This window comes from Vanellus vanellus (assembly GCF_965231255.1).
Source record: "Vanellus vanellus genome assembly, chromosome: 12".
In the NCBI taxonomy this organism is placed as follows: domain Eukaryota; kingdom Metazoa; phylum Chordata; class Aves; order Charadriiformes; family Charadriidae; genus Vanellus; species Vanellus vanellus.
In genome coordinates, this window is record NC_138917.1 from 8,929,416 (window position 1) to 8,999,245 (window position 69,830).

Here is a 69,830-nt window from a genome sequence, read left to right on the forward strand (position 1 = left end):
AATCCCAGCAAGACATGGAAACCGGCCGCATCTCCACGTTCACAACATGTTTGCTCGTCCATCCCCCTCTCTCCAGCCTCATCAGTGAGACAGAAACGCTATCACGATACTCGAGAAGCCCGAGTGCTAGGCAGGAAACCGGCTTGCATTAACGCCATGAATTATATACAGTGCTGAGTCAAAGCAAAGCAGGATGGTACAGAATGAGCCCGGATTGTTCGGTCTGCCCTTATTGCAGCTCCAGTTACCTGCCTTTTACCCACTCGGGGGACTGGGCCGGTAGGGCAATATCGGGAATTATAACGTGCAGGCCCCCGTGGGTATTAATGGCAAAACAAAACTCAGCCTCCTCCAGCAGGGATGGAAGGGGCGGGTTTGGTTTTCAAAAGGAAAAAAAAAAAAAAAAAAAAAAAGGGGGAAAAAAAAAAAAAACGGAGACCCGAAGGGCTTGGCAGAAACCAGGTCTGAGAAACCTGAGGGATGCAAAGACTAAAGGTGCGGAGCAAACCCCACGGGGCTGGGAGGCCAGCGTGGGACACCCCCCCCCCAGCTGCCTGCCTCTATACCTCCACCACCCACGGGAAGAGCAAGCCGGTTTACCTTGGAAAGTCGATCTGGTAGGGGCTAAAGAGAGCTCCGCAGCAAGACGTGCCTTGAAAATGCCCTGAAATCCTGAGTCACCTTTTAACATCGCTTTTTTTTTTTTTTTTGGTCTTTACCCGCTTGGTGAGGTCTGAGTCCACTCTCTCTCTCCCATCGCACCCCCAGAGCAGCGACCCTGGGGGGGGCGGAGGATGCCGGGGTGGGGGTGGGGGTGGGGGTATAATTATGGGGCAACTACTGGAAATTAAATACCGCCTCGGAGAAGTGGAGAGGGAAGCAGGAGAGGAAGGGGATGCCGATGTGGTAAAGCCTCCCGTGCACCTGGGAGTCGAGCATGAGGGAGGCGTTGAGGGCCGGCCCGAAGCCACCGCTGGCCACCAGGGAGCCGCCGAGGCAACCAACCGGGCTCTCCCGAGCCGCCTTGGGGGCTGCCCCGGGGGGCGGCTGCCGCAGCCCCTGGGCGAGGATGCTCTCGATGCTGAAGCTGCGGCCCCGCGGGCCGCTCTTGTGCGGCGGGGCGGCGGCGGCGGCGGCGGGCGGCCGGGGCGCGGCGGGGACCGGGACGCCGGGGGGAGCCGCATCATCCCCCCCGCCCGGCCTGGGGACCCCCTCGTCGCCCGAGTCCCCCCCCGCCGCCGCCCTTCCCTTGGCCCTCTTGGGCTCGTCGGGGCGGGAGGGCGGCCCCGCTTGCCCGCCGTCCGCGGGGGCCGCGCCGCCCTTCGCCTCCGGTGGCCCCGGGGCTTTGGGCTTCCTCTTCCTCCGGCGGTAGTTGCCGTTCTCGAACATGTCCAGGCAGCGGGGGTCCAGGGTCCAGTAGCTGCCCTTGCCGGGCCGTCCCTTCTCCCGCGGCACCTTGACGAAGCAGTCGTTGAGGGAGAGGTTGTGGCGGATGCTGTTCTGCCAGCCCTGCTTGTTGTCGTGATAGAAGGGGAAGCGGTCCATGATGAACTGGTAGATGCCGCTGAGGGTCACCTTCTGCTCCGGAGCCTCTTTGATGGCCATGGCGATGAGGGCGATGTAGCTGTAAGGAGGTTTCTGCGGGGGATCCTGCCGGGAGATGGCACCGCTGGGGGCGAAGCCCAGGGCGGCCGGGAGGTACACCATGGAGGGGCTGCCCATGGGGGAGAGGTGGCTGCCGTAGATGTGGCTCATCGCCGGCGGGTTCTCAGCTCCGGGTCTTCCCCCTCGGAGCCGAGCGAAGGGACGGGGCAGGGCAGGAACCTGGGACGAGTCCACCGGGGAGCTATTTGTGCGAGCTCAGATCCCAGCCCTGCCTGAAGGAGCTCGCTCTGCCTCTGTCCCTGCTTCATAGCTCTTAAAAAAAAAAAAAAAAAAAAAAAAAGGAGAAAAAAAAAAGTTAAATAATTGTTGTAAGTTTGCTATTATATGTTGACTTAGCACTGGAAAATAAATTGTCTCTGATAAACAGTCGTTTGTGTTCTCAGCCCACCCACATTAATTAAAATTTCATTGCTACAAAACTCCAAGCTCTCTCCACGTGTCTCGCTGGTACCAGCCAATGGTCTCCGGGTTATTCCTTCATTTGTTTATAGAATTAGTCTGTTGATAAGTCTGCCCACCCAAGTCGAATCAAGCTGTGTTTATTTGGAAAAATTTCCGGGCACCCAATATATAAACGCACTGATCTGATGTTTGAAATATCACGTCCACCCTTTGACGCTGTAAGCACACACAGCAGAGCAGGATGTACACTGCTGGAGCTCGGGGAGCAGCGGGCGAGGATCCCCGCAGGAAAAAAAAAAAAAAAAATGGGGCATCAAACAACAACAACAAAATATTAAAAATTGAAAAATTAAAAGAACGGAAGAAAAAAGGATGGATGAGAGGAGAAGGCAGCGCTGCGACGGGGAGGAAGGGACTGTCTGGAGTCCGGAGGAATCGGGGGGGGGGGGGAGGGGGGTCCAGGTGTGGCGGGGCTCCCCGGCCGGAGCCTGCAACTCCCCGGGCGGGGACCCGGCTCGGAGCCGCGGCCGGGCCCGTCTTTGTCGTGTTCGCCCCCCCCTCGTCGCGACGGGCCACCCGGGAGCGGGCAGAGGGCGAGCCCCGGGCTCAGCCCCGGGCTCAGCCCCGAGCAGTCAGGGCTGAGCCGGGGGAGACGCCCGGGGGCTGCAGCGAGCTTCATAAAAGGGGAATTTGGCAGGCGCGGGGAGGAGAGTCAGTATTTGTGAATGCGGGCCTGTTGCTTTATATTATGTACTTTCCTGTTTATAACAAGGAGGGGGATTATAACAACTTTACAAGTGCACACAGCTGGCCGGTGCTTACATTAGGAATTTGTGATGCTCTTTTTCTGTATAAACGTCCAGGTTTGGGGCTGTGTTTTGTGTTGCTGGATTTTTGATTTTTTTTTTTTTAATTTACTGATGTAACAGCTTTAATTCGAAGCCCCGAGGGATTCCGCTGCAGTTGGAGGTGTCGGCTCTTTCCCCAGCCCCCTCCCTCCCACCCCCCTCCTCCCCCAGCGGCTCAGACCTGCGTTAGACCCCGGGGAGACCCTGTTCCATGGAGCATCACTTCTCCGGGGGAGGGAAGAGGAGGCCTGAGGGGGGTCCCTTCCTCCTTCAGAGAGAAATAGCCCTTCAGTGAAGCTCCCGCCACCGTGGTGGGACCTTTACCTGGCAGGGGAAGAGGTCAAAGCCGGGCTCCGTGGTGTCCCCCAGCACCGCCCGGTCCTGGCGATGGCCCCCTTCCCAGGACCTCCCTGCAAGCTCCTCTGTGCCCGTGGGGTTTCTTGCCCACTTCTGCTCCCGTCCTGCCGTTCCCCCAGTAAACCACCGGGTGAAGGGGTTGCACCCCCGGGGTAAAAACCAGCGCTCTGGCTGTGGAGCCGCAAATGAGTGCTAAAGGCTTCAAGCCGCCATGCGAGCCTGGGAAATGCAGCCGGGGTGCGGAGGGAGGTGGCTTCTCGGGCGGGGGTGGGGGGGTCTCCCCGCTCACAGGCTGGTCCCACGCAGGGGAAGGGAAACCCACGCCTCTAACACCGCCCTTGCCGGTACCGCCGCATCCCCCCCTCCCCGGGGCGCACACATCCGCCGGCCCCGGGAGCTGCGGGACCCCATTCATAATGCGTGCCATAAATGCAATAAACCCCCAAATAAATAAAAAAAAGGGGAGGCAGAAAAAGGGTTTGGGGAGGGGGAAGGCTCCTGTCACCTCGACACCCGGGACCAGCACTCCCGGGCAGCCCCCCCGGCAGCATCCTCACCAGGGAGGGATGGGGCAGAGCCCGACTGCTCTAACCCGCCCGGCGCATCCTCAGGGCAGCCTCCGCCCCCCCCCCCCCCCCCCCCCAGCCCTTTCCTCTCCCCACCTCGGAGAGTCCCCCTCTCCTTGGGACCCTCCAAGCACGGATTATTAAAACAATAAATACTCGCGTGTACGGCAGGAGACAGGCACACACGGGCTCCCGCTCGCTCCCCGAGCTCCCTCCCCCAGTAAAATTCTTGCTTCCTCCTTGTTTCCCCCTCTTCTCCTCCTCTTGGCGGTAGGAAATCCTTGGAGGCGGGGATGCGGCTTTTCTGTATGCTCCTTCTTCCCAGCTCGTGTGCTGCCTTCTGTCCTTCTCCTGCCGGCGGCATCGCCGGAGCTCGCTGCGTTCTCCGCCGGGCAGCAGCGAGTGCTCCGAGCGGCTCCGAGGGCTGCGGGGGCCTTGGGGGGGAGGGGGGGGGGGGGGGGAGACGAAGCCGGGGAAGCGAGCGGAACGGCGAAGGAGGGTTTTGTTGTTGTTGTGGTTATCGTCGCTCTTCCCCTGAACGAAAAAAAAAAAAAAAAAGAAACAAAAACACAAACGCGGAGCTGGCGGTGGAGGCGCTCCTGGACGTGTTTCCCCTCCTCTCCAGCTGACGAGCCCCTTTTAAAGCAGCAGTGAGGAGCTCTCCCCCCCCTCCCCCCCATGCTCCCCCTCCCCAGGGCCCCCAGGGGGAGTGGGGTGTAAATCAGTGCTCCCCACTCCTTGCTGCATCCGAGCTTTGGGGGGTGGTGGGGTAAGGGTGTAAACCAGTGCTCCCCACTCCTGCTGCATTCCAGCCCGGGGGGGGGGGGGGGGGGAGCAGGGGTGTAAATCAGTGCTCCGCACTCCTGCTGCATCTCGGCCTGGGGGAAAAGGGGGTCTAAATCGCTGCTCCCCACTCTCGCCGCAGCCCAGCCTGGGCTCCCTTAGACACGACCTCCCAGAGTGAGCTGCCCACCCATGGCCTCCTCGCCGCGCACGGCGCTGTACAGTTGCAAAGTCACTCGATACTGACCCGAGGTTTGGGGTGTATTCCTTTCTCTCCCGGCCTTTCAGCGCCTGGTATGAACTTTCTGCAAAGTCCTCTCCAAAGTGACAGAAGACCTAGCGGCCTTCCTCAAAAAACTCGTGCCCGGCACCTTCTCACGGCGTGTTGCCGAGCTCCAGGGGGGGTGGGACGGCTTGGGGGGGGACCAGACAGCTCCGTGCCTCGGTTGTGCAGAGACCTGGGGCGCTTCCTACAGGGACTGTGTTTTACCTGGGTCCTGCAGGACCAGGGAAACGCTCCTTCGGCCGGGCTGCGGGAATATCCTGCACAAGGACATTCCCGGCGGGAATGAGCTGGAAAACCGCTGTCCCTTCCCCTCCCGAAACCCGGAGCTGTCTGGGCTTTCTGACAGGTTTGCAAACCCGTAGGTTAATAACAGCGCAGCAAGAAGAAAAAAAAAAAATAATAATAATAATAAAAAAAAAAAAACACAAAACATCCACCATCCTCATCCGCTGCCTGGAACAGCGCTGGGCCCTGGCCCGGTGCAATCGGCCATGCAGCAGCTTCAGCCAGCCCCCCCCGGGGCCGGGCTTGGCCCTCCTGATCTGCTACGGGGGGAGTGTTATGTCGGTCCTTCAGCTGCAAGGGTCTGCGGGGCCCGATCCGGCCGCGGGCGTCTGTAGCAGCTACCTCGGGCCTTCCTCCTTCCTTCTTTCCTTCATTCTTCCCCCTCTGCCCCGGCCGGGCTGAAGTCACCTGTCGCGACAGACGCCTATCGCCTTATCGACCTCCATATCTCAGCTTTTCAATACAGTCCCGAAAAGATCCCCGCACCCCCACTTTGCTCTCACCTCGCCTGCAAAACCAGCCCACCCAAAAGGGATCCCCTCGGAAGGGTGGGAGGACTGAGGCTCCACGAAGGGGGACATATGGGGTCTGACACCCCCTGCACCCCACGACAGGGCACAGCAAAGGGACGATGCTCTCAGCCCCCAACCCCTGCGCCCAGGGGGTGGCGGGGGGGGGGGGGGGGGGGGCTGGAAGCCCACCCTGCCCCCGATGTTGTTCCCGGGCGGCGGAAAGGCCTGATCCTGCAAGCTCCCGGGCCCGCACTGCTCCCAGCACCTAATAAAGGGCTTTTCTTTTTCCGCCGAAATCCTGAAATCCATCCCGCAATCCCGCCATCTCCGAAGCCGGAGTGCAGCAGCGTGAGGAGAGGGGCCGAGAGCCGCGCAGACCCCACGGGGGAGCATCCCAAGGGGACGGGGTGTGGGGGGGAAAAACACCAACAAGGAGTTGGGGGGGGGGGGGGGGGAGGAAGGGATCCCCTAAGCTCGGCTCAAGCTGTGCCACCCCCCCCCCCCCAGGAACTGTCCAGCAGCAGCCGGGGGGAGGTGGCAGAGCCCCGGGGGGGTCACCCCGGCCCCCGGCACTGCACCCCCGTGTGCCCGGCGCCCTTAGCCGGCGTGGGAAGACACGGGAGCATCAGCGGTCCCGGGATTTCTCGACACCTGTGGGAAAACCCACAGCAGCCACCTGACTTCAGGCACCTCCGGGAGGGCAGGCACCCACCCGACGCTCCCCTGCCGCCAGGCTCCACACGGGAGAGGGGAAGGATTCTTCCTTGCCTTTTTTTTTTTTTTTTTTTTTTTACCCTATTTTCTTTATACCCTTTTATCCTGTTCATTTTCATTTTGACCTTTTACCCGATTTTCTTTACCCTATTTATTTCCTCTCTTTAAAATAGCAATTCGGATTTTGTTGCATTAAAAAAAAAAAAAAAACGAAGAAAAAAAATCAAAACCACCCTCGGAGAGCCAGGAAAAATGGCAAGAGTTTTACAAGAATGTTCCTTAAAATACAGATCAAGTGAGACTCGGACATTTTTCCTCATTTAAAGCAAGAGTTTCGGTGCTTTTTGCCAGCTTTCTAGCGCAGGCGAAATTTCCTCCATCAAAACCAATTTATATCATCGATTTTAACAGCCTACCACGCGTATAACCGCTGCCTAACCCAGCCAGGGCGACGAGGGGTACGGGGGAAGGGGGGGGACGACACAGCCAGGGAATGTCCCCTGGAAATGTTGGAGGGCTGAGCCTCTGCAGCGTCAGGGAAAGGAGCCGAGCTCCAACGAGCTGGGCTTGAGAAGTCCCAAAGAGCCTTCCCAAAAATCTGCTTCGGGCTTTACCGCATTTCCATGCCTTCGGCATTGCTGTTCCCCTGCGCTTCTGCGTTAGGTTAAAGCTGTTTTGACAGGTTAAGGTTGATTTTGGGAAAACCGCACAGCATCTGTCAGTACCCGGCATTGCGAACAGGAGCTTAAATAGATAAGGAGAAGGTTAAAAATCAGCCAAACCTCCATACGGGAGAGGACTTTAAAAGCTTAAAATGATTCCGGAATTAACTTCCCACCTTCTTTTAGACTCCGCAGCAAGATGGGGTTTAAACCATCGCCCTTATCACCCGCACCCACTCTTAGCCTTTCGGGTTTCCTTTTCTAAAATTAAAAAAAAAAAAAAAAAAGAGGGGGGGGATTTTTGTTTATTTTCTGTAGAGAGAGCCGGCTCCGGGCGCTGGGACCGGCAAAGCATCGCACAAGGCCTGCGCTGGCAGGGAAGGGGCAAGGGAAGCCGAAATCCTCCCCCCCCCGCCTCCCCACCACCCACCCACCCCTCGCCGTTTTCCCCATCGAAGGCCTGGAAAATTTCCCCAAATTTCAAGATGGCCAAGGATTTGGGATTGAGGGAGAGCGCCGGTGCTCAGACCCGGCCGTGCCTTATTTGTTCCCCCCCCTCCCCCCGCAGATGTGTAATTTCCAGCTCCCCACATAAACTAAACCTTTGGTCAAAGAGATAATAAGAAATCTTTAGGCTCCAGGAAAACGACTTTGTTTTAAAAACAATCAGTTTTCCGCATGAAGAAAAGGTGAAGGGAGAAAAAAAAAATATGCAAAAAAAAACCCACGTATATACAGAGACAAGCGCCAGACTTGGAGCAGAAAAAAACATCATGGATTTATTTTAAGGTAAGTACAACAATTAGGACCACATAAGACAAACGAACTTCGAAGCAGGTTAAAGCAAATAGTCCTTAGGAATGGTCAAGATGAAGTCTATTATACAAAACATCACACATCGTAAATAATAATTAAAAAAAGTATCAGATACTTTGTCTTTTTCTTTCAAAAAAAAAAAATCCACCAGCAAAAAAAAAAATAAATTATTTCCTCGTCTTGCGAAAAGAACAGCTCTAAAACGAAAGAAACTCTATTGCATAATTGTACACAGAAGAAGAAATCACTTGTCATTAATTTGGACGTTAGGAATTGTTGGGCGAGACAAAAATAATCCAGTGAACTCAACTTTAAATATTATATTAATGGCTCTGAAAATCAGCCTGATTTGAAATCCACACATTTTTTACAGTACAACAGAGAACTTTAAAAATACCCAGGACATATATTTATATATATATATTTATATACTTTTTTTTCTTTTAAAACGTATAAATGGTCGTTGCGATATTGGTCCATAACTTATTTTTTCTGAGACCCCCTATACTTTAGCATATAAAAATTGCCACTTTTAGATAGACATATATATATAGAATTATTCCTTTTTTAATGATTTTTTTTTATTATTATTATTTTAGGAAAGATCCCCCTTTTCAAGTAGAATTTACTTGCCTGGAATTTAAGGAGGCCCGAAACGGGGCTTGGGATCTACAAACTCTGTGACCCCCGGGTCCACGGGGAAGCTGTCAATTTTTTTTTTTTTTTCCATTTATTTTTTTTTCCTCCATCTGAAGCGTTTGGTGTGGGTTCATTTCTCCTGATCTTTTTCCTTTAATATTTTTTTTTTTTTAGGTTTTTTTGTTTGTTTGGCGGATGGCCCTGTACGGGGGGGGGGGGGGAAGAGGGGGGTGTCGCGGCTACTCAGTACTTAGTGCAGTCGTAGGAGTAGGGGGCGGCGTGGCGGTATAGGGAGGGCGCGGATCTGTAGGGGATCTGACAGGCGGAGTTGCTGCTCACCTGGTGGTCGCTGAGCGAGGCGCTCTCCATCCCCAACCGGTGCGAGGTGAACATTTCCCGGACGTTGGGAAAAGTCTGCTGTTGGGAGCCAAAAGTATGCCCGGGCAGGTGGCTCAGCTCAGCCCCGTGGTTGAGGTACCAGGAGGCGGTGGGTTGCCCCCCCGCCGCCGCCGCCGCCCCGCCGCCCCCGCCGCCGCCGTGGGGGTGATGCCCGGTGCCCAGCCCGCCCTCCTGCCCCGAGGGCAGGCTCAGGGTGCCGAGGGGCGACGGGGCGCCGGTGGGATGCTCGGCCAGACCCTCCTCCAGCGGTGCGGGGGGCACGCACATGTGGCCCGGCCTCTCGCCGCTGTAGAGGCTCATGGCCCGCATGCTGCAGTGGTAGCTCCCACTAGTGTCCAGGGCCTGGCTGCACGCCGCGCTGTAGCCCGACGGTTGCCCCGCTGGGTAGCCCAGCGGCATACCGGCGCCCGTCCTGCCCGAGGCGGCACTCACCGGGCTGAGATCCCCCGCGGGGGAAGTCCGCAGGGTCATGATGCTCTCCACGCTGAAGCCCGGGAGCCCGTTGCCGGCGGGGTGATGCTCGGGCAGAGAGCCCTCGGGGGAGGCGGCGGCGGGGGGCGAGGCGGCGCTGCGGGGGCTGTCCCGCAGGGCCCCGCCGCTGGCCGGGCTCAGCGTCTCCACCTTGGTGATCACCGGCAGCTCGGGAGACGCCGTCTCGCTCTTGATGACCACCTTCTTCTCGGAGGCCGGCGCCGAGGCGGAGGAAGAGGAAGAGGAGGAGGAGGAGGAAGCTTCCTTGGGGAGGTCGGCGCCGGGCAGCCCGGGGGGCTTGGGCTGCTCCTTCAGCAGCCGTTCCCGGGCCTCCTCCTTCTCCTTGGAGACATCCTTCTTCTTGAAGCGTCTCCGGCGGCGCAGGAAGCTGCCGTTCTCGAACATGTTGTAGGAGTCGGGGTCCAGCGTCCAGTAGCTGCCCTTGCCCGGCTTCTTGTCGTCGCGGGGCACCTTGACGAAGCACTCGTTGAGGGAGAGGTTGTGACGGATGCTGTTCTGCCAGCCCTGCTTGTTCTCGCGGTAGAAAGGGAAGCGGTCCATGATGAACTGGTAAATCCCATTGAGCGTGATCTTCTTGTCGGGGGCGTTCTGGATGGCCATGGTGATGAGGGCGATGTAGCTGTAAGGTGGCTTCACCAGGTCCTTGGGGGCGGCGGGTTGGTGGGGGTGGTAGGGTCCGTAGGAGCGCCCCATCCCCGCCGCGTACTGCTCGGCGTGGCCCGAATAGACGCTCATGGGGTTGCCCATGCCGCCGTACGTCCCCGCCGTCCGGTAATAGTTCTGCTCGCTTAAATACGGCACCACTCCCAAAGCGTTGGGGTCCGAGACGGAGTAGCGAGCCTGCATCATTGGAGAGGGGCTTCCCGCGGCCGGGGAGGAGAAGGAAGAGGAGGAGGAAGAGGGTGGAAGGACCTCACCCCCGTCCGGGACCCCTCTGCGGAGAGGGAAGAGGGGAGAGATGGGGAGAGAGAGAGAGAGTCTCAGAGAGGAGCTAAATCCCGGCGTGTCCTCTAGCAGCGGCCCCGCAGCAGCATCCTCCGGGTCGCCGGGGCCGGGTGGTCTCTGGCCGCCTCTCCCTCCCTCTTTATTACTGTGATTCTGGTCTACACACCGGCGGCGGAGCGCTGCTGCGGACCGGGAAGCAGGGTGGGAGGAGCGGGGAGGGGGGGGGGGGGGAACACCCGGTTCTCGCAGGAAAAGGGAGTTATATATATTAAAAAATATATATATAATAATAAAAAAAAAAAAAAGAAGAAGAAAAAAAAGCAGCCTTGCGGAAACCCAGTTCTTGTCACAACACCGGCCCGAAATCTTCCGGAGCCCTCCCGGCTCCTGGCGGGGGGGGGCGGGGAGCAGGGAGGGGGTGTTGCGCGGAGCCGCCGAGCTCCCTCCCGGCCGCGCCGCCGCCTTCGAAACTCGCCCCGCGCCGCCCGCCCGCTTTTACTCCCCGCCGGCCCCGCCCCCCGCCGCCGCCCCCCCGCCAATGGGCGAGCGCGCACCCCGCCGCCGCAGCCAATGGGAGGGCGGCGGCGGGATGCGGTGGCGCTGGCGTGCATCGCGCGCAGGCACACGCCACACGCGCACATACACACACACACACACACACACACGCCCGCCCGCCCGCCAGCGCCTTACTCTAAAATTATATATATATATACACATTAAAAATTATACCGATCCTCTCCCCCTTCACTCCAAACTCTATAATTTTAACGTTTTGGCCCCGAAAGGAGCCAGCGCCGAGGGGGTCTGGCCGGGGGCTCTGCTCGCCCCCGGCACCTTCCCTCGCGCTTCACCAAAAAGAAAAGTTTTTAAGCACTTTAAAAATTATTTTTTAATTTTTTTTTAATTTCTTTTTTTTTTTTAACCAAGTTGGTCTCAAGGACGGCGGGAGTCGCGACACGGCGCATCGCCCCGCGGTGCCGACATAACGGTGCCCCTGTGCCGGGCAGGTCCTTCTTTCCCCCCTCTCCTCTTTTTTTTTTTGTTATAAATATATTTATTTTCAGTGAAATGGTCCGCCGGTTCCTCGCCCGGCGCCGGGAAAGGCCACCGGTTCCCTCCCCGCCGTGCTCGCCCAGTGGCGAGTGACATCTCGTCCCGCTTTGCCCCTCGCACACCGGCCCCGCCGTCGCCCGGGGGCTGAGTGGTTCCTCTATCGCTTTGGGGGAGTTTGAGGGTATTTTATTATTATAATTTTTAAAGAAAGAAAACAGTGAGCGCACTTAAGTGGCTTTTGGGGGGGGGTTGGTGTTGGTTTTTTTTTTTCGTTCCGGCTATTGAGGCGGATTTTCTTGTGCGTGTGAAATCCGCCCCTCTGCCTTTTCTCTTAATGATTTCATTAGAGGCAATCAGAGAGGGACAATTAGGGACGCATGGTGACCGAGTGTAAACGCAGGTACCGGGAAAACTGCTGCGAGCTGCCCTGTCCCACCCGGGAGAAGCGCGGATCTGCCCAGCGAAGAAACGAAGGTGGGAAACAGCGGTTCCCCCCACTCCCTGCTCCGCAAAAGAAAAGAAAAGGGAAAAAAAAAATAATAATTAGTCACTGCAAAATCGATCCGAGCCCGAAGAGACCGAGATAAGGTTGAAATTAATTAGCTGTCACTTCGGCAGGGCTCCTTCCCGCCGCCTCCCCCCCGAGCCCGGCTGCGCCCGCTCTGATTTCTCAGCGGTGATCTTTTGGTTTCTTACACTGTAATTCTGCCTCTCCCTCCATGCAATTTGTGGGGCTTCGTAAGGCTTTAAGGGAAGATATTTATTTTATTTTTTTTTTTTCCTCCCGAAGTCAGACTGTGATTTTTTTCTGGCCGCTGGTGAGAAGGTCCCTTCCCCGCTCCCAGACGGGGCGGTGGGGATGAGACCGCAGCCGGCTCCGGCCGTGGGAACTCGGCAGGGCTGTTAATTACCGGAGATTTTCTTAATAAGAAAGGAAACGATTTTATGAGATAAACGGGGGGTATAAAAAAAAAAAAAAAAAGAAAAAAGAAAAAAAAAAGAGGCAGCTTCTCTACAGGGATATAAGGTTAAAAATTATCTGCGGTGGAAAAATTGATTGGAAAGTTTCGCCGGACGCTTCGAAATCATTCTTTAATTTTGATGGAAATAAATGTAAATGGTCTGGGAGGGTTTCATCAACCGAGCAAACGTCCGGGGGATTTTTTATGAAAACAAATAGTAAATTCTGCGAGGTCTGCTTGATACTTTTCATGTAGATGTACGACCGTCTAGAAAACTTTTATTTTATTTTATTTTTTTCCCGGAATAATTTGAGAACGACTTCACAATTTTGTCTTCGGTTTCCAAAGAAATCACATTTCTCATAAAAACTAGGGTGTTCTCTTAGCGTACATAAGCACACGGGATTTCTTAAACAATATAACTTTTCAAAAGGCAGGAATTTTTAAATGCAAAAGCTTGACCAAAGCCACCCCTGCGGCGTCCTAGAGCTGTCCCTTCCTGGAAGCCTGGTACGCTCTCGAGAAATAACCTTGTTTGAATCTTACCTCTCCTCGGCTGAAAGCTTTACCGAGATGAATTTCTACAGAAAACCGAGAAGCAGCACTAGGTCTTTGCCGGCTGCCGCGGGGAACTTAACAGAGACTAAACCGACGGGCTCGGAAAAGCCCAAACTTCGAATGGCAGGAAGGAAAAGAAAAATAAAATAAAATCATCATCATGAAAAATCACCAGCTTTCAAAGGGGGAAAGCGCAAAGAGAGGAGTCCCTTCAAGCGAGAGAGCGAGAGGCACGGGGGGAGCGCTCTCTCCTCCCGAGCACCGCCGGTTTCTCTCCCCCGTCCTCCGCGGGACTCCTGGAGCCGCGTTTGCCCGTGGTACCCGCACAGCCACGGGCGGGAAGGCGGCGGTTTTCCCTCCGCAGCTTTTATTTGCCTTTGGCGACCACCCGACAGCGACAACACGGACCCTTCCCCTCCTCGGCGGCTCTTCCCACGCCGGCTGCCCGGGCCCCGGGGCGGGCGGGGGGCTCGGGGCGGCCGGTGCCGGCGGCGGGAGCAGCGCTCACCTGCCCGCCCCGGGGGCTCGGCGCGGCGTGTGCTGCCCCCCAGGGGACACCGAGGGGCTTGCACCGCTCCACCGGCACCCCACCGGCACCGCACCGGGTGCCCGGTTGCGCGGAAGTACTGGGCGGGAGAGGAGGAGAGGGGACAGGGAGAGAGGGAAGGACAGACAGGGAGAAGGGAGGCGAGGGAAAAGCCGAGAGAGGGGGGGAAACGAGATAGAGGATCAAAGAAAGAGAGGGCGAGTGAGCGAGCAGGCGAGAAAGAAAGAGCAAGAAGTGTGTGAGAGGGAAAGGGAGTGGAGAATGGGAACAACAGAGAAAGAAAGCATGAGTGGCAAAAAGAGAAAGAGAAAAAAGAAAGAAAGAAAGAGAGAAAGAAAGAAAGAAAGAAAGAAAGAAAGAAAGAAAGAAAGAAAGAAAGAAAGAAAGAAAGAAAGAAAGAAAGAAGCAAGAGGGAAGGAAAGAGAGAGATAAAGAGAGGAATAAAGAAGGAAAGAGAGAAAGAGAGAAAGAGAAAGAGAGGAGAGGAGAGAAAAAAGAGAGGAAGAGAGAGAAAGACAAAGGGAGAAGGAGAAGGAGAAAGAAAGAAAAAAGAGAGAGAGCGGAATAAAGAAGGAAAGAAGGAAAGAGAGAGAAAAAGAGGAGAGAAAGAGAGAAAAGAGAGGGAGAGAGAAAGAGAAAGAAATAAAGAAAAAGAAATAAAGAAAAAGAAAGAAAAAGTGAGAAAGAAAAAGAAAGAGCTAAAGAGAGAGGAATAAGAGAGAGAGGAATAAAGAAGGAAAGAAGGAAAGAGAGAGAAAGAGAGGAGAGATAGGAGAGAAGGAGACAAGGAGATAAAAAAGAGAGGAAGAAAGAGAGAAAGAGAGGAAGGCAGGCAGGAAGGCAGGCAGGAAGGCAGGAAGGCAGGAAGGAAGGAAGGAAGGAAGGAAGGAAGGAAGGAAGGAAGGAAAAGAAAAGCTATGTCATGGCACCAGTCCAGCTAAGACCCACCAATGCACCTGGCTTTCTGCTCGTTCACCATTTTTGCACCTGTACTGGTGACCGACCCAGGAGAGGGCACCCACCGCTGGTTCCAGGGGGCTGACACAAACCCCACACCTATTTCCCAGTGGCAGGCGACATCGTAGGGCTCAAACAGGTCAGCCCGGACCAGCCCCACCTGCTCTAATGTGCATCCTTTGCTGGGTTATTTCGTAAGTACAAAAATTCAGTGAAACGCTGTTTACTCACACATGGAAATTCATTTCACAGTGGACAGAAAGACTGGTTTCTAGTACCCAGCTAATATGCTGTATGAATGAAAACCTCATTAAAAACTGTTGCCTTTAAAATTTGTAGTCTATTTTTAATTTTCAACATTCAGAACCAAGCTTAGTGATATTGCTAGTTCAGCGCTCCCCTTTGGATGTGTTTTGTCTGTTTTCTGTGGCTGCCTGTGTGTGTTCAGCCTGCACTTCAGTGAAATGATTCCCGCAGCACAAGGAGTTTCTTTCTGCATTGTTCATAGGGTTTGTATTAATCCGGCACTCCCTTTTTCTAGGTGTTTTCACAAATTGTGGGTGTTTCAAGCAAGAGCTGCATTCTGCCCTCTGTATGAAAGCCCAGGATCCTTTTTTAACCTCTTTCACTACAGTATTTTATTAAATTTGGTGAAGTGGATATTAGAACTGATTCAGACACCTCCAATAGACTAATTCAATTTACAAGGACGTTGGTGGCCACGTCTGCTTCCTGCTGAAAAGAGAGGCTTCCCAGTGGCATCCGTACGAGCCACATCAGGCTGCTAGAGATAATGCTAAAAGCTGCGGTACGCGTGATAGAAGAGACCCTGGAAAAGTAATTTGGAGCAAATTTCAGACCCATAGAATCAAAGCAGGGAACTGAACCAGCAGAATAGATGTCACTTATTAGCAAACTCTTCATTTGCTTGAGGCAAAGTACCCTGATTTCTAGAAAGCCAGCTCAGGCCCTCTTTTTTGGAAGCCAAATTCATGTAAGGAACAGCTTTACAGGGCGTCTTGCATGGAGGTTGGAGGGAGATGTAGGTGGTCTGGTAGGATCTCAGCCCCCCTTGACTGTTAATGTATTAATTAACAGCACTGTTGCTACCTCACTCGCTTTCACTTCCCAAAGGAGAGGAAGACGAGTGTGTGTTGGAGTGGAAACAAGTCCCACGAGCTACAGCGTGATTTTGGGTGACAGCGGACAGATGGACAGCGTCGGCACTCGCAGCCCAGGAGTGCAAATCGCAATGCTGAATTATAGAGAGGTTGTAAATTGCTCACCAAAGGCCCGATCCTGAACTCCCCGCAGAGATATCAAAGTCGCTGGGAGTTTTCCGTGAGTAGGAAGCAGAGGAATGAGCTTCAAACATTTAGGCCCAGCTCCACATGGGTGGTCTATTATGCCTGGACGGATTCCCACTGGCTTCAGCAGCACTCTGAGGTAGTGAAAAGGCCCTTCCTAAATGCACCCCATTGCAGAACCAGGGCTCTAAGTACTTTCTTTGAATGCTTACGAGGGACTTCGGTGGAAAGGTGAAGCCCCAGGCTCACCGCAGCTGCTTGCAGCATTTAGCCCAATACGTTGATATTAAACCGAGTTTGAAAAACACACATAGTTGGAGGGGGAAAGACTCCTGAACCCAGCGGAGTCCTGGCCTTTGATTCGCGCTGTGAAAAAAACAGTTCGGCAATCAACAGCAGCCGCAGAGAGAAAAGGCGTTTACATCTGCCCAGCTACATCTGTAACTATTCAGAGAAGAGCATCCGAATTTGTTCCGCTTTTTGGTTGGCAGAGCAACAGTCGGCTCTGACGGTGGATGTGTATCGGTAGCATCCAAGCCAAGCAGATTAGAAACCAAATTCAAAAGCCATTTCCCCCCCTTCCCCGACACACTTTAAAATAAACCTCCGTTTCATTGTTCCCATGACCCTTCCATCCCACTCCGCTCAGGAATGTCGGGATTCTCAACGTCCTCCCTCTTCTTGGTGTAATTGTCAAATACATTAATTCTATAAGTAATAAATCATTCAAGCAAATAATTTACTATCCTATTAAATGCAAGTGAGAAGTGTACTTTCTGACAGCCGGCAGACCTGGAAGCCCATGTAAATGCTGGATATTATTTTATCCATGACCAGCCAATTTTAAATGCAAAAAAAAATGATTTGGGAGTTTACGTAAAGTGTTTTTTTCCCCCCTCCAGCTTTAACACATGATCCAAAGACCATGGTATTTCTGTAACATGAAGGGAGAGGAGCACAGGATACAGGATGGCCTTTCCTGTGTCTGACTGCAGAAGGAATGGTGCTGCTGCTGCAGATTTTGGGGTGTACCACCCCTCAGGCAGCGCCCCCCCAGCCCTGAGGCCTGGCAGCCCCCCACTGTAGGGCACCATTCCCCAGCCTGGAAGCCGCCCGCCGACAGAGATGCCCAGAGATGGGAGCCCAGGCTGCCCCAGCCACACACTGGACACGAAGTTGTGTTCTCCCTCAGCTCGCACCGCTTCCACCAGGCCCAACCCCAGAGGGAAGAGTCCTCCATTAGGCCCAGGGCCCTGCATTAGGCACAGGTTCCCTCACGGCCTTTACACCGCACAATGCGGGGAGGGGGAGGGCGCCCCGGCGGGATCACTGCCTTCCCCCTCCCGGAGGAAGATCTCCTCGTCCGGGCGAAGGCTGACCAAAAGCGGCCCTTCCCCGGCCCAGACAACCCCACAGCCGCCATCACGCCGTTTCGCCTTCGAGCCTTTTTGGTCCCTGCAGGCCGCCGTGGGCGCGTGCGGGAGGGGCGGGGCTAAGCCGCAGGCTCCTCCCCTTCCTCTCTCTCTCCCCGCCGCCATGCAGGGGGGCGTGCGGCTGCGCGCGGGTGAGCGGCGCGCGGGGAGGGGCGGGGCTGCGTCACGGCGCGGGCGGGGGAGCGCGAGCGCGGCCGTTGGGTTGAGGGAGGGGGAATGGCGGAGCCGGGCCGGCGGTCACAGCGCTCCCCCGTGAGGCGGCCGATCCGCCCGCCCGTCCCCCCCCTCAGCTCTGCCTTCCTCCAGGTGCCTCCAAGCAGGACGTCCGGGAGAAGGTGTGGGACTACCTGGAGGGCAGCGGCCTGGCCGCCTTCCCGCGGCCCGTGCACCGCCGCATCCCCAACTTCAAGGTACGGCGACCCGGCTGCGGGTCTGGGCCGCTGCCTCCCTCTCACCGCAGCCTCGGGCCCCGCCGGGCTCTGGGGACCGTAACCCAGGCCGGGAGGGCTCCCCCACCCCCGCAGTTCTCTGCCTGTCGCCGCAGCCCGCAAACAGGCAGCTGCGAACAACCCGTTGCTGCGGGCTGTGGGGTTGGTGAGTGACGGTAGAGGGTGGCAGAGCTCTGAAAAACACCACAACGCAAACAGCACGCAGATATAACTTACAGCGAATAAAGAAGTGCAGGTATCTGTACCTGACAAGATGTGGCAGGTGTGTGTTGCATGTTAATCCATGGATGCAAAAGCGCCTTGTGAACAAGATAAATATATTTATGCATTGGCAAACTCAGGCGTTCAGAACTAGGTTTCACTCCCCAGCGTCTTCAGCAGGTCCATTGGGATGGAAAGCTGAGGTCACCCATCTTGTAGGACTTAGCCAAGGAATACACTGTGCTGCTGAAGTGGGAATGGTAGCCAAGTTATTGCAGGCAAAGTGCTGCCAGGCAGTGGTGGGGGAACACTTCATCGTGCTCTGGCTTCATTGTGTCCCTAGCTTGATGGGTGGGAGGAAGAAGTAAGAGGATTTTCAAGTATTCGGTTGCTCAGGCCACTGCTTTACCATCTGCCTGTTTTAATCCAGGCTCAAGGTGTGCAGCCACGTGTCTGTCATATGTTGAAGAACTGATGACCAAAATAGCATTGTGGGGATGTGCGTTGGGTATTTTACCCCATGAGCAGCATTAGGCAGTGGGCTCTACTTTTGCTCAAGGGACTGGCAGAAACATTCTGCCTTAGTTTGGAGCTGAGGTACAATAGGCACTGAAGCTGGTGGAGGAAGCCTGAGAATATCGTGCCCTTAAGCAAGGGGATATCAGCCTAAATTACAAAAGGAGCATGTGTTCTGCTAAGCTTGAACACCTTACTCAGTTAAGAAGTCAATCTTCTGAGTTCAGTATAGTCTCTGTAGAGCCTTGTCTAGAAAGTCTCAATCTGAAAGACTGTCCGACTATGGCTAATGTTTAAAGACATCTGTTTATATTTGTTGACTAAAAAGGGAAATTGGTCTCCAGCTTTCAGTTAGGCATGAATGAGGGTGAAGTTAGGCAAAGTGAGTGTACTTGGATCCCCTCTTTTTCTGAGGCCTGCAAGATATTAATCAATTGCTGAGCATCTGTTGGTATGTGAGAGTTTCCCATAGAGAACATTGCAAAATTAGCAGTATGTCTCTCACTTAAAATCTGGGGAAATCAGCCTTATTGGATGAAGGATTGTAAATTTCCCATCTCTGCTGTGAACTCCTTGGTGATGCACTGATATCTTGTGAAAACAGGGTGCCTCCCATGCTGCGACAAGGCTTCTGGGTTTGCAGGAGTTCAAAGCTGCCAATACTGTAAAAATAAATCCTGATGCTCCCCAGAAGAACGCTCGCTTTCTAACGCTGGAAGTAAGTGAATGTATTCTCTTCTCTCTTGATTCCTTTCTTTACACAGGGGTCTGACCAGGCTTGCTGCTCTGTTAAAGAGCTGGATGTGTTCAACAGAGCACGTGAGATTAAAGTGGATCCTGACAAACCTCTAGAAGGTGTTCGGCTAGCGGCGCTGCAGGTAAAAGCACCTTTGCACCCCTGAGGAGGAGACTGGGACAGAGTGTAGCGCTTGGTGGCATCTCATGGTCAATGCTTGCCATTTCCTGATGGGAGCTTTACCAGTTCTAAGCCTCATGAGGTAGCTTACATAAGGATGTCTTTGCCTTTTTGGCAAATGGCGAAGGTGCAGGTGGGGTTTGGGGAAATGAATATGTTTCTGCAGAGCGATAGCTGTGTCATTGTCATTGTATTCTTATTCCCCAAAACACGTAAGGTAGCCTTCCCTCAAATTGCCTTACATTTATCACAAGATGAATGTGTGACAGATTTACCTCAGACCTATGCATGTTCGCTAGCTTATATGCATAGCTCATTTGTGGACATGCAATTTAGAGCAATAGGTATATCTTGCCATCTATTTCTTAAATAAAATCTTCTCTGGAATTTTGCTGTACTGTAGGGGATTCATCTACAAGCGCTTCACAATCAACAGTGCTAACTGCTCTGTAGCAAATAAGATGATTAACCAAATGGAGACCTATGGGACAGTAAAAGTATTTCTTTAGTGGCCCACCTCCTTTTAATGTGGTAACTTCTTTTGTTACACAGGCAAGGAAGACTTTGTTGGTTCCCACACCACGTCTGAGAACTGGACTGTTCAATAAGATTGTTCCACCTTCAGGTGCAACTAAGGAGATCCTGCGAATATGTGCTACGTCTCAAGTAGGAATGAAAACTGGGGGGTCTGAATTAACTTATAAAAGAATGTTGTGTTGTGATAGTCCAGCTAGAGGTTGGAAAATGAGATGCTACCTGAAACAGTGTTCTGCTAGTATGTTATTCTTGCATTTGTGTACACATCCATCATTAATATTTTTTTTTTCTTGGTACTTAAATCATGAGGAAATTTAGTCTTTTTGCTGTATTTTATTAGCAGAATGGTATCTATATTTTGTGAATGCTTTTTGGAACATCATGAGCAACGTTCATTGGTGACTTAGATCTTCAGGTTTCTGTTAAATAGTACTGCTATATTCTTCTGCAGTTTTCAGCTAGCAAACCCTATAAAGAATATTTTAGTGTTTACCATTTTTTCATAATCTGGTCAATAAAATATTAGGTGTTACTAAATAGGAAAGATCAGTTCTTTCAGAATCCTAAGTCTAAAGAAACATTAATTCTGTCATTTGTATCAACGGAAGTACAAAAATGTGTTAGCAGTTTTCCTCTGAAATGTGGTGCGTTGCTGCCCTCTGGTGTTAAAACATCATACTGTACAGCTAAAGTAATTTGGCAGAGAAACTTGCATTATTTTATCCACATCTTTATTTGATATGAAAACGTAACTTGTACAAAATGAATTGGCCAGCTGTATAGGTTTTATTTCTTTCTTTATCTCCTGCTAAAGGCAATAAATTTCTACAGTAATCTTGTATACAACTGAGGGTCGTAAATGGATGGTAATTAGGAGCGACTTTCTTTGTTGGAAGTTCTATTAAAGTCATTAACTAATTAAGCTTTTCAGGGTTGAAGAGCACTTTTGAAAGAGACCTTTCTCTTGACCTGCTTCAGGCCTCATATCAGATCTGTGGTCTTACCACCGTGTGTCTGGCTTTTCCCCCAGCCAGCCATACTAATGAGTAAATGCTATTAAGCAGTTTATATTTGCAAAGCACTGTGCAAACAATTCTTGCCACACTGCTCTGAAGTGGATAATGAACATTATTACTGATAGTCAGCCACAAATTACTGATCTTTTGGGATTTGTGCTCTACACAGAAAATGTTTGGGTTTTTATTGTGAGGTTTAACTTAGCACAAAGTTGAATTGGTGTGAGGAGGATTTACATTACACTGCACCCATATACTAAGACTGAATGAATCACTAGATATCTTTTTAAAAGGTCTAAACCTCCGATGTTTGAAAATCCAAGTAAACACCATTTTTAATTTCTGCAGCTCTGGACAGAATTTTGTTAGGATATGTTTTTAGAGAGAAGCCTGAAGAGGGGTGGGTGAGAATGAGGGGGGAGAGAGCAGAAGAAAAAAAGGATGGCAGGGCTGTGTGAGGTTTTTCTTTTCACTTGTCAGGGACGGTGTGTTTTCCTGTTCATTAGTATCTTAGATAGAAGGTTTTGGTAAAGATAGCTTAGCTTGGCAGTGGCACATCCTCAGTGATGATCACACTGCAAAGTGTTAAGGAATGTAGTCTCGGGGAAGACCTAGGCAGGTTTGGAAGGTGCTTTTAAAGATACAGGTCTGGAGAAACAGACAGTGCAGTCGATGCAGTGTGAAATGGAGAGTGATCCAGCTTGTGTACCTGGTTGTGCTTCAGTGAAGCATTTTGTGTGACTTTAGACAAGCAGCTTAACCTCTTTATGCTGTGGCTCTCTGTGTCTAAATTAACTTTGTGACAATTAATTTAAGAATTTGTAGTGCTCTGATATTCCTCATGGGCATGAATTTACATATTGTGACTTTAAGTTAGTAGTAGTAGTAGGGTTGGAAGTGTCATTTGCCCTCATTTTTAGAAATACATCTCCAATAAAGGGTTTCAAAATATGAGGTTTTGATCCTAAATAAGTAACCTTGCTTAGAAAAGTGCCCACCTCCCTTAGCTCTCCTTGAAGCCTGCCAAAAACCTTGTCACTTTAGTAGGGAATGTATTCTAGGATTCCCTAGAGGATTACTTTCCAGACATGTACAGCTTGGCTATACATGGAAGAAACACTTTGAAACGTGGGGAGTTACTTGGTTTTATCAAAATATTCTGGGTTTCTGCCTCACTGGTTGGAAGACTCTGCACTCTGTGAACTGAAAATTATGTGTTTCTTGCAGGGTATAAAAGAGTACAGTGTGCCCGTGGGTCTTGATGGGAAAGCACGAGTGGACTTGGTTGTTGTAGGATCAGTGGCTGTCTCTGAAAAAGGTAAGATAAACCCTTGTAAGCTTTTCAGGAGGAGGGTCTTAAGTCATGATTCACAGTGTCAGTAGGCTACACTACGTGTTCCTTTTGGCAGACCCGAACATGTCTTTGGGACTGAATTACTGTCTTGAGTTCTGTCTCTTCTGTGTGACAAGTCACTGATCCCAATCCAACCAGGAAGAATCAATGTCTGCTTTACAGCAATACCGCCAGGACTTCTGGTGCAGACAGCGGTGTGGTTTAAAGCGTGCAGGCCAGTGTTTTTGCCTTCGGTAGAACTATTCAGGCAAGCAATTATTTCTTTTGTTGTTGTTGTTTTTTAAAAAAAAAAATCAGAGGGCTCCCCGTTCAGAGGATCTGCTCTGCTCTCACAGGGTGTGTGAAAGGATATGTGTTACAGCTGACGTTTAGTACCTATTTGGGGATCAGATTTTGCATTTTCTAGTATTTTGAAGACCTGCTGCTGGTGAAAATTTTTCCACTAACTTTATCCATTGCCTAAAAATAACATGCTCTTTGTGTGCAACCCAGACTCCTCTTTACCCACATGAAGTCAACCTATGACATGAATAGAGGGTTCTAATTACCATGGGTAAAAAGGCTTCTATGTTAACTGAATTGGACTAAACTTGGTTTATTCTGAATGGGAGGCTCCTGGGATCCTTTAGGAGTTCATTGAAACTGATCATTTTTGTTAATTTCAGTGGTGATTACAAAGAAAGTTGCATTCTGTGAGAGACACTGATCTGAATTTTCCGGAGTTACAATTTTGTGCTTGGTTTGTCTGTTGCAGACTGCTTAGTTTAATTGCAAGCTTTTGACAGTTACCATCCTTTCCACTCTGTTGTTCTTGTGTTCTCTGTCACCGTTTGCTTTTGTGTGTTTTAGGCTGGAGAATTGGAAAAGGGGAAGGTTATGCAGACATGGAATATGCAATGATGGTGTCAATGGGTGCAGTGCAGGAGGATACACCTGTAATTACTATTGTGCATGACTGTCAGGTAAGTTAAAATATCCCCTCTTGAGTGATGAGTCAGAAATGTGTGCTACTAAATAGTATGTCTCAAGAAGAGACTTGGAATGATGTTGGTGTAGCATCTTTACTTTGTTTCCACTGTCATTGACAGATTTTCATATGTCGCAAGACATCAGGAATGGCATGCCATTCCTGATGTCTTGCAACTTTAGTTAATTTGTTTTTAACTATTTACCAAATCTCTTGTAGGTGATTGACATAGCAGAAGAGCTTCTTGATGATCATGATTTAACTGTGGATTATATACTCACTCCAACAAGAACTATCAAGACTAATTGCAAACGACCAAAACCTCAGGGAATAATATGGCATAAGGCAAGTTACATCTGCTAACGGTTGCTTACTGGTACTGACATTCTGTTGATAAGTCCCCCATTTTTACATATAGACACATTTGTTGTATTAGAAATACTTGGAAAAGGAGCAAATGTGTTTGTCAGATGAAACAAAACAATAGCATGTGTTCAGCGTTTATTAAGTGGTAATAGTGAGGAGAAGAAATATGTTATTGAATTTGAGGTTGCTGTATCAAATGGATTATAGGGTGAAAGTCCCTGGAAACATTGTCTGTGGATTGTTAAGATAGACATATTTCTTGTAGTTTTTTGCAGTATAATAATCTATGTAAGCTGAGGGGCTTCTCCGCGGTGTGTTTTATCCTCAGTGCTCATTGAAATTGGCTCTGTTCATTTTCTGGAGACAGTACCATAGAGAGAACTTCACAGCATTAGGCTGTGTGGAATGGGTAGAATATGTGCTGCTCTGGTTGTGAAAGGAAAGCGTGATCTAGTGGCTAATACATTGCTGTTTACATAGTGGATGTATGGGACTAACTTTCGAAGGATAGATGAATTTGTGGCTGGAGCTCATTTTTAGGTGGAGGAACAGTGACTTTATACTGCTTTAAATAACAAATCATTATTTATTGATAAATACTGTTTTATGGGTTTGACCTCCCCTTCCCCCAACATTGTCAGAAACTTTAGCAGCTTCATAAATGGTTTCAGAAAAGCATTTAGTGAATTGTTTTACTGGAAGTTCATGCTGGGAAAACTTTTTCTTTGTTATTAGACTTTCATTCCTAAAATCATCCAGTTAGGGAGCAGACACAATCCCGTGTGACTGAGTCGCAGCAGGAACACTGAAATGAGGAATAGTATACCCATGTCTTGCAGAAACCACTGAGGAATTATTAGTGAATACTTCTAGGGAAATCAAGAGTTGTTTGTTAAGCACTTGCCAACCAGCAAAAAGAGTTAAATTTGTTAAGGTAATGTATCTACAACAAACAATTCTAGCCAGTACTATTTTTATTCCTATGGTGGGAGAGTATTTTACCCTGCCTGTGGTTGAGGATTTGAGGTTATAAATAAATAAATAAAATCTCTGTCTGTACTAGTGCATTTTTTCCACTGAATTATTTTTGAATCATAATTTTTTTAGGATATTATTGAATGTAATTGTTTTGAAGGCCTACCCCTTGTGCTCCATCCGTCTTGCCAACATACTTTTGATCACAGTCTGTCTTAGTGTCAGACTTCAATTTCAGTAAAACTTGCTAACGCTTTTTTCTTTTTTTTTTTCTGTCTGATTCCCTTTAGCAGCGACATTTTTCAAAGGTCTGGGGAACACCATCTCTTGCAGGGGCCATTAAACTTTTGGCAACTTTTACCACTCATGAAAAGTCAGTCAGTCAGTCCCAAGCATTGTATCAAATTTGATGTTACCTTTGCGTTTCTTTGCTCTTTAGAGAAAAAATCAAGATCAGTGTTATAGTATACACCTCATAAACTAATGAAGTATTTGCCACAGCTCCTTTGTGCTCACATCTAAAGCTTGAGGAGATGCTTGGTAGAGTCATATCTAAAGCTTGTGCCGCACTGAATTTAGCCAGTTGGCATGAGACAGTGGAACTTTTTTTTCTATAGCAATCTCTATATTAATGGCATTTTCTGAAACATACAGCTCAGTGAATTTTCTACAGCTTTCACTGAGAATGGAGTACATTACACAGTTGAGCCTTTATTTGAATATATGAATGTTGATTTAACATCTAAAACTGGTTTTGGCTGTTCTTCAGAGCATATGTTGATTAGATAAGATTATCAGCGAATACTAGCCAGTACAGGGGTAATCATTACATTTCTGTTGTTCTGGGAACAAAGTTTTGTGTCTACATGAAGAAGAAAGCAATTAGCATTATTCCTTCATGGGGAGCTGAACAACTTCTGTATGTTTTGTTTGTGATTGTGGGGGTAATGGTACGATCAACGCTTGCACAGAGAGTCTTGGAGGTGGGAGGTCTAGTTAATCGACAGGGTGTTAGAAATGCAGGATTTGATAGGGGCTACTTAAGTGTTTGTCCTTTGACTTTTCCTGGCTGCCTCTACATCCTTTCCTCTTCCTTTTCTCTACATCCTTTTCTGCTTCAAATCCTGGCTTTACTGGTGCATTCCTGCTCCTCAGAGCAAAACTAAATGAACCAAGAGGTAGCGGGTAAATAAACAATCCGCTTCTAAATATGGTGTTTTGTCAACAGAAAGTAGCTTAGCTTTATTGTTAAGTTGTGTGATGTGTAAAATACATTGCAAAAAAGTTCATCCTTCAGGAACATGGCTGGATCAAGCCAAGACAATGATTTAAGAGCTTAAATTAAAGGTGTTTGCAAACATGGGATTACAGCTAAGCATTGTTGCAAAGTATGTGCTTTCCTGAAGCTGTTATGTTAAATAGCCATTAATACCTACACTCTGTTTTCAGCTCAAAAGAGGTAAGAAGGTACTTAGGTAGCAAACAAAATGCATGTCTCCAGGCTAGATTTCTGTGCTTGAAGAGGTACTGCATTTTCCTGGAGTGTTTTTGTTTGTGATGTGCTATGTAGGAAGGAAGTAGTGTGTCAAATGTGGGGATGGGGTAAATAGATGTTACTCTGTAAATGATTCACTTCTTGGGGTAATTGGCATGATTTGCCCTCAGTTGCCTCCTTTCAGTTCTTCTCAGTGCAGAATTTCCAACTGAGCTATTTCTTGCTGTCAAGGTAGCAAACAGGAAGATGTGAATTGCTTGCTGTGATTTTTGTCACAGAAATCCTGATTTAAAGACTTCCAAGGAAGTATAAAAGCCACAATATTATTAATACTGAAGCAGCATTATCAGTATCAGTGCTAAGCACTCTAGAAAGACTTCTAAATACAAAGGCAGTACTGGAGTGTTTCTGCATCGGAGTTCAGGGGTTTGAGAAATCAGTATGTGCTTTTGGAGGACAGCAAGAGCTGCTAAGAGCTGAGCGCTCTGGAAAACTTTATTTGGATGCCAGTGGAGAACTATTTGGCTTCATCTGTCTTGAAAATCTAACCCATTGTTTCTGGGAACTCTAAATTCATGAAACAACTTACTTTCTCATTTAGTATTTTGTATGGGTAGCTGTGATCTTTATCTGCGACGCTATTATATTTGTCACAATTATGAAGTTATTTGTGCTGTGCTTATTTTAATTTGACACTATACAGACCAATTAAAATACTTGGGGTCATGAAGAGGGAAATGAGAGTAGTTGGTGGAAAAATCACTAGATTCTAGCAAGCATTTCCTTCTGTTTCTTTAATCATTCTTTTGCTGAGAATTTTATAGAAGTAGGAAAAGATTTTTCCCAAAATGAAATGAATTGAGGGGAATCCCTGGGTCTAATGTTGAAAGAGTTTAGTGTGCAGTGGCAGAGATGGAAACTATTGACAGCAAACAGTTTTTGATTCGGGTCTGTGATAGAATATTTGGAAAGTAAAATGATGTTGGTTTAAAGCTCAAAAAATTCACACGTTGTAGCTGGCAAAACTTTCAGCAGGGACTCAGTGTTGCCATCAGAAGAAAATTGCTGTTAGTTTAGCCAAGGTTTGTTTTATTTTGTTTTTCAGCGGGATGGCGTGAGCAGGGCATGCTTCCACGCGTGGTTAAACATCTCAACACCTTTGCAAATCTGACCCTTGCTGCAGAGTCCATGGAATCAGTTTTTGCTGATGGATTCCAAATGTGGGTTGCATAAGTTTCTCCTGAGGGACACTAGCAGACTTCATGGGCTGCCAGCTCCCAGAAATATGCCCTCGGATTGCGTGCACATATTTGGACATTTTGTGCAAATGAATGATAAAATGTTCGACTGTGCTGGCCCGTCCTAGCTGTCTTGGCTTTGTCTGCGCCTTAAACCCCTGTGAGCTCAGTGCTCCTTGACACAAGCAACTGATTAAGGAGACAACACGAGAAGTGGGCTCTGTCCTGGTGGCCCCTATGAGGAGTCTAGGGTCAGAGACCCCTCAGGGCGAGCAAAGATGAATCTTTCAAACACCATCTGCCTCAATACTTGGACGGGCTGGTCGATCTGCTCTACTAAAGATTGTTTGGTCTTGTTCACAGCCTTCCATGACAGGGCAGGGCAGCAGCATCATCTGTCTCCATCTTGAGCCACGTGTTCTTATATGTGTTGGTGTGTGCAGATGGGTAGCTGTGTGAAGCAGAATTAAATAGCAGACCTAGCGTGCTCTCCAGTCTATAGCTGTCCTTCCCTCATCTGCCGTACATCACAACTGCACCGCCTCTGCTGCCAGGGAAATCAAAGTGGTGTTTGGCTTGGCCTGCACTGTATCAGGGGTCAGCATTACTCATTCTGTCAGAGGACAAACACATCTTTCATTTTCCCCAGCAAAATATTGAAAGTGGCTACGTTCACTGTTCTGGAATAACAGAGGTTGAAGAGAGCCCTGATGTTCCAGCAGAGATGTTGCAGAAGTCCATCTGCCACTGCGTTGTTTTGGGACCAAACCAGGTGTCATAAGAATGGATGCTCAGGGTTAAGTGCTGGGAGATTTGTGTTGGCCGTTAGCATCCAAGACTGTTTTCTTCAGGTTTCTGTCAGAAAGGGGCCACATTTCCCTTCTCAGCTCCTTTCCCATAGCCCGGTAATTGTGTGCCAGAAGAATTCATCTACCCTGCTGTCCTCTTTCCCCAAGGCTCTCCCAGCTATGGCAGGGAGTAGGCAGGATTGTTAAATGATTAATTGCCTTTGGTGGAGTTATTTTTAACCTGAATCACTTCAGTTACTGAGTTTACAGCACAGACCCACAAGCACTTCTCTTGGCCAACCCCAGAGGGCTGAAGTATGAACTGGCCTGGGAATTGGTGGTCAAGGGATAATAGGAAACTTCAGCTGGCTTCACTGCCAAAGCCAATCATTTAGCTAAATCCCAGCACTCAATACAAAGTTTACAAACATCAATAAATGGTTTGGCCTTGACTTTATAGGGATAGGGGAAGCAAGGGAAGAAGCTTCCTCCACTGGGTTTGCCTGGGTCCACATAACTGGATCAACCAGACTTGGGGTAGAACCCAAGCCCCATGCATCCTGGCTTAGCCTGAAGCAGTAGGCAAGGCTGGGGAGGAGTGACCAGCCGGCACAGGACCAAGAAACGTGCAGCTTGTTTGAAAGAAAGGAGGAATATCTTTGGCCTCTCTCCACATGGAAATAAATCATTGCAATCCTCCACAGCTCACAAGACAAAAGAAACTTTTTGCATGATCGTAATTAGCAACACATTGTACTACCACAGAGTTCTTTTGTTTGCTATTTTGCAACAGAGCAGAGCAAGCTTTTTCCTCTCCTCTGCCACCCGCTGCCCCCTTTGCCCTTTTGGCTCTCACCCCCTGCACCCCAAAAAAGGTAGTGAATTGGTTTGATGAAATCCCAAACTGAGTTTCTGCCTTTCCTTGACATAAAAGTGTGGGAAAATAGGGAAGGATTTGAAAGCTTTGGCCCAGCTGAAAGACTCTCATAGACCCAAGGGAAAACAGCCCTTAAGGTAAATCCTCTGTTTGTCTTTTGTGGCAGAACGATGTCAGTTGACAGTGTCATAACTTATCCAATGTAGGTTTTTTACAGAATGTTTTCTATTACAAAAAAAATCCAAGTGCCAAATCAACTGCCTATGTCGCTTTGGTACTGTAAAGGCTACTTACTGTTATATCTGCACAGGGCTGAATATAAGGTAATGATAGGTTCACTTCATGGTGGTGTTTGATCAGAGCTTCAGCTTTTATAGAAAACAACAGTTCATAGTCCTCACAAAGACATACATGCTGTTGTAACTACATCTTCCTGAGTTTGCAGGGAGCCTGAAACAGTAGCTCTAAGAGCCTCAGTCAGATGCCAAAAACTACTGGTCACTCTAGTGAGAGGAGAGACCGTGTTGAAGACTGTCCAGTTGAAGTCTCTTAGAGAGTGTGCTGGCCCCTGGATTATTTAAATCCTCTCCTTGGTTTGTCCTTGAAAGGCTGTGAGTTCCAGAGATCATCTTCTCAGTGCCCATATCTTTGATTCCCTTAATCTACAAAGTGGTAAGGGTTTCCCCCTGGTAGCATTGATCTTTCTAACTAAACACCCAGTCCATGCTTTGGGAACTGAGTTTAATTTCTGGGTGAAAGGAACTGTGCTTACACTTGGTAAGAGGTTGAGGTTGTGCTTTGGACCCAGGAGTGATTAGTTGCATGAGAATAGAAAAATGTTTTTCCTGTTTGGTTTAATTAGCATGGAGCTTACATTTCACATAGAAATTTGACAGAGGACAACAAATGTTCCTAATTGTTGGCCAGTAAAAACAAAGTAAGATGGCTTCAGCCATTGGTTTGATGTTGTATCGCCCAGGGAAGGGGAGTTTGCTGTTAAACACAGCAGTCTGAATTCTTGGCTGAGAAAAACAAATCAGTCCAAGAATCCACAGAGCAATAACTATTCAAAATCTGAAAATGGCGTGTACCTTTTAGAGTGTGGAGGCTCCTAAACCCCCGAGGAAGTCTTTGCCTCCCTGTACTGGCTGCCAGATCGGGCCAGATTTGCTCAGAAGTTGTTCTCAGTCATAAAGTTTGCTTGTTTAAAGGGCCTGATCCCAAACACCTTGAATCTGGGTCTGCAGTGCGGCAGAATGGAGCATACTGGTTAGTCCTATTCTGCTGTTTGATATTATATTAAAAAGATAGGGCTAGGACAGGCTTTAAGTAAATTATGTTTTTATTTAGTTCCAGCCTGAAATAAAGCTTCCTTGTTTGCTCCTCAGAAGAGGAGCTCTGGGAACATTTAATAGACTTCTGCTGACTGGCTTTCCTGTTACCTAAACCAAACATTGCCCTCACCTTGTCTTTGATTTTACTCGAGTCAGTTCAGAGCTGGGCTACAGATTTGTAAATTTAGACCTTATGTGGTGCAGCCAGATCCAAACTCACTGTGACTGTAATTGTAGAACCGGGAATTCAGGAGCTCTGAGATGAGAGCACAAGTTATGGGCACAAGTTAGAACACAGGAAGTTCCGTTCAAATACACGGAAAAACTTCTTTACGGTGAGGGTGACAGAGCACTGGCACAGGCTGCCCAGGGAGGGTGTGGAGTCCCCTTCTCTGGAGATTTTCAAGACCCGCCTGGATGCAGTCCTGAGTAATGTGCTCTGGGCAATCCTGCTTTAGCAGGGGAGTTGGACTAGATGATCTCTAGAGGTCCCTTCCAACTCTGAAAATTCTGTGATTCTGTGAGAGAGATCTGAGCTGGGAGATCTGCAGGCATATTCTAGCCAGGATATGCCAGTGCTAGTCCAGCACAGCCTGCTGAGTCGTGGTGGCTCATAAGCTTGGGTGCAAGTACCCTGCTAGAGTGGCTTGCTCACACTGTGTGGGCTACTAGCTTGGGTCTCTGCTAGCTCGGGCATCGCTCCCTGAGGCTCTGTTTTGCTCCCTAAATTTAAGAATTGGATCTTGTGTTGATTGATGTTCTGCTTGTCCAGCAGCCAAGTACGAATTATTCTTCCTTCCAACTGGAGTCTGCAAGCCAAGAGCTATACCACATTAGCTAGGGAACCACTGCGTTTCCTGCCAGTCTCTGAGTGCAGCCTGGGGCATCTCATGCCTGAGATGGATAGGGTTCAGCTGTTGAGAGGAAGAGCCCTTCCAGAAAAGCTGCTTGTGAACTGAGGGTGGATGTAAGGGATAGAGGGTTCACAGTTTTGAAGTATAGTGTCCAGGCACTCTTCCGTTCTGTGATCCAACCCAGCAGACTGGTGTGGGATCTGATGAGTAGCTGCAGGCAGTGTGTGAGGTCAGATGACAAGAGGGAGGCTGTGGTGATGTGCCACAACCAGAGAACGTGCCTCCAGCTGGGCCCACACTCATAGGAACCCCGCTAAAAGGCACGCTCCCCAGCTGCAAACTTAACACCATCGTCCCTCCCCATTGTATGGCCCAGCCTATGGGATATCCTGTGCTGGGGAAAAAAAGAGTGCGAGGAGGTCTGTGGAATGAAAAGTGCCCGATGGTCTGATGAATTGTCGGCGTATAAGACTCTGCCAGAGCAGGAGCACAGGCCCTCGGTCAAAGCAAATATTAAGGGATAACAATAAGAATACGAATCTGAAAGCACCCTGATAAATAAATGTCAGAATTGAGTAGTTCTGAGTTTGGTTTTGATTTTCCTGCTGGATCTACATTGTGCTGCTTGCTTAAAGAGTAACTAATGTTTATTTTTGTCCTGCAGCGTGTATTTAGGGAGCAGCATCAGAATCAGACCAGCAATTAGTAACATTTTGAATGCTCTGGCACTCTGAATGGTAGCAATATAATAAGGTTCCTCTCTTTTTATGGCACAAATGGGCCCTGATGGTCTTCTCCTTTTTCTGCAAGGGGAGAAATCTCATAATTGTATGTGTCTTCCTCCTTTTTAGGTCAGCTATGAGATGCTGGAAAAAATCCCCATCCTAAAGAGCCTTCGATACAGAGAGAAGCAGACTGGCAAGGATGTTACCCTCCAAGATGAACATTCAGACTTGGCAAATGCCAACGGATCGGCAGTGTCGAATGAGGTGGCAATGGCTGAAAATACAAGACTGCAGGCCGCAATGGGCTCAGCCCAAATGCCACAACATTATGTTGAAAGTGATTCTTTAAATCCCAGATTAGCGGGATCTGGCATGATTACTACCGTATATGTGGGGAACATACCTCCCAGCGTAAGAGTGAGCGAGCTGAAATGTGCTTTAAGGGAATTCAATGCAACTCCTTTACGACTGAATTGGCAAGGAGCACAGCATAGGGCTTTTCTTGATTACAAGGATAAAGCAACCGCAGAGAGTGCTGTATCCTCTTTGAAAGGCTTGAGCCTCGGGGGTAATACTTTGCGAGTGGAGCTGGCCAAGAATCAGAGAAACAAAGGGCAAGTAGAAATCAATAGTCAGAAATGAATATGAATAGAGGAAAAACAAATAGTCGTGTTTTCATTGTTTTGTGAGAAGCCAACCTACGTTTTCAAGGATATTAGTGTATCCTCCGATTACTGCAGGCTAAACAACAAAGCGCAAAGCCAACTTTTCAAACAAACGCAGCATACATCTCACACCTGACCTGACTGCCTCATTCCTGCAGTTGTACACGCAAAGTGTATTTGCCAAGACAGATTACAGAGGGGCCATTTCTCTAAACGGTTATCCACAAAGTACCCACACTCTGTGTATTTGTTTTTCATTGGCCGTGGGTTGATTTGCTGTTTGGTGTGTACATTTGTTAGGCTTGGATCAAAAACCTGCCCCTTGGTAGCTGTGTGCAGCCACATGTAGTGAGGTGGTTATGTTCTGTCATCTAAAGGTTGTACCTGCAAATTTGTACTTGTTCGCTTTAAAATGCAGCTGCAGAAAATCTGTCTTAATGATTACAATTCTGTTTACTAAAAGATGGGGTTTGTCTGTTGGGAGTTTTCAGCATATTTTTCATAAAAATGGCCAGGGGGAGAGATTGCCCTTTTTGTGCTCTTGAAGAACGGCTGTGGAAAAACTGGCTCAGCCACTGAGTTCTAGTAGTAGCTAGTAATATCAGGTGGAAGAGCTGGTAGCTCCTTTCTCAGCTTTGTATTTTTTAATCCAGCCCTTCGTAAACCTTATTTTTCTTATTTCAGTCCAGCAGAGGAAAGTGAAGACCAGTTTCTCCTCTGCTTTTCTCCAGAACATTTCAGTTGTCTTTTTCATGGATGCAGATAATTATAAAATAGATGCTTTTCCTTATTGTCTTGTTTCTTATAATTTGGTGCGATTCCATTGCCTCTGTGAAGTTACATTATATATAATCATTGTAGTGGAAAGGGAAAGCTGACAGACCACGTCCAAAACTTGTGGGTGACTAGTCTGGTACGGAGTTGTTTGAAGGGTTACTGGAGATAGTGGCAAAGGCTGTTCGTGCTGTGCCTTTGTCACCACCGGTGTGGTCTCCCTGCAGCCACAACATCAGACAGCGATGAGGGTTAGACAGCAACACTGGCGACGCTGCATTGTGAAAGTGCTATCAACTGCTAGCTTGAACAGTAAGATTTGCACACACGTGAACATTCACTTACGGTGTAAAGGAGAATGATGATTTATTTGGTATGGCTTTTATTACGTTTTTTTTTTCTTTGGTTTCCTATTCCTGAAAAACAAGTTGAATTTTGGCTGAACCATCCTTTCTAAACAGAAGCACTTTTGCCATTGATGCTGGGCACATAGTCAAAGTAAGCATCTAAATGGATATTTTTTTAAGTATGAGTTGGAAACTTTTTTTAGCCAGAGGGTACTGTTAAATATATTTTAAGCACATTATTATGCCTCAAGGGTCAGACATTTCGTACAGCATTAAATAAAAAGTTCTCATCGTTATCATGTACTCCGTACAGAGGGGCTCAAGGAAAGCGTTGCTTTAGCTTCTTGTAAAGTCAACAACAGAAAGGTTTCTGAAAAAAATAAAAAATAGTGCCGTGCTCTAGAATGTTCTCTTTTTCTCCAGTGCAAAATTATTTTCAGCGTCACTTAGTCTGAATTAAAATATAAGCACTCTGAGTCCTCTGCGTCTTCTTTCAGTGGTTGTGCACTTCAAGGGGTAAGAGTCAGGGGTTATGTTACTGCTTAAACATATTCATTACATCATGAACCTAGGGAAGGAAAGAAAAGCAAAAAAAAAAAAAATTACACATCGCTGCCTTCCCCTTCCTAATGATGCAAATTAAGTAACGTGATCATTTGATGTTCTTTTTGACTCTTGCAATACTGCTTGCTTTGGTGAAGATGCCCAGGCGACCTTAGCGGTTAAAAAGCAGCTATTCTGCCAATAAAAACATCTCAAACTTCCCCTGTTGCATTACAGATTGAATCATTCTTTTCTGGTCAAATTTGCGGGAGTTTCATCCTCTACCTTATTTCCTTTCTTAACATCTGAAGTTCCGGTGCAGATACATTACATGGTAGGTAGATGTATTAGGTTTGCTTGCTTTGCTCTCAGCGCTGCATGCAGTCAGTGGCCGGTTTTGCCTGGACAAATGTGTCTAGATGGTTTTGTGTCTGCAGTCGTGGTTCTGCGTGTCACCCGCAGGGTGAGCTGTGCTGGGTCTGGGTCCAGGTGGGCAGATCTCCACAGTTCTCTTCCAGCCCGGCGCGTTTTTTTGTCGGGTCATTGTGAGGACACATTTCACAGTACTACCTAATATCTTGTTACTTTCCCAATAGGCAATTAACCATCCAGACCACACTATAGAGAAGATATTAACTAGACACAGGTCTGTAGCTGTCGTTAGGCTCAGAGAATAAAAATTATTACTGTAAGCTTAAGGTAATGCACTATTCATTAGCGTTTTGAACGGCCTGGAAAAATGATGTTGACGCTACGATATTTGTATTTCCAACTTAAGTCGTCATTCTTCATCCAGGTTATTAATAAACAGCAAGGCCTTTTGGGCCTCGCCATCTTAAAGTCATTAAAGAGTGTTTTTAATCCAAAGTAGCAGCTGCTGCAGGCCAGAGTTTGGCAGCCTGTTGCAAACCCATCTGCACCAGCAGCTTCAGCGAATCAGTCGCAACTGAAGTGCAGCTACAAGTTCATTTCTGTCATCTCTGCTTCCAGAGCAGCAACCTGCAGGGGAGGAATTAGTACAGGCAGCTGTTGAAAATGGAGCCTGAAGCTGCAGAAGGCTCACCGGGGTTCAGAACTTCTGCAGGGATTTAGTAGTAAGGGGTTACTTGGAGGCAAAACTGTAGTCCTCAGAAATCACCTTTGGGTTGCCGTAGGATTCCCACAGGGAAAACGAGAACTTGGGTATTTACATTCTGAAAAAAAAAAAATAAATAAAAATGCAGCGCGACTTGCAGCAGAGCTGTTCTATAACCTGTGAGGAGGAGGGTATAGCTCACGCTCTTTGAAATGCGTCAGGTACCAACACAGCAGGAGTTTGAGCCTGTGCCCTCTGAAGCCAACGCGGTTTCTGTCTTGGACAGCGAGGGAAGCGGGGACAGGGCCCTCACTGCTGCTTGGGAAGTTGCTCATCTTTAGCTAAAAGACATTTCAATGCAAGATGCTAAATTGCTATTTAATTAAATAACGCAAGACTGCCCAAGGCACACGCCTACATGGCCTTCTGGTGTCTTTAGCTGTATGATGTGGATTTTTTCTTGTGGGATGACCAAGTTCTTACTTGAGGAAACAGATTTTGAAGGAAAAGTGAATGGGGCAGTCTGCGTCTCTTAGATCTATTGTTTCAGGCTCTCTGCATGCTCAGGAAGACATCAGTTATACATGAGTCACTTCTGACTTTAAATCCGCAAAACTCTGAAATGCAGTACATTTCGGTGAATCCTTGGGCTCTGATCTCATCGTGGAACTCAAGGAACTGAAGCCTGCTTATGTTTTACTTTGGCCCAGACCGAGACTGTGCAAGATACCTTACCGACGATCAAAGCACAAAGTCCGTGCCCTGAAGAATTTACGGTCTGAATTAACAGGCTTTAAAGGTGAGGACCTTCCCTCGAGTAATAATTCTTCATTTCGTACCCGTCGTAATTGTGGCCGTGCTGTTAGCACGTAGGTTTGGACTTGGCTACGTCTACGTAGATGCAGTTTGTGCCTCCTCTCAGGTGGGTACCAGCCCTTGCATCCCCTCTTCCTTGCTGTGACTGAAGCACCGGTCTAGGACTGCAGAGACCTCGGTGCTTCAAGCTGGTTCTTTGCAATGGCCTCTCTGGGGCCGCTCATGCCTGGAGTGGTGGGGAGAAGGTATCTTCAAGCGCTTCACCCTTGGTCTCTTTCTGTAAGGACAACGGGACATCCTTGCTTCTGAAGGCTCTCATCATAAAAACATCTCCAGTGACAAAGTGGTGCCTGGATGCTGCAGAAAAGTGGGAAGCCCTGGTGATAGATGGGTAGTCTGCTTATAATAGGGAGTGCAGTGATCCCTAACACGGGCTTGATTTTCGTTCACTTGCAGCAGCGGAGGAGTCTGCGTTTCACTGCTGTGTGATGAGAAGCAAAGTTCAGCAGTACAATGGGAAAGACTTTACTGCGCCAACTTTGTTCAGAAGTAATTAAAAATGAGGTCTTTCTATTCTCTCTGCAGTCTGATGGCCTCGCTTGTCATGTGGCCGAGCACATTCTTTCCAGCTCCTTTCATGGCACAAACAAATTAGGCTGTTGTTATTGCACGCCCCTCTTTTGGAGGGTTCGGTGGGGAAAGATGCTGAACAGCTCCGGAGGATGGTCTGTGTGAGCAAACCCAGCTCCGCTCTCACGGCGGCTGGGAGGGTGTGGGATCCGGCAGCGACCACCCTAGGTGTTACACCACGGATGGGAGCTTCCCGGGGTGATTCAGCCCCTCTTCCGATCCCGGCTTGCGGGAGAGATGCGGAGAGAAAACAGTGTCGCATGAATGGAGCCTCTACCAGATCCTTTAGGCTGGAGAACACGGTCACTTTGGAGGGGATTTTCTTTTGTTGAATGATATTAGTCACAGCGTGGTGTGTGGCACAGAGCAGTGAGGCAACATTGTAATCTGCTAACAATAAAAGCGAGGTGGCTAACTGCCACTCGGCGCTGAAAACTATACAATCATTAGGGTTTTCCTTCAGACAGCTATGTCCATGCATTTCCTGGAATGAGGACAAGGCCACACAGCTTCAATCCACTGAAGACAACAGCGAGTAAACAAGCCATGTTGCTGTGTAGTCTTCTCTGAGTGACAAGAGTCAGAGATTGTTTGTTTCCATGGAGAGAAAAAGAAAATAGATCCTCAGCGTCAGGGTGGGAAGGTGGTAAAGCCTTCTCCTGGGTCCCACAGACAGGTCTCCATTCAGTGTCTCCATGCACATCAGTCCCTCATCCCCTCCCAGAAAGCGGTCTTTAAGGACAGAGGCTTTAGCTTATTATCTTTGGAGACCAATAAAATATCTCAGAGAAGGGATGGTTAAATACTGTCTTCAAGTTGTGTCCCTTTTTTTTTTTTTTTTTTTTAATTTCATCGTCTTCTACTGCTCCAAAGGGAGAAACAAATGGTTTTTAGGGGAATGTTTCCATTGAAAAAATCTAGCACTGGGGCTGCATTTTTCTCCACAACTGCAGTAAGGGGTTGAGGAGGGGGAGGAAAAGCCTCTGCTGGGATTTCTCTCGTTCCGGTTCCTCAGAAGGAACCAGCCCCATGCAGCAGTTCTGGCTCTGGAGGAAACATCTGCGGCAGTGGCCATGTTACTCAGGCAAACATACCCCTCCGTGAGGTAGGCTGTTGTGTACGAACCCTTTTATTTCCTCGTTGCCATCTATTAAAGATTATCTCCCCACAAGAAAAGTGCACCATTTCCCATGTTTTCATGTGTAATGTCCGCGCTGTCTGCTATAAACATCATGAAACGCTTCCCTGCCCCTACGCTGACATAGGTATAAAAGTCACTGCTTTTCATCTTTCAAAGCGCTGCAGCAATGTTTAGGGTCGTGTATCCTGCCATTGTTCTGGGCTGGGCATCCCACTGAAGTCACGGGGAGAAATGAGTTCAGGATACGGACCTATCTAGTCCATCTTTACTGTGGCCCCAGTAACATCCCCGTTTTACAGATGGGAAAACGAGGAAGGCGGAGGTGGCTCCTGATAGACTAGAGCCGACTGGTAATTCCTACCACTTTGGAAAACAACTGGAGAGAACAGACTAGAAACTCATCAAAAGCTCTCCAAAAAAAAAAAAAAAAACCAAAACCCAACAACCCAACAAAACCATAGCATGGTAGCCTGTGGACTTCTCTGTGTGACAGGTACCTGATGGCCCAGACGGGCATCTTGCTCCCTCCCAGCGCAGAGCCGCGGCGTCACGGTCACTCTGCCTCCACGCACCGGTCAGAGCCACCGGCCAGCCCCGCTGTGCCTGGGAAGGTACGGTCCTACGGGTCCTCCTGCTCCAGAAGAGCCTTCCAGTCAAGGCACCCCACACAGCCTCTCTCCAGCCCAGGGACAAACGGCGGCTCTCTTGCCCTGCGAGACAAGACATGAGAGAGAAACTGAGATACTTTTCCCAAAAGGTGCCTCCCGCAGAGGTCCAGCAGGTCACCTAAGCGCGTTACTGTCCACCCACCCCATGCAGGAACCCACGGAGCTAAACCAGAGGGATTTTCTTTCTATAAGGACTAAGGCAAACCTATGGGACTGTTAGATGGGAGGGAAAAAAAAAAAAAAAGGGCAGGGAAAGAAGGGAAACATTCATGAAACGCTGCAAGAGCTTCTATGTTTCTGTGCATTGGTGTATCCGTTGCTGCCACTTCTCAGTATTCTTGAGTGAATAATTGTTCAGACAAGTGTAATACTTACATATTTCCAGAGGGATATCGTGTTTTCAGAGCGTTTCCAGGCACCTGCGCTGCTCAGCCTGCGAAACGCAGCGTTGAAGGCGGCGATTACTCGGGCAGCGGCTCTGCAGCGGCTTTGCTTTACCACCTCAGAGGAACACGGTTGCTGTAGCGAGTTCTGCTCCAAGTGAACTCTCGGTACTGTAAGTCCCTGCAAAACTTTCCAGGCCCTGTCATCTTGCTTTCCCAGGTGCGTTTGCTTATTTTTGCAGTAATTAGCCCGAAGCTGAGCTGAGCCGCAGAGCCGCACTTTCTGTGCTGTTCCGGCTCTTTCAACTCCTTCTGCTTTAAATAGAGAAACACCCATGTTCAGGCTCGTATATTTACACCAGTGTAAGAACTACTGAAATAGAGTGTCACTGCCAGTGTCCCCGCATCTCTTTCCATAATTAAGCAGCGATGGTTTGATCTCCAGGATTGTCATTTGCTCTCTGACGCTTGTACCAGCAGCCCGTGGGCTTCTTGGGGAAAGGAGCAAAGGAGCTGCGAGAAGCGGCTGGGAAGAGGAGATTCATGTTTGCGGCACAGCAATCCACCTCCGTGATTTTTTCTGAAGGAACTGGACCTTCCCTGCAAATGTTTCGGTCGTTTTAAGATTGTAGTTAAACCATTTATGAGAAGTTTTGATGGGTCGGAGCAACCTGTGATGACGGGAATCGGTTTCAAAGAGCCTTTTATAAACCTTGTGCGAATAGACAGATCTCCAACCCAGAAGCTCAATAACAATGAGGCTTATTCCTCCTGTTGTCTTTCCTTAATAATATTCTGATTTTAGTACTTACTGGGCAAGATGAATACTGGCAGTGAAAGTTACTTAAAAACACAACGGAGCTGCGTGCCTTTCCTCACTTGTTGAGCCAATCTGATAATTGTTTCTATGAATAACATCAGCTCATGATTGCAGAGCTGCTGCTGGCACTCAGGGCACCTCCTGCACATGAGGGGGGCTCCTTGAGCCGGACGCACGCTCACCTGCATCAGGTATTTTGTCCCTGAGGATGACTCCCAGTGGCAAAGATTTGTTGGCAGGGACGTGCAAACGGGAAGCCCACAGGAGGACCCCGGCGCTGTCTTTTCCCACGGGAATGGGTGTCAAGCAGCAGTTACGCTTGTGAATATGCACGGGAAGGGAAGAAACAGTCAAGCATAGCCTTCCAAAAGTATTTCAGTGGCATAGGAATCAGAGTCCCCTTTTCAAAAGTGAAAAGAGCTGTGGCTTGGATCCCAAGAGGTACATAGGTCCCAAACTTCTTGGTTTTGAGGGAGAAATCAGGCACCCAATTATTCTGATGGATCTGAGCCTTTACCTGCCAAGAAGTTGGGACCAAACTCAGAACTTGGCCTTCCAGTTACCCATTTAAGATTAAAGACATTTGTTCCCACCAGTTAAGTCTCCAAGGTACCCAGATGGGGTAACCAACCCCCCCGAGAGCATTGTGTGACCAGTGTCTCTATTCACGGGGTACCTCATGTTATCCCATGCCAAGTACCCCCCTCTGTCCCACCTGGGCATGGAACAGACCTGCTCCAGAAGCATCCTACAAGCAGGTTTGGCTTTGCGCTCAACCACCAGCACCGCGATGCTCGACCTGAAGATAAAGGGACGTTCGCCTCCGGAGCTCCGGATGCCAGAAGGGAAACAAATAAATAAGTAAATAAAACTAAGCCTTTAACACTAACCCCGTGCTCAGAAACCGGCGGAACCGGCCGGATTTTGAGCCCAGTTTGGGGGCGGGTGGTGCCGCTCCGCCGCCAGCAGGTGGCGCTGCCTCCAAGGGAACGGCGCCGCGGGCTGTCCCGGTCCCGGTCCCGGTCCCCCCCCCTGCGCCGGGCATCCCTCCAACCCCCCCTCCCCCGAGAGGCCCCTCGACGGCACGGCATCCCCTGCCCCCCAAAACGGACCGCAGATCGCCCCGACGGTCCGTGTCGTCGTGTCTTCCCCCCCCCCCCCAAATTTACTCCCCCCGCCCCATCCCAGCCACACATCTCCTTTTGAGGGGCTCCACGGTGCGTGTCCCTGCTTTGGGGTCCCTGCACGATGCCGTGCTCCCTCCGGCTGTGCCCCCAACGCGGGACCGTGCGCTCCTCCCATAAGCACCCCCGGGGACACGAGGCCCCGGGACAGGGGACAGCGGTAGATGAGGAGCTCCAGCTCCGTGGTGGCCCTGCAAAGGTGGGAGGGAGCACCCAGGGAGAGGCAGAGGGAAGCGCTTCGCCATCCGAATGCTTGCTACAGCACGCACGGGGACCCCCAGGTCCCCTGAGCCAGGGGTTACGTCCAGGAGACACCAGGCCCTGTTTCTCGTCATGCTCCAAAATTTCAGCCCTGTAGAAAACTCACGGTCCTGCACAGGGCATCTGCAATGAGATACTCTTTCCTATAGCAGAAATGCCAAGAACCCAAAGAAAACCGTGCTGTTGTGTCACCTACAGATTGCGGAGCGATGAGCAGAGAGCGGATCGCTGATACTGAACTGAGCCACAGCAGCTGGCCACAGTCAGATCTGGGCCGTTACGTGAGCAAATACCGCATTTCTGAGCAAGCCCATGTCTCATCTCCTCTTACAGGGCTCCAACAGCATTTCTGAGCGAGCTCATTTCTCCTCGCCTCCTACCAGAGCCCGACCGATCTTGCAAACGGATGAGCGGAGCTTGTACAAAGGGGCCACTTGTGATAGCGGCTAGGTTTATTGCCATCCCCTGGGACAATATACGCAGGGAAAAATCAAGTTGGGCTTGTGCAGAAGAAGGGTTGGGGGCAGGAGTCTGCGGGGTTCCATCCTCTCCTCCCTGATGTAGGTGTCTGAGATGGAGAGCTGTCTGTTTAGACTGTGCTCACTGGCTTGAGGAATATGTGGCGTCCATGGTATGCATTGGTTCTGTTTTTCCAGGTTTGGAAACCAACGGGAGGGAGAAAAATGAATCACGTAAACCTTTCTTGGGGACCAACTATCAAAACCCTTCAAGCTGGACCTGAGTCTTACAAGGTGCCCACCTGCCCTTTCCAGCCTGGCACAGGCCGGGCTGCGAAGGCATCAGTGCAGCAGGCAAATGAGCAAGTCCAAAATTAACCTGAAGGATGAAAATGAACCTTAGGAGTGACAGTGACATTTCAAGGAAGGAAGAACCACTTGGGAGAGACTGAACTCCTAACCCTGGACCTTTATCTCAGCCACACCTAGCACAGATATGTGCTTCAGGAGCAAAAAAAACCTCAATCTTCAGCTCATAGAGAAAAAGGATGGTAACAACACAGCTTACCTCCAGCGGGGACAGGCAGTGGTGCAGATGACGGAGGGCAAAATCAACCCATAAAGGCATAAAAACAGGGAAACCCCAATAAATACTGCAGGTTGACTGCCGCTAACTTAAACAGACCTACTCTCAAAAAAAAAAAAACCAAAACAAAAAACACCAAACCCCCCAACTCCCTCCAAAGAAACCCAAAACAACAACAAAAACCCCACTCTCTAAGGCCTCCACCAACTCTGATAAAGTCCTTTCCACCTGCCCTAATTAAAAGAATAATTAGATTGGTTTTGTTGTTGTTACCAGCTAACTTTGCTTTTAATTAAAGTGATTATGCACAGCTGGGCTAATTAGTGTGCAGTAACCTAATTTCCGTATATAAAGACAGAAATACACAGCCGATAATCAAATTATTTTGTGTACATCACTTTTTTATACGCATGTATATTTGCAGTATGAGTGTATAGACACATCGGACCACGGATTAAAGCAAAATTTCCTAGATATGGTAGTATCCTTAATTAACCAAATAAACCCAAACTTCATAGGAAAAGCCCTATTTTCCGGGTGAGCCAGACCTGTGCTCCCGCCGCCTGCTCTCCCCTCGCTGCGGATTTTTCGCTGCCCGGCGCAGGACGGTGATGGTGCAGGAGTTCCTCTGCTTGATTTGTATTTTTTTATTATTCCTTTTTTGGGTTTTTGTTGTTGGTTTTGGTTTTTGTTTTTTGGGTGTTTTTTTTTTTTTTTTTTTTTTAAGGCGGGAAATAACCCGCGGGAACTTTTAGCGCGTTCCTCGACGCGGCCGTTACCAGCGGAGGTTCCGCAGAGCCGCGGTTGATGCCGGCGCGGTTCCGCGGGGGATAAGCGGCTCCGGCTGTCCAAAAAACTGCCCGTGTCCCTGCGGGGGTGGAGGAGGAGAGAAAAGGAGCCGCGGGTGCATCCCTTCAGCGACTCGCGTTATCTCCGAGCAGGAGGCAAAGGGCTGTCAAACACCGCCTTTCGCTTTCTCCTGGGGGGGGGGGGGGGAATAAAATAATAATAGCGATAAAAAGATCAAAATAAAAATCCCCTCCGCTTTTTCTCCCTCGTCGTTTCATTATCCTCATTTTAAGTATTTCTGCGTAGCGAAAGGGGGGGGACAGGGGACACAGGACCCCTCGGTAGCCGTAGCCAAACCCCAAAAATGTCCTTTCGAGTCTGCACCGAGATGGGGAACCGTTTGCACCAAACGCACGAAGGTTTGCAGCTGCCGGGCCGGGCGTCCCGCGGCCCCTCCGCGCACTGCGGAGCGCTCCGCGGAGCCCGGCGGAGGCCACAGACTCCTCAAATATAATTACGTGTGTTACACCGCATGCTCGTTTATTTGCTGCTCATACAATCGTGAAGCCCATGTACAAATAACATACATGTTTTATTTCGGTTCGATTTTTTTTTTTTTCCTTTAGGGACAAAACGTACACAAAAGGGCAGGGCGAAAAAAAAAAATAACCCACATAATTACAATTTTATACAGTGCAGAAAGAATTAAAATAGGTGTCACCAAACTGTACAAAGTCAGGGCGAAAAAAAATATAGAGGGGGGAGGAAGGGGAATAATCCTTCATTATATATATATTTCTATAAAAACATATGGAGGATTGTCTTTACACAGAGACCATGATCGGTTTAAAATTTACAAAGGTTAACTAAAAACAAAAAAAAATCTATATGGCAAATATTGCCAAGAGAGATTCACCGATTTAATACTGATCAACTGAGACTACTTGTGTCTCGATTATTAGCAACAACGACAAAAAAAAATGTAGAATAAATAACAGAATGAGCATGGCTGTCTCTTTTCAAAGTGCCTTATCCTCTCTGCATACGGTCTGATCCTGCAGTCTTAATTCAGGAAAAAAAAAAGAAAATATTAAAAGCTAAAAAAAAAAATCCCTCTGAGAGATTTTTGGTGTTTGCTGGCAGGGAAAAAAAAAACCCAAGTATTTATCGGAAGAAGGGGGTCGAAAGTGAGAGGGGATGGAGGGGGTCGGGGCGGGGAGACCCCGGCGGCGAGCCCGCTCCTCCCCGCGGTTCAGCACGGAGGGGCCGCGGGATGTGCCGGCGTTGGGGTCGGGGTCCTTTCCAGGCCCCCCCCAGCCCCATCGGGCTCTGCACCTCCCAACCGCGATGGTGGCATCGCTCAACGCCAATTACAAAACTGAATTAGCGCTATATATATATTTTTTTTTTTCTTTTTAAGAAGCCTCAAAACCTCATTTTTCAAACCCTTAACCCAAACTGGCGGTCGGGATTTTCGGGGGGGAGAGGGGGGGCTGCTTTTGCTTTCCTCTCAACCCAACCCCAAGCGAAGAAGCAGAAGAAGGCAGAGACCGTCTGTCATTAAAGACCCGCGTTGGAGACCGGGTCCGGCCGATGCTCAGCTGCGGGGCAGGCTCAGCCCCGGGGCCGCACGCCCCGGTGCCGGCCGCTCCCGTCTATACCTCCTGCACAAGTCTGCAAAGACACCCCCCCCCTTCCACCGAGAGGGTCCTTTGGGGGGGGGGGGGGGGGGCTCGGTGCCCGGGTCAGGCCTTGCCGGCCCCAGGAGGTGTTTTTTCCGCCCCGTATCACATAACGCACGGCTTGATGTCCTGGTATGTCACTTGTTGGTGGTAATAGGAGCCGCTGCCCGCTGAATGCATGGAGGAGGAGGCCATGGCGTTGAAAGAGAAGACGAATTCCTTTCTGTCGCACATGCTCGGAGACTGGGAGTGATACCGCGGGATGCCTGTGGGACGGGGGGGGGAAAGACTGTCAGCCACGGGGATTATATTCGCTAGAGGAGGTTGAGCGCGGAAGGGGGAGAAAGCCGCCGTCTGGGGTTAAAAAAAAAAAAAAAATAATAAAACAACAACAAACCCCCCGCAGTCCCCGGGTCTCAGCGTGAAATTGGGTGTATTTTTGCATGCACACAAATAGACGGGCACTCCCGGGCGCTGCCTCCGCGGGCGCGGACAGGTGCGGCGGAGGAAAAACCCCGCGGCCCCGGGACGCTTCCAGGAGACGGCATTTGTTTTGGGTTAGGTTTAGTTTGTTGTTTTGTTTGGGGGTTGGTTTTTTTTTCTTTTTTTTAATTCATTTTGTCTCCTTGAAGGTACTGGCTGCTTTTCCCATCGCCCCCGCCCGCGCGGAATGTCCGCGGGGTGCGGAGCGGGGAAAGCCCGTTCGCCCACCGGGGCCGGCGGCAGAGACCGGGCGGAGAGCGGCCGAGGGCGAAACGCCGCCGAGAGCGCGGCTATTCCCGCCGTTACTGCCGCCACCTCCGGGACAGAAAAACGCCCCGTAAATTTGGGGTGCGCTGGGGGAGGAGCCCCGCCCGGGAATCCCGCTCCCCGCCGCTCCGGCGCCGTTAATTTGGGTGTTAATCGGGAGCATTTCGGTTAAGGCCGCGAGCGGGCCCGGGTGGCTCCTCGGGACGGATTTTTGCTGCGTTTTCCAGCGGTTTTGGGTGCCTTGGGACCGAGCCGGGAGCCAGGCGGTTGCCCGGTGGCGAGCGCTAGCCCCGGCCCGGCCCTGCTCGGTGCTGCTCCCGGGTTCGGCCGCTCCGGCCCGGCCCGGCTCATCCTTTTTCCCCGCTTCCTTTCGTTTTTTTTTTTTTTTTTTTTTTTTTTTTTTTTTTTTGACCCGCCAACGCTCCGTTTCACACCCGTTTCCGCCAGGGAGTTCCCCAAAGGTGTCCCAAGGCGCCCTACGGCCCGGGGTGATGTGTAGGGACCCCCCAAACCTGCCTCTTCACCCCGCCACGGCTCCCAGGGCTCACCCGTGCCCCCACCCCCCTCCCCGAGGTGAATTTGGGCCGCAGGACGAAGGCCAGCGTCGGCCTCGTCCTTCCCGAGGCCTCCTCCAGGCCAAACCCCCATCTCTCCCTCCCCGTCCCTCCCCAGGAGCCGGGGCAAAGCCACCCCCGACGGCTCCATGCCGGGGCTACGGGGCGCGGGGGTCCCGGGCCACCGACTTCTGCCTGGGAGGAGGAGCGGGAGGGTGGAGGAAGGCGATGGGCCTGGAAAACGCAACCCCGAGAGGAGCTGATGGCGGGGGACGGGGACGGGAGGAGGAGGATGGCGGACACCCCGGTGGGGAAACACCCCCCCCCCTTTTTTCTCCCTCCAGGTCTCGATGGAGGTGGAAGACCCCTCGGGCTCATCCCCGGTCTCGCCTTCCCGCAGCTCCCCGCCTGCCTGAGCCCACCGGCCCTAGGCCCGGGGCGGCCCCGGCGGCAGAACGGCCGCCCGGTGGAGCGGAGCCCCGGCCCGGTGGCTCCCAGCACCGCAACGGCGGGGAGCCGGGTCCCCCCATCGGGGCGAGCCCCGACGGCTGCCCGGTTGCCCCCGTGAAGGCAGGCGAGGAGCAGCGGGGACGGCGGCCTCTTCCCCGGGGGTAAAGTAAAACCGCCCACGAAGCGGGACCGGGATCCACGCGTGGCCGCGGAGGGCGCCCGCCCCGCCGGCAGCCCCCGGGCGACCCCCGTGGCGGCGGCGGTGGACTCGGGCGTCTCCCACGCGTGTCCGCGCCTTACCTTGCAGCTCGGCGGTGTTGTGGCTGTTCTGGTGCAGGTAGGACTGGTCGAGGGAGTGCGTGGAAAGGCTGGAGGAGAGCGGGTTGGCCGTGGGGTTGCAGGGCGAGAGGGGCTGCTGCTTGATGTAGGACGCGCCGGTGTTCAAGGCCGCCGAGGCGGAGGGAGCCCACGCCGAGGCCGAGCTGGAGTAAACCGAGTGGGGCTCCATCACGCCGCCGCCGGCGAGCAGAGGGGAGGCGGGCACGGAGCTCTCGTGGTGCGGGTAGTCCCCCGCCGAGGAGCCGGTACAGCTGCCCATGTAGGAGTGCCCGCCGTTGGCGGGCAGGTGGGGCACGGAGTGTCCCGCCAGGCCCATCCCTTCCACGTTGCTGGACAAATGCCCGTTCATCATCCCCAAGCCCCCTTCGAGGGAGAGGCTGTTGGGGGGGCAGGAGAGCCCGCCGGCCGAGCCCTGGAAGCCGTAGCTCTCGGGGAGGTGGTTGAAGCTGAGCCCGTTCATCATGCTGTACATGGGCTTCAGCGCCTGGCATTTCCTCCTGAAACCGCGGGGTCGGCGGCGAAACGAGCCCTCCTCGAACATAAACTCGCTGGCCGGGTCGATGGTCCAGTAGTGGCCCTTGCCCGGGCGTCCCAGTCCCTTGGGCAGCTTGATGAAGCACTCGTTGAGGGAGAGGTTGTGGCGCACCGAGTTTTTCCAGCCCTGGTAGGAGCCTCGGAAGAAAGGGAAACGGCTCTGCAAGAACTGGTAGATCTCGCTGAGGGTCAGGCGCTTGGAGGGCGAGCTCTGGATGGCCATGACGATGAGGGCGATGTAGGAATAAGGCGGTTTCTCCGGCCGCCGGATCCCCGCGTTGGTCTTCTTCGTTTTGGGACCGCCGCTGCCCGGCGCCCCGCCGCCGCTACCCGGAGCGCTGCCGGTGGCCCCGCCGGGAGCCGCGGAGGCGGCGTCCATGGCCGAGTTCTGCGGCTGTTTCTCGGCCACGGAGGACATGGGGCCGTAGCTGCTCTGCACCGGAGGAGGAGGGGGCTGAGAGGACAGAGCCTGCTGCGCTTCTGCAGTCATCTACGGCCAGGTCCGCGGCGGCCAGCCCCGGCCCTCCTCCGCCACCCTCCCCTCCGCGCCCCCCCAAAGGCCACGCTGCTGGGGGCTCGCCGCCACTCACAACACCCCCTACCACCCCCGCCGGCCTTCTCCCGGCCGCCCCCCCCCCCTCCCCTCCCCTCCCGGCGGGTTTCTTTCCACCGGGAGACTTCACCCCTCCGTGGATAAACAAATGGAAGCGACGGACACCCCCACCCCCCCCTCCCTCTTTTCCCTCCTCCTCCCACTTTATCCCTAAATCCGAGCCCGGCTGCAGAAGGCGAGTGAGAGGCGGGAGGGGGGGGGGGGGGGCGCAGGGAGGCGGGATGGGGGGGGGTGGGGGGGGGTGGAAGCGATCAGGGCTCGGCTGCTGCGAGAGAGAAGAAGCCGGCGGCCGCCGCCGCCTCCGCTTGCCCCGCTGCCCCTCGGCGGGCCGGGCTCCCGGGGCCGCCGCCGCCGCCGCTGCCGTCGCCTCCTGTCCCCCCACCCCCCCCCCACCCCCGCCGGGCCCGGCTCTAGCTGGGTTGGCGCTGCCGGTGCTGCGGGGAGCTGCTTCCCATCGCGGTGGCTGTCGAGTCTGCCCCCGGCCCCGCCGCTCGCCTTTTGCTTTATCTCTTTGCAGCCGCCTCTGCCGCTCCTTTGACAGACGTTAAGAGCGGAGAGGAGATCCCCGCCCCGGTCCGCTCCCCCACGCCCTCCCGGGCGGCCCCCTCCGCCGCCCTGTCCCGGCCCCCCTCCGCTCCCCGCTCCCAGATGGTGGGCAGCTTTTAAAGAGCCCTTTCCACGCCGCCCTGCCCGACACGGGGGCTGCGCCACGCATCCCTGACCGCCACGGGGGAGGGGGTGGTGTGTGTGGGGTGTGGGGGGTGCGGGGTCTGTGTGTCACGCGTGACCGCGGCGCTGCGTGGGCTCCCTCCCTGCCCCCTTCCCCCGCCTCCCCACCTCTGCTGAAAATCACGGGTGGAGGGTGGGAAGGGCCCCACGCGGGCCGTGGAAGGGGCCTGCGGAGAGCGCGGAGCTTCCGCGGGAGGCGGAGGGGGGCGGAGGCGCTGCCCGGCCGCGGCCACCGCGCTGCGCGGAGCTTCACCCACTTTAAACCCCCTCTTCGTGCGCTCTTTTAAGCTCGGCGGGCCCGGGCAGGATGTTTATACTGCGCAATGTAAACACGGGCTCGGGGGTGCTTTAATAAAAAGAAATCGGCGAAAACTCCTACTGCCTCTCGAAATGCCCTTTTTTTTCTGCCTCTGCCGCCCGTCCCGGGATGGGAACGGGCTTCGGACCCCTCGGCTGCTCCGAGGCTGCTCTAGGGATGAGGGTGGGTTGGTTTTTTTTTCTTTTTTTTGGGGGGGTGGTGGTGGTATATAAATCTGTGCTGAAGGTTTGGAGTTGGATGCCAGGAGCCTGATGCTCAGCTCCGGCGGATGCCGCGGGCACACGCAAAGGGTGGGGGGAAGAAGAATAGGAAGGCAGGGGGGCAGAGACCCCCTTCCCCCCCCAAAAAACCCACCCAACACCTTTTGAGCATCGTCCCGTCAGGAGAGCTATCGCTCAAGGTAAGTCGCTCGACACCTTTGTCACCTTCTTGTGGACCGCGCGTGGAAACCTGCGCTCCAGCGGTGGAAGGGGTGGGGAGGGTGGGTGGCACACGGCTGCAGGAGCTTGGGCAGAGCCAGGGCTGCTGGCTGGGAGCGGGGCAGATGTGCTGGCTACTGCAGCCTGCTCCCTTTCAAGATTGGGGAAAGGAAGAGAAAAAGGAAGGGGGGAAAAAAAAAAAAAAGAAGAAAAAATGTCCCCCCCCTCCTCCCTCCCCCCCCCCCCGTGGTTACAGGCCTCAGCGCAGTCCTGTGGGTCTGTCTCGCTGCACCCTCTGCAGAGAGAGAGAGGGGGACACACACCCCTCCAAGCCCCCGTCTTCCAGATCCGCTTTTAAAGTTTTTAATGATAATTTAATACCTTTTGAAAGAAAGAGAGATACCGATCGGGTTCCCAAACTCTCTCCGCGTTATTCGCGAGCAGTTGTGAGCAGCCTCCGGGGCGCCTGTCACATCTGTGATACAACCAAGAGGGATTTCACATCAGGGGCTCTTTTTTTTTTTTTTTTTTTCCTCTCTCTCCTTCCCCTTCCCATCGTCTGCCCCCTCTCCGCAAAATAAATCCTCCTGCAGAAAGCTCCGGCCCTCCTGTTCCCGGGGCAAAGGGGGAGCTTTGGGGACGGGAACAGGCAGGGAGAGCCTTGGGCAAACCTCAGGATAGGGGCAGGTACCCGAAGAGGGGGTGGACGAGGAGGGGAAGCAGTTATTTCTGGCGCTTTTCCCTTGAGAAGGGGCTGCTCCGGCTGCCCGGGGAGGCGGCGGCCGCTGCTCCCTCCCGTCCGGGGCCGCCGGGCGCGGAGCGGAGCGCGGAGCACAGCGGCTTCTGAGGCAGGGGGGGAAAAACACCCCCAAAATCGCCTTTTCGGGAAGAGAACACCCTCCCTGGGTGCTTACAGCCCCGGGGCGGCTGGTGAAGAATAAACCCTCCGCTTCTCGCTGTATTTCTTTGGATTTTTGCCGAGGGAGCGCATCACTGAGCCTGAGATTTGCTCCGCATCGAATGCCCCCTCGCCCCCCCCCGCGGGCGGCGAAAAGGGTGTTTTTCTTCGCTTTACATCGCTCTGCGACTGAATCTCCCCCACCTGTCCCTAAAACACACGGGGATGGAGCTTGAAACACCGCACAAAGGGCTCGTGTAATACCCACGTTCAAACCTGTCGCCATCGGCAGCGTTTCCACTGGAAAATAAAATATCTCCGAAGAAAAAACAAAACAAACCTCTCCAAAAATCAAAACGTTCCCCTTCAAAGAATATCAGTCCCTGCACGAGTGTCCTTTCTCACTCTCGCAGTATCTTTTCGGAGTGTGAAGATTTGGTTTCCGATGTATTTATTACAGCCAGCAAACGTTAAAATGCAAATATATCGCCTCGGGTTTTACAGGCCTCGCCGTGGGAATAGCAGAAACGTTGGAGGGTTTTAAACCGAGCCCGTGACTTGAGGAAAGGAGAGTTTTAGGGAGGAAAAAGCCGGGCCGTGTCGTGGTTGATGTACGAGGGGGATGATGGTGTGCGGGGCTGGCTGGACCGTGCCGGCCTTGGGGGCATGAAGGGCAGAGAAACACGCCGGGACAGGGGCTGGTGGTGACACTTTCTTGCTTATAAAATCTCCTCGCAGGTCCCAGCAGCACTTTCAGGTTTAAAATGGGCCTGGGATGGATTTTTGGAGGGGAGAGGACGGGAAAGTTTCTGGGTTGAAGATTGCGGGGTGGCCCCCGCAGACGAACGGGCTGTTGTTTGCTGATAGTATGGGTGGTTTAATCAGATCCTCCCTCAGCCCCCGGGGGCGCGGGGAGAGATGCAGGGAAGGGGAAAAAAAAAAAAAAAAAAAGGAAAAAAAAAAAAAGGGAAAAAAGAAAAAGCATCACCTAGAGCAATTAGCCCTGCTAATCCCGGCACCGTTTGGAGCCCGTTTTGCCGCTCCCGCATATTCCCCGCGACCACCCCCGGCCCCGCTGCCCCTTCCCAACCGGCTCCTTCCCAGACCCGCTCCCCTTCCCCACCACCCCACCACCCCTCCCCGAAACTCGGCAGTGTTTTGTGTAAAAATAGACAAATCCGAGCTTTCTTCCTTTTCCTGCGCAGAAGGTATTTTTACTAGCTAATTGCTTAAGTGAAGTCAACTTTGCAAGCAGGCCGGGCTGTAACCCGAGTATGGAAATGTATATAGGTGGTATTGTTATAGGCGAGCTGGGTGCTGCTCGGAGAGGGGCCGGGGTGTTCCTGCCAGCCCGGACCACCCAGGGCGAGGGGAGTGACCGCCTAGTGTCCCCCTCCCCGTTGCCCCTGCTTTGCATTAACACCACCCGCAGGACATCCCCCCCGCTCGCCTTTTCCCCAGCACCAGCCCTTTTCCTTCGGCTGGGTTTTTGTGATTTTGTTTTTTTGGGGGTTGTTTTTTTTTTTTTTTTTTTTTTTCAGTCGCCGCCATCCCCGTGGCCGCTGGCCCCAAATCCGTGGCAAATTGATCCCTAAACGTTTATTTAAGGCCGAGGGGGTGCGTCCAAGGGAAGGGCTCAAGGTTGAGGGGGGAGAGGGGCTCTGGAGGCGGAGGGGGGGTGGGGGGGGTGGTGAACGGGCAGAGGGAGAGGTGGTGTTTAGGGGGACACAGGCACCCCCAACCATTTTTGCGAGTCCATCGCACGGCAACGCTTTTCCCCACGCGTGTGCGTGTGCCCGGTGGCGGGCGGGCCCTTTCCCGGTAGCACCCAGAGTCCAGACCCGGCCCCTCCGGCATCCCCGGGGCTCCGTGCGGGCAGAGCCCGGTCTCCAAAACCGAAACGGACCGGGAGGAGATCTGGGGAAAAAAACAAGCCGAAATTGGGAGCGGGTGCGAAGCAGAGCTGCAGAAGCGCCTAACGCGGCTGCGGGGAGGTGCGGACTGGCTGTCAGCCGCCGTGTCTCAGGCAGAAGTTCAGGCTTTGGTCAGAAAGGGAAAAAAAAAAAAAAAAAAAAAGGAAAATCTTACGCTTCTCCCCCCCCTTTTGTCTCCATTTCCCCCCCTCTGCCTGTCCCGAGCCTGTCCCCCCCCCCCCCCAAAAGCCCACATTTTCCATGACGTCCTTCGATGAAATATTGCAGCACAGGAATTTACAGCCTTCTTCAGCGCAGGATTTTTTAGGAGTTTTCTGGCAATAACCCTGCAATACAAATCGGCTCCAGCGATAATAAGCTCTAAGCGCTACCACTTAGACACAATCGCTTCCCACAGAGATCTTCAAAATATCTCCGGGTATTTATATCCCTGCTCAGGGACGGATAACTAGAATACTTTCCCGGAGGGATGCTTTTTGGCTGGCTGGGATTCAGACCCGAGGACCTGGGTACCGAGAGAAACCGCGGGGCTGAGCGGGAGCAGAGCTGGGACCGGGCGAGTGATGATGCTCCTCCGGCCATCCCTCAGTAAACAAGTTCGCCCTTAAAAGCAGCCCGAATTGTAAATTCAGGTGTAAATCCAGATGTAAATCCAGACTGGCATTGCTGAGCCATCCATGCTTTCGCGAACAAGTTTTCTTCCCTGGGGGGGCTTCTCTAGTGACGGGGCCCGGTGATGGGGATGCCCCCAAACAAACAGAACCCTCGGGGAGTGGTGCCCCCCCTCTCCCAGCTCCTCGGCAGAGCAGTGTGGCACGCAGAAAAAATGGGGAGCCATTTCCAGCTTTTCTAGCTCCAAACTGCGACGGGTTAGTGGTAAAATGGGGACGGAGGTCCCAAGGAAATATTTCGTGTCCCAGAGCGAAAAGCCCGGCCGGGCCGAGCCGGGCCGGGGAGTCCCCGCCAAACGGGGAGGGCGGGGGGCTTCCCCGAGGGCTCAGCCTTGTTTCCAGGTTATCGAATTATTTTCGTTGTTTTCTTCCCAACTTTAAACCAACCCCCCCTCGAAATCGCACCGGTGTGCCGGTGTTAACGGAGGGGGGCATTTTTAGCGTCGGGCAGACGAGAGCCACCGTCCCCCCGTTTCGGGGTATCACACAAAATCCGTCTGCACGGAGAGGTGAGAGAAGTTAAAACGGAATCGCCCAAATCAAGGGGGAAAGGGACATTTTCTTACACGGGTACTAAAAACCGCGGGGACGGTATATTGTCGGGCTTGGTACAACCGAGCTGGTGGCTTCGTCTACACTTAAAAATTAGAGAGACGTGGAAAATAAACCCGACGGGTTTGGGGAAGGATGCGGCCTCCCCTGTGCTGCCCCTCGGTGCCCAGTCCCGGGGGACAGCCGTGCCAGGACGCGGCCGCCCGGTGCGACGTGTGTACCCCGGTCCCCTGGACTGGGGGCGCGGGCACCTGGCTGCCTAAGAGGAAACCCCCGGGGAAACTGGGGGGACCCGCACGGTCCCCGCGACACTGCAGAGCCCCGGGTGGGTCCCCGATGCTGCGGGTCCGGGTGGGCTCCTCAGAGGGATCTTGTGCATCACGGGATCCCCCGAGACCACCGAGGCAGGAGCATCACCCGGGCCCGGGGGAAGAGGGCGCCCCCCACATCGGGGTCCCCAGCAGCCACCACTCCTTCTGCTTTGTCACCTGCCGAGCGGGGAGAAGGGGGCTGCGGCGGCAGAGCCATACACGCAGGAGGCGGCGGTCCCCCGTGGGGAGGGATGCGGCAAGAGCAGCGGCTGCCAGCGAAGGATGCTGAGGGCAGGGATCGGGATCCCCCGGCAGAGCGAGGAAAGGCTGGCATCATCTCCGGGCCGGGACAGCGACCTGCCGGGGGGTACCGACCCACGCAGGTACCTGTCAGGGGGAGGAAAACCCCCGGCGGGTCTCGGCATGCAAGAAGGTCCCTGGTGCAGCACAGGGGCTTTGTCCCTCTGTTCTCTGCCCACGGAGCTCCCACGCTGCCCCGGCACCGGCCAGATCCGCCTCACTTGCAAAAGCGGCTTTTGCCGGAGGGAGCCCCGGAGCATCCCTCTGTGTGTGTGCGTGTAGCGGGGAACGATCCCCTCGGGCCGTGTCCCCGTGTCCTTTGCTGTAGGGAGAGGGGCCGAATGTAGAGCGGCCTTGCAGCCCCCAGGCAAAAGGGCAGCACACGGCAGGCGCGGGTTTTGGGGTAGGGGGGGAGGCGGCGGGGGTGGGCTGCACCGGCCACGGCAAAGACCCACGGCCCGGACCGGAGAGGGCTGCGGCGGGCTTTGCCCCGGGGAGACCCCCCTGCCCGGCCCGAGGCCAGCCCGCCCCGCTACCGCTTGTGTCCCAGGGCAACCTCCTGCGTTTTTAAACCTTGTTTCTATAATTCATCCCTCATCTAAACTCCGTCCCCTCCGTCCCCCCCTTCCACAGCACAAAGGGGGAGTTTTCTGCACTCGTGTTCGCAAACAACATGAAAAATCCCCTCTGTAAACAACCGCAGTTCCATTCTCCCTGCTCCCTTCTCCGCAGAGACCTGGGGAAGGCTTTCCTTGGAAGCTCTCCCGGCAAAAACTGTTTTCCACCGTTATTATTGTTATTGTTATTGTTATTGTTATTGTTATTGTTATTGTTATTGTTATTGTTATTGTTATTGTTATTATTTCTTAATGAGTAAATTCCCACCTAATAATATATCGCTTAACTGGTGGACCCGAGCAGCTCTGTAGTGCACCAGCGGGCTCTGGAGCCACTCTACGGGATGCTGCAGATTCGGGATCCCTTTTGCTTTGCAGTTACCGGCGCAGAGTTAAAAGGCACGAAAAATTGGTTAATCTTTCCCACCTCCTTGGAAAAAAAAAGAAAAAAACAAACCAAAACAAAACAGAAGAGCTCCTCGTAAAACGATCCCTTTTGCACGACCGCTCCCTAGCTATATATTAGAAGCAATTTTGGGGGGGCTTTAAAAATGTTCTGCAGGGAACAGTGTGCTCGGTTGGTATTCCCGGGAAAGATGCTCAGTGGATACCCGAAATGCCCGACCCAAGGTGGGAAGGCTTTCTGCAGCACTGCTTATTATGCCCCGAAGTTAATCGATTTCTGCAACAAAGCAGTTGCTTTTCGTGAGAATCAGGCTGATAATGGCAACGGGTACATCCATCTTCCCGCTGCACATCTGGGTTTTTTTTTTGGAAAAAGGGATGTGTGTGTGCGAAAGCTGGGGAGGAAAGTGAAAGAAATCTGTAAAGAAAAGCCCATCAAAATTGGCTCAGAACTCACTAAAAAAAAATCGAATAACGAACCCAGAAATGTTTTTGCTTTTCCTGTTTTCAGAATCGCTCGCTGAATTATAAAACGCCCCAGCTCGTTTTGCACAGCACCCGCAGCTTCGCGCCCATAATCTCCCTTAAATTCCGGTTCCTAAAATATACAAAATAATTTTGCATCTAACCCCCTTAAAATCGGTGAAGGAGGGAATTCCTGCCTGGCCGCCAAGGCACTGGAAAGAAATCCCTTTTTCCAGCAGATTTTGCGGGTTACCTGCGAGGAAAGATGCTGCCCGAGGGCTTAGGTTGCACCATAATATTTTTTTTTTTTTTCCCCCCCCTGACTGGATTATTCGTTTCTCCTTTGGAAACGATCGAATTTGAGTGTTTCACCCGAAACATCGCGGTCTCAAGGACTTTTCTCGCCCCTCAGCCGCGTTTCCCCCACCGACGCGGGGATCGAAGCCGCAGCCGCGGAGCTCCTGCGGGGACGGGGTCGGAGGAGCTGCCGGTGCCCGGGGCAAAGACAGCCACGGCTTACCTGTTCCCCGCCTCCCCCCCCCCCCCTCCCCACGCGTGGGACGGGCAGAGCTACGAGCGGTGCCGTCGGGGCACGGTGCTGAGCCCTGAAAGTGTATCGAAATCTGCCTACGGAGCCCTGGGGTTGGGGAGGGAGTGGGTCCGACCCACGGGGGTATTCGAACCCTCCCGACCAAGGTTAAACTGCTGTGATTAAAACAAATACAGACGTGTTGCGAAATTGGCGCTGCCGTATCAGGAAAGGTAAATTTCTTTACATCGAGAAGAGGCTTTAGAGCAGAGCTGGAGAAGAGCCCTGGGTCTGGTTTGCCCCGCAGCCCCAGGAGAGGAGAACAGAAGTGCCTCCAAATGCTAAAATAGATAAATAGTTATATAGAGAGACCGACCGGGAGGGGAGAGAAGGAGAGAGAACCGAGAGTGAAGAAGAAAGACAGAACAGACAGAACGAACTACAGAACTACATACAGTAAGACAGAAAGAAAGACAGGGAAAAAAAAGAGAAAGAAAAAGATATAAAGATCGAGAACTAGAAAGAAAGACAGGGAATATGAAAAAGAGAAACAAAGAGAAAAAGAAATTAAGACAGAGAAACGAAGAGAAAGAGTGAGAGAAAAAGGGTGAAAGAAAGAAACGGAGCAACAGAGAAACGGGGAGACAAAAAAAAGAGGGAAACAAAAAAAGAGGGAAACAAAAAATGAGACAGAGAGAAGGAAAGAGAGAAATAGAGAGAAAGAGAAAAAATAGATTAAAAGCTGTAAAGAAGGAAAGAAAGAAAAAGAAAGAAAGAGAGATAAGACAAAGAAAGGGAGAAAGCGAGAGAGAGAAAAAAGAAAAAGAGAAAGAAAAATAAAGAGAAAGAGAGAGAGAAGCAGAGAGAAAGAAAGAGAGAAAGAAAAAAGGCAGGGAAGGAACGAAGGAAGGAAGAGAAAGAGAGGAAAAGGAAGGAATAAAAACAGAAAAAGAAAAAATAGCAAAAGAAAATGAAAAGGAAAAAGATAAGAGAGAAAGGCACAAAAGCGGAGAATGAGAGAGAAAGCACGAAAACAAGCAAAAATAAAAAAGGAGGCGAGAAAGCAAGTACGAAAAGGGAAATTAATTTCCTGCAAAACCAATACTAAGACATAGACAATATAATCTTTTCCTGGAAAATAGGGGGGAGCCGGGACGAACACGCTCCCGCGGGCAGAGCATCCCGTCCCGTCGGGGCGCGGGTACCTGCCCCCCCCCCCCCCCCCCCCCGCGCCCCCCCGGACCCCCCGAGGGCGGGCAGCCCGCTCCCCTCCCCGGTGCCGTTACCCGCGCGCCCCCGGGCGCCGCGAAACGCGGGGGGGGGGGCGGGGGGGGGGGGGGCAGAAAGAAAAGCATCCCGAGTTTAGGTTCGGGGGCGGGGGGGGGGGATTTGGGTCGGTGTTTTATTGTTTCCCTCATCTTTTTCCCGCAGAGGGGGATCGGCGGTGCACGAACGGCTCCGCCTGTACCCCCCCCGTCCCCCATTCCCCCCCCCCCCCCGGGGCAGGGACACGAAGGAGAACACGGGTTTCACACCGATTTCCGCGTGGGTTTTTCCACGCGGCTCCTGCCCCGCGACTCGCTTGGTTGCGCGGCCGCTCCGCGCCCGTTAAACCCGGCTTAATATCCGCGCCGAAAGCGGCGCGACCGGCTCCTCATTTACTTCACTGGCTTAGTAGGTGGCCGTGTATATTTTTGTTGAAGTAGTGTTTATGTTAATGAAAAAGGCTGAGATTACAAACAGACCACTGAATGCCCGGGATGTTGCTGCCGGATTGGTCTAAGCTGTGTACTTTAAACCTAATCAGTTTTTTTGGGAGCAAAAATGATTTTTTTTTTTTAATTTATTATTACTTTTAGCAGAAAGGCATTTGGGATATACGGGGAGCCCCGTGCCACCCCTTCCCTCCAGTTTTGGGGCTGCGGTGTAGTGGGAAGGGATGGAGGAAGAGGGTTGCAGGGAAAAGCACCTCAAAGAATTAGCCATAAAAACCAACGAAAACGAGCCCTGGGCTCCTGGAGGAGGGCAAGAGAAGGGGGGGTTCAGCTCGCCCTCCCCGAGTCCCTCCCGACCCTGCAGAGGGGTTCCCGGTGGCAAACGGGAGTGTGTCCCCCAAAACCTCGGCTGCGCGGGAGGAACTGCAGGCGTGATGGGGATGGATTGTGCTCGGGGGTTTGTTCTTGCCGGGTGGAGCTGGGCAGAACCTGAAAGTTGCTCCAAAAAACCTGGTCGTTTACCAATTTAGGATGGTAAAAAAAAAATATCTCTCTCTATATAATTCCTGTCCTTTTAAATGCAAACTAAGGAGGAATCAATCAATCAATTTACATAAAAAGAAAAACTTTTTTGGGGGGGAGAGCAGCAATCATCATGCTGTTGCTTTGATTTCAGAGCCTGACTTTGGGGTTAGACTCCTTCTGATTTTCTCAACAAAAGCCCTCTCTCCAAAATTATTCCTGCCCTCCCAACTGTTTCTATCCCCGTCTGCATTTGCATGCTTCAATTATTGATTGTTAAAAAAGTCAGATTTTTACAGGCTTTTTTTTTTTTTTTTCCCCACTCGGTAATTTCCCAGCATGGAGGGATCCACTTTGGGTCCCAGCGAGCGGGTTTCTCCCCACCCCAGGAGCTCTGCGAACAAACGTGCGCGCAGCGTTTGGCATCTCACTCCTTTTCAACACTTTCCTTTTGTGGGCAAAAGCTCTCGGCGGAGGAGGCTCTCCGGCAGAGCCAGGCAGACCTGGAGGATTTGTACGTTCAGATGTTTTACTACTGTTATGATTCCTCGTTGACTAAAGCACAAAGAAAATCGGAGCGTAAACAAGTCACCGTTGGTAGGGGATGCGAACAAAATTTGGGGCGAATGAAACTTTACCAGGGAAAGGATTGAAAAACAAGGGAAAAAAAGGGAAAAGGAGAAAACCCTGCACAAAGTTTTCCCCATACAATGGCTGTGCTGCAATACAGCTGCGGGGGGGATTGCCCCCTGGGTTTGGGGGGGCAGAGAAGCACCCCGAAAACAGCTTTTTCTCCCTTAAAATACCTGTAGGGGATCAAACTGTCTCCCTGCTGAAAGGGGAGATTCCCAGTGGAGGGCTTAGGGCTGACCACAGAGGGGGTTTCTTTGTTCAGTCCACGCACCTGGAATTAGACTTTATTGCATGATGCTTTTTTTTTCCCTCTTCTTCCTTTTTTTTTTTGGGGGGGGGGGGGGGGGGAAACATTGTTTTTTTTCCAAGCGACATTAAGTGATTCTGTAGGAGGGATTACCAGGGAAAAAAAAAACAAAACCAAAAACAAAACCAAAACAACCCCAAATCCAGTAGAGTAGGTGGCTTTGGAGAAAATGTCACCAAAAGAAAGCCTGTGCTGTGAGAGCCAGGTAGGCCTTGCAGAGGTGCCTGGGGTGGGGGGGAAGGCAGGGTAGGGGGTCCAGTGGTCCCCCAAACACACAACCCCTCGCTGGTGCTCGCCCTGAAGCGGGGACAGCCCTTGTGGGCAGCCCCTGCGTGGGGACCAGCTAAAGGATGGGCACAAAGGGCTGTCCCCTACCCTGACACACACACACGTGGGTGCGCGCGCGCGCGCACACACACACACACTCACAGACACCCCCCCAGCTCCTCTAACCCCCACATCCGACCGCGCTGCTCTCTAGAAGCACTAATGATGCCGCGGACCAGCTCTGCGGTGTGAGGCAAAAGCAGATGAAAGTGATGTCACATTAATGTCAGCTCACAACTCGAGCCCACACAGCCTTGATTGCTCTTATTAATCTTGCCAATTTGTCTGTCAGCACTTGGCTAATCCCTAAATAGCCTCCCAACAGGTGCTTTATGCTTCCGCCACATCCCTGCTCCCCGCCACCCCCCGGGAGCCCCGCTCGCCCTCCCCGGTGACACCGGCTTTCTCCTGTCCATCTGGGACCGTCTCTTTTCCCCCGGGAGGGCTGGAGGGGAGAGAGGCGACTTTGCAGATGTTGTTTAGTCTGTCCAAAGAGGGGTCGGAGCTTTGGGCTTCCCAAAAGGAAGCGATGATCAGGGGGGAGAGGAGGTGCTGGAGATACTGGGAGGGGGGGAGTGGGTGGTGGTGGCAGAGGGGAGTTACCTGGTGGTAATGGGGGGGCTGAGCAAACCCTCTGCGCGGGGTTAGCGCCACATCTCAATTAGAAAACGCATTTACGGCACCCTCGGCCTCAACTCTCGCACAATCGCGAGCCGCGTTGCTTTTGTTTCTCAGGGGTTTGGTGGTTTTATTGAGGGGGGGAGAGAAGATGAAAACAAAAGGTCTGAACTGAAGTTGCAGTGGAAAAGCCACACTGCGCCCTAAGAAGTTGTACCCTGCAGTCAGGCTGAAGGTGGATTATTTTCTTTGCTACGCTATCAGAAAATCCACTGGCTTATTATAGTGTATATTTAGCCATGAAGTAGCAGCTGTGTATTGAGTGGAAGGCTAAAATTATTGTGTTGCAAGGCTTAATCTTCCTAACGTTGTTATTTAGCACAGTAGTCTTAATCACAAAACACAGATTTTTGTGTTTAAGGCTATTAACTGCTAAACCCAATTAACTGCTAAACCCAATTAACTGCAGGAGCGGATTCCAGGCTGCTTTCCTCCCTCTGCAATAAGAAAAAAAAAAAAAAGTATGTTTTATTTCTGTTTTGCAACTCTGCTGCATTAAACGGTTTGCACGCAGACTGCAAGCCCTGTGCCCTGCAGGGGTCTCCTCCTGCGGTTCACCTGGGAGATGCTCTGGTCTGGAGGAAGAGCCGTCAAACCTGGCTTGGGTGCAGCAGGCTCCTATTTAATATCCCAACTTGGCTCGGGCTATTTCCAACAGCAGGAAGGAAGAGCTTTCAGGAGCATCTTCGACCATTTCTTCCGAGCGCCCGGTCCAAAGTGGTCCGAGTCACCAAGGGAAGTATATCCACTAATTGAGCTCAGGGCTCTTCATCTTTAACCCTTGGGTGCTTCAGATCAGATCCTAAAAGCTCTCTAAAAATACCATTCACGACTTCAAGCTGTTTCACTCCGTCCTGACCTGGATTTATTATCAGGAGACGGATAGATTTTTTTTTTTTTCTTTCTCCCCAAGCCATTTATTTCATCCGATAAGACTATCCATCACAGCGCGCTGGAACCGACCAACGATCGGAGGATATTCTTAGATATGCAGCATGTCAGGAAACGGCTAGCAGCCCCGCATGATGCAAATATTTGGACGACCGAGAGGTAGGAAGGATTGTCCAAATGTTTACTAAAGGCTGTTGATAGCCCAAGGATTTATAACTGGTGTATAACGTCTGCCCCCACACAGCTCCTCTAGCAGGTGCATCCAGTTTCAACATGACACACGGTATGTGTGTGCTCTGGGAAAGGGGATGCAGGAGAAGGCACATTTCACAGGTCTCGGCTCCCTTTTCCCAGCTCTGTTAAGCTGCTTACTGGTTTGGAGCTCATGGAGCGGCAAGACAGGAGCCCAGGATCCACTCCAATGATGCGTGCCTCTGACAGCAATTCAAACCATTGCTAACATTTAAAACCAAAACACAACCGTCGAGCATGTTCAGTTGGAATTTCCTAAGTGAAACCAACGCTCCAAATTATTTAGGCCCATCAAAATATTCCCTGTCACACTCCTTCGGTGCTGCGGTGGAGGAAATTCATGGCATTGTTCTAGTTATTGTTCTTGGCATTTCACTTCCTAATTTCCACCACAGGGATCTGATCTCTTCTGTCTCACAGTAAGCCCTAATTGCTGCTACAAGCATATCAGAAGTGCTAACGGATCAGTTTTAACTATTTCTGCTGTTCAAATAGCTACAGCTTTCCAGTGGTGGTGCAGACCCCGCTGGAAATGTCCCATACCTATTGCCAGGTAGCCTCTACCTTCCACCTCTACTTCCACCTCTACCCCTTCCAGCCAACAGAGGAGGTTACATTCAGTACAGACCAGGCTGACTGACTAGAGCTGGAAATATAGTCAAGAGAAGGTTTAGTACCTTGCCCAAGGCCATTCAATGATTCAATGGCAAAAAGGTCAACTCTGGTGCCTTGATACCCCATCCTGTAACCTACTGTCCTGATGCCACTGGCAGCCCAACCTCCTGCTCAAAGCAGGTCCGTCACCAGTGCTAGACTGAGTCAGCCCTGGCTTTGTTTAGCTGAGCCTTGAAAAATCCCGAGGACAGAGTCTAACAAGCATGACTACAGGTACAGGTAGCAGAGGAGTCGTCAGCGCCCTCATGTCCATCCAACCAGGCTCTCAAGCTCTGCTATCAGAGAGTGTTTGGGCTGCGAGCGTTCCTACTACCGTGTTATTGAGAAACAATCTATCTGCTACGAAATGGGAGAAACCAGCGTAGAGCTGAGTCACTCAAGTCCGGTAATCACCTTCCGCTCCACTATTTTGCAAGTTTTGACTATGCTGGGAACATGAACGCGTGCATTTAGCGTGCCGCAGATGCCCAGACAACGTGCTTTTCTTAGTAACGAACAGCAACCGTATCTGCTGCAGAAAAGCCTTTAATTCATTACAGCCCTGGACTAGTAGACTTTACCGACCGCTCAGATGGGGAATACAATGGCCCTATTGTTTTGTTCAAGGGAAGATTTCTTCGTTGCATGCTGTTGCGTAAACTGTATGTTTTCTATTTGTTACCTGATTCATTTCGCTGAGCTTCCTTAGATAGGGTTAAGACCTTATGTCATCCCGCGCTGACGCAATGAAAGAAACTGTCGCAGACTGTGGACCAGATTATTAGTATTACCTCTTTTGATTTGTTTAAAAAACTAAGAAGAGAACTTGGTGTTCTTCTAGAGAGAAGAAATTGCCTAATAAAGTGTATGGGAAAAAAAGAAGTAAGTGCTCAAATTCCAAAGTCATCTGTTGTGCTCAACGAAGGTTTTTTATATATTAAAAGAATTCAGCCCTGGGTTGGATGTCACATTCTCAGGGTGACCTTAGATGTGGAGTCATAACTCAGACTAATCTGGACTCCTATCTCCTTGAACCTATTTCTCAACAATCACCCACCAGTGCTGGAAACGTGTTTCTTAGGCAAGGACCTTGAGCCATTGGCTGGCTCCAAGCCAGAGAGATGCAAGGAAGAACCAGTCGCATCTGGGAAAGTGCCTGGTCGGTAGCTCCAAGTTCTCACTGGGGCTGGTGGCATCTGTCCCAGGTGTCCCAGGGACCAACACTGCAGGTATAGAGAGACCAAAGGCAGAGCGTTAACTGCGGCATCGCTTTTCTTGCAAGAGTGACTGTTTCTGCAAATGCACGTGCTGCTTATCTTGTGGTCATACTGTGCACAGTCCAAACCTTTCTTGACAGTCATGCCAACCATGCTTATGCATTGGTATGTCCAGTTTTTCTTAGCTGTGAGCCTTGGGATTATATTTGCGCTCCACTGGGGATGTGCTATGGGGCTGAAAGAGCATCGCTGGTCTTACTGCAGGTCTTCCTCCATGGAAACTGGCCAGGGGAACTGCATATCGGTGTGGTTGGCTCTGCCCTTTCCCCAGACCCAGGGCTGGCTCAGTGTGTGCAGCATGGTGGGAATGCGTGGGATTAGGTGAAGGAAACGGCAGGCTGGGCTGGTGGGGATATACACACCTTCCTCCCGCCAAACTGCCCGAGGAAATTCCCCCTGGAGAGAGAATTCAGACTGTGTGTTGTCTTTCCATACTGCTGGGACTCTGGGTTGGGAGCTCATATCCTGTTTTCCAGCCAGCTGTTTTGGGCATGGGTTATGACTTTTCAAATACTGCAGATACAGCTGCGGGTACAGTAAATGTGAGATTTAAAAAAAAAGGCTAAAAAGATTGGCTTGAGGCATTCCAGCCCAAAACTGCAATCGTAGAACGTCAGTTTTCCCGTTGTCTGAACCTAGAAGCACCCACATTGCATGGGGACAATCGCAGGCTCAAACTTCTCTGGCAGAAGAGAGACCCTTCTGCTCATTCGTTGCAGATCTATTCTCTAGACTGTGTGTCAGAGCAGTTTTAGGAGAGAAAGGCCACCGATGCCAGCTTTCAGAGAGGGTGTTGAGGGATGGAGGCCAGTCTTCTGTTTTAGCATTCACTGCTCTCTTCCCAGCTGGGCCAAAGCAGCTGCATTTGGAGTTGCTGGCTTTAAGCAGGTGTATGCTCATCTTGGTGGGGGAGGTCAACTCATTTTTGAAGTCCTGACCCTCCCCAGGCCACCAACAGGGACTTTAAGCAGCTCACACTTGGAAGCGCTGCTGCTTTTTGTCCCACTTTTGCTACTGAAGTCCAACTGGGAGGAGGTTTCAAAACCAGAAGGGTCTGGCCCAGGGTTAGCTGAAGCAGAAATAAATGAGCTCAGTCGCTGGTACGTCCCAATGCGTTGGGCTTGGAGGCTGTGAGCGCTGGCTTGTGGTCCAGACCAGTATGGTGCTTTTAGCTGTATGTAATTAGATGTTTTTCTAAAGCACACCATTACTGACAGATTGAAAGGTTTTTATTCTACAGGACTTTCCTGCCTCATCTGCCAGGAAACATGCAGGACTCACTCGAACTCCGCTTCCTTGGAATAAATCACAGCGTGGGGCTGCCTTATCTCAACCAGAGACCCTGTATAGGAATGTTTCACTGACCAGCCCTCGGGCCACCCACCCCTGGTCCCAGGCATCAGCATCTGCTCCAGGCCTAAGCTCTGACCCTTCAGAGACATATTTTTGCAAGGTCAAGAGGTTGGGTGGTGAAAGGGGAGTGGGGAATAGCAGAGAGACAGTTGAGACTGGCTCTGCAAAGTGATTTCAGGGGGATGTTTACTCTGGCCATTAAGCGCAGACTTGAGCCTGTTCTCCTCTCCAGATTTGCTGCCCGTCTGAGTTGTTTGCATGCAAACACGCATCGGGCACAGAGGCAGGGCCAGCTTCGAAGTCTTCTAGATGAGGGTGGCCCATGCATGCTCTGCAGCCTTGGTCCTTGGTCATGCAACTTGGTCCAAGTGACCTAGGATGGATCGGGTAAGGCAGCCGGCCCTGCTAGGCATCATCCTATCCCTGGTTCCTTCGCAGGGCAACGAAGATGCTTTTAGCATGAGCTGCGACTGAGATGCTGTGGAATCACCAAGGGGACATATAAATAAGCAGAAAAGGCATATGGCAGGGGGCCACACAGGAGACCGGGAGAAACAGCTCTGTCAGATGGAAGTAGATGGGTGTCCATCTCAAATGGATGGAGGTACAGCTCTGCTTATTGCTTTCATCCATCACAGAACATTTATTTTCTTGTCATGTTGTGGTGTTTCACCACCTGCTAGCTTGTCAGCAGAAAGGATTACAGAAAATACCATTGCACTGGACAGCTAAGGTTTGTTTTGTACACATCGATGAACCATTACCCCCGTGTGTGGGAACGTTGTCCTTTGGGATCAGTTCAAAAAATGATTTCATGTGAAATTTCTCTGTGAAATTTCTCTGTGAAATTTCTGTTGTGTTTGTCTGGAGGGGCCTGCTAACTGGCTCCATCCAAGAAATAGCTGTGGAAAAGGTCACTGAACGTGGTCTGACTGTCCATCAGGAACAGGGAGAGACTATTCCTATGTGCATCACACCACTTTCCCAGGACATATTCAATAAAGACAAGGAAAGGGGAAAAAAAGAGAATGCCCCAGGCGAAATTCTGATTTCCTTATGTTGCTAAACAGAAATCAGGTTAATTTTTTTTTTTTTTTTTTTTTTGCACGACCACTTGTGTATAAATCCTTCTTGAACGAAGGGAAAAACGTCATTTCCCTTTCTCTAGGTGCGGGTCTCAACAGAGACTCCAATCCGATGCCCAGTGAAATAAGGATTCAGGGTCCAATATAGAGAGTTGCACGGCTAATTCTCCCCTAGCTACTCATTAAAATAAGCACCTCCAACTCCTACTGAGTCTCTTAAGCAAGTGGCTGATTTTCAGAAACGAATTACTAAGCCTGAAGTCCGGGAAGTCAGCCCTGCCCATCACCCATCACCTCCCAGCGATCCTGTCCCTGTCCCAGTGAAGAGCCTCGGGGCTGAGCCACCCACCGCAGCGTTCCTGAATTCAATTCCCGTTTCAGCCCTCGCTTTCCTCCGTGGCAGAGCACGACAGTCTCCCTCCCTCCTTCCCTCTCTCGCCGTGCAGCTGCTCAGCTCTGCGAGGGAAAGGCTCCCAGATGTGCTTGGGAAGGAGCGGGCAGAGTCCTGAATTCCACTCTGTGCCGGGTGGACTCTTTGTATATTTTGTTTTAAGAAGAAAATATGTAGAGAGTCCTTGGAGAAAGGCCGGGGACCAGGCACGTCCCTGCGAGCACACTAACCGCAGGGCTAGGAGGTCCTGCAAGTCATCTGCCCTTGGCTTGCCGTTGCCTGCAAGATGGGCTGGTGGCTGATGGGCAGCTCTCGGCATCGTCGGCAGCTGAAGTCCATCTGCATCACCCAACAGGTCCCTAAACCCTTTCCTAGAGACGGCTCAAGGCGACCAGATCCTTTGGGAAAATGAGGCTTTACTCAAAAGCCAGTACGTGCTGCAACGCCTAAACACCCACGTTTAGTATTTTTGGTATTTTTGGCTCACAAATGATGTGCTGTATCAGATCAATAAATATTCACACACTCATAAGTGCTTCACGGGGCTGGTTTCATTGCATTTCAAGTGCATGTAGCTGTGGTACTTGGTAGCTACTTGATTATTGCGTGAGACAACACATTTATGAAGTGTTGGCCCTCATTTAGTTAATCACTGCATTGATGTGTGGTATAAAAATGGTATGAAACTAATTGTTTCCATGGAAACAGGGACCCAGCAAATGATTTCATATCACAGCTTGGCAAAAGAAAAAGAAGAAACTTCTGTAATTGTTCCCATTAAGCAGGCGCAAAGGATTCATGCTCAATCTCTACTACACTCTGCTTCACTTCTGCTGTGAATTAGGGGGCGAAAAGTCAGCACGGAACCACATAAAAAAGCACCGAAACAAGCCGTGCTTTATTGAGTATTTGTAGTTCTGCCACCAAAACCATTTCCCTTCTGCTTTACAGGTTTCTGGCCAGCAACGCTAATGACTGTCACGGCCAACCTGTTAATTTGGAGATGTCATGCGCAGGGACTCTAACCACGCACAAGCCATGTGTGAGCAGGAGGAGGGAGAACATCTCCGCCTGTGCTGCAGGACTGAGCTGTGGGTTGGAGACAGGACAACCCTCATCTCAAGGGTGAGTGCTTAGAAAGTGTCGGCAAAGCCAAATTTTGGAGCAAGTAATTGGGGTAACCCTCCCCAGCCCTGGGCAACCGAGATAGGCTGCCATGCAAACCAGTCTGTGTGTGCACAAAATAACCCAAATCTCACCTTTACTGAAGTTTTCCCCTCTTCCTCTACAGGACGTATTGATGACTGGGTCATCTCAAGGGCTTTGTTGATTTAGAACACCCCCCCCCCCCCCCCAGTATCACTGTACTAGAGGGACTCACATTTTCCAGTTCTCCAAATTTCCCACCAAACCGAGATTTCCTCATCCCAGGCAGACCAGCGAGGAGCAGCAGGTCCTAGCAAGGTGCTTTATGGTCGCGGACCGTCACGTGCGAGATCAGTCTGGCCAGTTTCAGTAAGACTAATGGCTCTACAACATCATGGGGTGGCCTGTTCTGTGCACCCATGTGGAGATATGAGCCTCTTGTTCACCCTCCCACCCCAGCATGGAGGCATCTCCACCATGGCCCCATCTGCCTGGGGACTCTGGCCCCAAACCCAGCCCCATCACGCACAGCAATAAAAGGGAACCAGCAGCACAAACCCCATCTTGGCTACCAGGCCAATGGCCACCCAACCTCACCAGCTTCTCTGGAGGGACCTGCTCCATACCGGGAACCACCGCAGAATGGGTTTCTCACTGGGCTAATTACTGCTAATTGTGCCACTTGGCTATCTGGCCAGCCTTGCCCTGAACAGGGCTGATAGGGTGTCAGTCAGATAAGGAGCACTCAGCACAGGTAACTGGTAAATGTTGTCAGACCTGCGGTGGGGTGGGCTGCCTTCTGGAGGGGTTATCTCTTCTGCTATGAGTCCCAGGCACCAACCTCCTAAGAGGGACACTGTGGTCCTAAGGATACGTGGTGGGCAGCTACGACCGGCACGCTCCTCTAAGCTTTTAGGAGGTGCTGTAAGGGATTTTGGTGACTCAGGATTTGCAAACACTAGAAAAGCAAGCTGGCATTCATTTTATAGTAATTCTTTTAAATTTACTTAACATGCAGTTTATTCTTTTGAGTGGTTTTTGCTGTTGTTAATTTAACACTGTGAAAATGAAGGTTTCATCATTTCTCCCTTATTTTTTTTTCCCCACAGAGAAATAAATTCTGTTCTTTGAACAAAGGCTGTATCTCTCAGATCTTTTGTTATTTTTCACCATCTCTGCTGACCTACACGAAGTAACTGAGCTCCTACACTGGCCAGAGCAGTAGGTAGGAATTATTAACACCTGCTTACCAAAGCAGAAACTTGGGCAAGGCGTCATTGTTGCTCTGCAACGTTTTTGGAAAATTACTTGCAATAGAATACTTGCAAATTTTGCAGCCAACTCAGAGAAAAGTCTTGTGTGTAAATGTAGCTTCTGGCTGTGTGTGTATAATCACGCATCGCACCTGGCAGGTAAAACACACTGCTACACAATTCCTGGCTACATCAGTACCTACGCGTTTGTCTTGCAGTTGGGTATCTCGGGGCTTGTTGTAAAAACTAAGAGGGCACCACTGCTTCATTTGGTGGACGCATCAACAGAGCTTGTTCATGGCTGTCAAAGTCAATGGGAGGGCAACTCACACACCCGAGAAATCTGCCGGGTCCTCTTGGATATCCGCTTGGGATATTTTTCGTGTCAAGTATCTCCACATATAAGAGCAACGTAGGAGAGATGGATAGGCAGAGAGACAGACAGAACGTTTTCTTCCTCGAGGTACCTCAATCATCTGCTTTTCCTTTTACCCTGCAAGTCCCGTCCGCTTTCAGTTTGGTTTAAGTTACCAAAGTTTCTCAGCTTGTTACAGTAAAGCTCATAACAAAGTCTGTGGCCAGCTCTTTCTTTGATAATTCCTTTCCCCCCATTTGTTTATCTCAAGTACTGAGCTTTGTTCCAGGCCCAAAACCAAAAGCCTTTCTACCCTGTTCTCTTCTTGACTTGTTGCAGATGTAACGAAATAAATCTTTAGAAAGAACAAACCTTCACTTCCTCTCTCCCATCTGATTCAGTCACAAACCCCAGGAAAGAAAAATAAATCACGACGTGAGCTCGCCCAGTCTCGAAGGATACCACGTCTAGTCCTGTAGGCCACCATTCAAATTGGACGTGTCCATCCCTCAGAGAACTCAGTGAACACAGCGACCGAATCAGCAGCATCAGCCCGGGCTATCGCCTGAAACCACCCTTGCAAAACAAAGCCCCACACGTTGCCATAAGCCCGGTGCCCATCTTAACCACTCTTCCCAATTCTCCGCATTATTTTTCCCCTCTGTGGTCTGACAATGGGAAAAAAATCTGATAATCATGAAATCCTTATTTTGAGCGCAGCCAAAGCCAAAGATGGACAAAATCCTTGGACCAAAAGCATATTGTGATTGTGAATTGAGGCTGCTGTGACGGTCAGTGGCAGTTGTGAGATCGACTGAGCTGCTGGTACCTGCCCGGAGCTTGTCCCTCAGGCAGTGAAGGGTGATGTGCATCACTGGCTTTTCTCACAGCCTCAGTGGCAGCTCTGCCCCTCTCGTCTCTCCTCTGCCACCCACCTAAAGCATCTGAAACTGTAATCCAAAAAAATCAGCTGCAGGATATGTT

The 69,830-nt window shown here is 51.0% G+C and overlaps 4 protein-coding genes across 4 annotated transcripts; 1 reads left to right on the top strand and 3 right to left on the bottom strand.

The window, feature by feature from the left end:
- Positions 1-809: 809 nt before the first annotated feature.
- Positions 810-1,755, bottom strand: FOXL1 (forkhead box L1; the record flags this gene model as incomplete). Its single annotated transcript, XM_082489423.1, has 1 exon — positions 810-1,755. The coding sequence occupies one exon, from the start codon at positions 1,753-1,755 to the stop codon at positions 838-840; it is 918 nt and encodes a 305-aa protein (XP_082345549.1). The 3' UTR covers positions 810-837.
- Positions 1,756-7,879: 6,124 nt separating this feature from the next.
- FOXC2 (forkhead box C2) lies at positions 7,880-10,563 on the bottom strand. The gene has a single exon (XM_082489506.1). It carries the CDS (start codon positions 10,273-10,275, stop codon positions 8,779-8,781), a length of 1,497 nt encoding a protein of 498 aa, XP_082345632.1. The 5' UTR covers positions 10,276-10,563; the 3' UTR covers positions 7,880-8,778.
- Positions 10,564-17,291: 6,728 nt separating this feature from the next.
- MTHFSD (methenyltetrahydrofolate synthetase domain containing) lies at positions 17,292-33,981 on the top strand (the record flags this gene model as incomplete). Its single annotated transcript, XM_082489519.1, has 8 exons — positions 17,292-17,319; positions 17,495-17,598; positions 19,119-19,232; positions 19,823-19,936; positions 22,051-22,141; positions 23,027-23,139; positions 23,364-23,489; positions 31,923-33,981. The coding sequence occupies 8 exons, from the start codon at positions 17,292-17,294 to the stop codon at positions 32,436-32,438; spliced, it is 1,206 nt and encodes a 401-aa protein (XP_082345645.1). The 3' UTR covers positions 32,439-33,981.
- A 10,742-nt stretch (positions 33,982-44,723) lies between these two features.
- On the bottom strand, positions 44,724-47,735 carry FOXF1 (forkhead box F1; the record flags this gene model as incomplete). Its single annotated transcript, XM_082489275.1, has 2 exons — positions 44,724-44,884; positions 46,673-47,735. 2 exons carry the CDS (start codon positions 47,733-47,735, stop codon positions 44,724-44,726), a joined length of 1,224 nt encoding a protein of 407 aa, XP_082345401.1.
- Positions 47,736-69,830: the final 22,095 nt, after the last annotated feature.

What these genes read in the sequence shown, in the direction of transcription:
- FOXC2 (XM_082489506.1), bottom strand. Translation starts at nt 10,275, where the DNA reads ATGATGCAGGCTCGCTACTCCGTCTCGGACCCCAACGCTTTGGGAGTG.